We start from the raw sequence: 72,089 nt of genomic DNA, 5'->3' as shown, positions 1-72,089 counted from the left end.
AAATCCGGTTCTGAAAAGTGAAGCCGATGCGGAAGTGTCTTAAACTTGCATTCTCTCTACTGACCATCGAGAGACCTCTTTCGGTTGCAAAGGAAGTCTTATTGTCCATGAGAAAATGACTCTTCTTCTCTCTCAATTTATTCCCTCAGTAAACATTGTAAACATGAGTTTATGGTCTCAATCTCTAGTTATTATTACAAACAAATACAAAATTAAAATAGATTGTATAATTACAAACATATATCAAAGGCAATGCATGACATCCTTGTTTTTAAAGCTTTTTTGTTGTTACAGCATTTAATGGTTTTTAAATATAATTCACACTCTTTGTAGAAAACACAAAAAATAGGCCTTTGGCTTGTAAATTTACATTTATGTATGTAAAATTTGGCAAGAATAATTAATAGATTTATGATATACGCCCTTTCCTCATTTCTTTTGTCATAGTTAAAGAATCCAAATATAACATTTTCATAGTATAGTTGTATATTAATCTTTGCCAAATCCTTTCTGAAGGACGGCAAACATATCTTTCATCTCCAGAAAAGCTTTAAATGCGCCCGATTGTTCTTCTTTTATTGAAAATATACCGAATAGTTCATCATTACTGAAGTGAAATCCCTATTTACATTTCTTTAGATTATACAAAGAAGACATTTTTTTTTTAGATGCTTTAGAAACAGGAGGTCTTAAAAATATACATTTGAGTTTATATTTTGCGGCCAAATCAAATTGTTTACAGGATATTCACCCTTCTTTTCTTTCTAATGCATGTAATACGTGACTTCTCTCTTAACAGGGCTTGTATAAAAGCAATACAGTAATCTGTAAGATATGAGATATGAGTTTAAATATAGTAACAATCCCTCCTTGGCAGGCATTGTGGAGGTTGGTTTATGGCTTTTTGCCGGTTGCACCCATAGTCTGTATAGTTTACACCTACAGTCTATGGGCATATCTCTGGGATACACTTGTTATTTTTTGGTTTCTTCACAAATCATTTTGTTTGTCGCCCTCTGGTGTCTCGGGGAATAATGTAATAAGCAGCGCATAGAGTATAAACACCTCGGCTATCTGCAGAGGCTTGCGGTACGGTGCCAAGCGCGAGTATAAACCAAGACATTTGAATAGAACAGAGATAAAGTCATTAGTGCTTTCCTATATGTTACTAAACTAATAATAGTCAAATGACTAAAATGACTGCTTAGCTGAAAATAAATCAAATTCACGCACCATTCAGGTGAGACAGCAATGCAATGGAGTCCATAATCAATGGAATACAAACTGTGTTTCAAGGTTCTGCTGTCTGGTCCCTGCGGTGCTGGCTTGCTTGCCCCTCTGAAATTCTTCAAGAGGTTTTCATGGAAAATCTATTACGGCACGAGGTCAGCGTGTAAAGAGCGAGCCATGTACAGAATCACTCTGAAGATCAGACAGGAAGGAAGCGCTTTGTACCGCATGCTACTAAGATGTGCTTTCCAGCCCACCACCCCCTACGCCCCTCACTCAAACTGAAGAAAGATATGTGATGAAACACATGAGCCAAGTGCCATGGTGATGCGTAAATGGAGACTAGTTTATCAAGAAACCTCAATGCGCTGCTCTGTTTATCTTGCGGCAGGGAGAAAATGGTCCATGCTCTCATTTCACTCTGACGGCTTAAGGAGGCCGACGCAGTCAACTTCGTGGAGTGACTGCAAGAAAGAGACTGTTGCTATGGGAACGAGTGTGTAGATGTTGATTTTTTTATTTTATTTAGAAAGGAGTTTAAAGTGAAAGAGAAGGATAATTCTAATAAATACAGCACAAAAATATGTGTGATTTCCTTTTCGGGCTAAGACAGACTGTTAAGACAGTTTGGCCAAAGTAAAAATTGCTGAGTAAAACATGATCCTGTGGTCGAACTCAGCAAGGACCCTCAAGAGGATTTCCATTAGAGACATGAGTCTTGTGTGCACTTGCAGCTGTAGCATCAGGAAGACGACGGGCGGGGCGAGCCCACTTTTTGGCATCCCTTTTCTAATAATCTATTGAATTTGCCCCGGGTAATGACCTAATTCTTATTGAGCTTCCCAGCGTGCCGCTGTGCCGCCATCTACAGCCCCTGCCTCCCTTCACTTATCGACTTCCAAAAGATGCAAAAAAAGAAAAGAAAAGGGAAGGACATGGGGGGGCCAACCATCAGCTGGGTAATAAGGCGGCATGAGTCGGTGTGGCCCGTCACGCCTGGCTTCATCATCATCATCATAGGTCTAGCCGGCTGTAAAGGATGTGTTGTGAAAATCGGTGAGGGGGTGGGATCTGGAGACACAACGTTCTGCTGGTGTAACTCAGAGGACATTGTGTGATTGAGCAGGCTCTATCTCTGTGAGTACCACTTACACACAGGAGCCTGTCATCAGATGGAATATGAAGTGATTTACTGAAGAAAAAAAGAAAAAGAAAGACTCCATACAAGGGAAGCGTGTGAGCTCCTTTCTTTTGTTCAAGAAAAGCCACCTCCTTCCTCGGGTCACACGGTGGTGATGAAGAACCCCCGTTATTCCTGCGTGCAGAAGTCTTGATGGGTAATCAAGAAAAAAAAAATTGTCCAGGCTGCAGGCGACCCCCTGCCTTCCCCCGACCCACCCCCTGCCTGTCATGTGGACTAATCCCCTTGTCAAAGTTGGGAAAGTGTAATGGACGGCAAACCTCTGAAGCGTCACACAAAGTAATATTCCCAGTGATGAGACAATCTTCATACAGAGGGAAAAAACTGTTACTTTTCCCATCATTTATCATATCATGTTCCGTATACTGTAGTTTCTTTTTTTTTTTTCGGGGCGGGGGGCTTGGGAGGCGCATTATCAACCACTGCTGACAAAGTGTGTGTCAACTTGATAAAGAGTGTATGTAAAATGGCAGAGCCGCTGTACAAAGGGAGCTGGATCATCATAATCCCTCTGATAGATGGAATCCCATCAGCCACGGGTCGGTGACTTACAATAAGAAGGGGTCAGATTATTGCTGCGATCCGGCATCGGACGCCGCTCTGCTGCTCTACACCGACACAAGTGTGGAAATCTCCAGTAGATCGTGGCACATTTCTGTTCAGGTTCAGGAAACAGGAGCTGATCAACCTTTGTTATGTACAGTATCGGAAGAACTGAACGATTACGTCCAAAAGTACAATCAGGATATTTTTTTGATCTGCAACATATATTGCCAGCGACAGCTGGCTGATAGAAACGGCAGCAACAATGAACAATGTAACACATTATAGTACAGACCATGACTTCATGTCCTTCATGCATGACACTGTGTGTATCACTTCAATAAATAAGTCCTTGAAAAAATATGTTTAGTGTACTAACCTTGACTTTTTAGTCAATGACAATCCCATTGTGATACTGAAATGCTTTTATTGCAAAGAGTCAAATTGACATTATTAGCTTGAATAGAAGAGAAAGAGGAGAGAAAATAGCGCAACAGTAAATGGGTCATGCTGAGCTGAAATGAAACCAAACTCAGTTTTTAATGTTCTGTCACTGCATCAATGTGGAGTCATCCGCTAGAATAAAGACATTTCCCACACCTCTAATTTATCTATGTTGCTTTAAAGTGGCCCTTTTATGCTTTTCCACTTTTTTAGTGTGTTATATATTTTTTTTGTAAATGTAAAAGGTCCGTAGAGTGTAAAACCTGAAGTCCACTCCTAAAAGGAGTTACCCTCCCCCTCAGAAGCTCCTGAACTGCCTGAAACGGCTCCATTGAATTCTCTCCTTCACTTCTGTAACTTTATGAGGTCATAATGTTACGGAAGTGATGTAAAACTCCTTCCAGCTAGTTTGGCCCTCAAACAACAAAAGAGAGAGACGGAGCTGGAGCTCCGGAGGAAGGGATTTTTTAAATGTGAAACGTTGACCAATCACAACATAGCGGGTTAGCTGACCAATCAGGGCAGACTTTGCTTTCTGGAGGGAGGAGCAAGCGCTACAACGGAGCATTTCAGAGAGAGGGTGAGAAGAGGTGCTGCAGGACAGCCAGGATGAGAAAAATAAGGAGGATTATGAGCATTAACGCATGTAAACATGTAGATAAAATATAATCACCAGGAAAATAGCATAATAGGGCCTGTTTAAATAAAATGTAGAAATATCTAAAAGCCAGATATTCAAAAACTTGCATTGTGACATTTTGTGTCATTTCCACATGAAGCAGAACGTCATTAATCACCAAGGTAGACTGCACAGCTGCACAATTACATCTCTGAAATTACATTTCTAATTGTATCTTTGGACACACTTTGCCATCTGTGCAGTGCAGCGTGTTGCCAATTCTACATCTGCAGGTAGGAAGTGCATAGACATCTGTTCCATGTGGATTTACTATTGCCTTACGGTCAGAACGCTGAGTAGAGGTCTTACGTAACCCTGGCGACTCCCCTAACGACTGACCTGCACTTTTTGCCTCTTCTTCCGCAGCGCAGACGAGCATGGAAAACTGAATGTACGGTAGCAGGAACTGGCGTCTGGAGACGAGACAGAGAAATGACTTACAGCATTCTGTTCGCTCTGCCGGGATAATAACTGGACCAGACCTCTGGCAGGACACGAGCCAACGGCTTCCCACGGGGCCGGGACCGCAGCCAGACGGCTGGAGGCCGAGGTGCTAGAGCGAGAGCAAGTACTGCTAGTGCACAAATGGAGGTCCGCAGCAACTATTAAAGAAAAGACTGAGGCATGAAAATCTTACCAAAAAACATACCAAAAAAACATGCACAGTAGTATGTTAGCAATCCAAAAATAAGACACTAAGTTGAATGAAGTAATGAAGCAAATATGATATGTGGGCCCTGCTTACCTGCTTGTTCCTTCCGCTCGTTGTGCATTTTGGGTAGGGATGCACCGATTTCACTTTCTCAGTCATGCTACCGATACCTGGGTCTTTGGTATCTGCCAATAACGCGTACCCATCCCAATTCAGAGTTTTATTAATAATCTGTATACACTGTAAAAAACTGTGATTGCCGTTAATTAATATCTAATAAATAAATGATAGTAACCTTTACATAATAAAAATGATTATGTACGGTTTGGAATTACATTGAGTTGAATTCAACACATTTTAATTATATATTAATTACATTTTACTTCATTTTGTTTGAATAAAATCAGCTTGGAATCACTGAGTAAACTTTAATTATATTTTATCAGAGAAATTTATGAATTTTACTCATTGGGAGGGTTTTTGTTTTTAATCAACTTACACTTCCGCCCAATGCATTTTGCGCCTCATGGACATCTTCTGCCACATGTTGCTGCCGTTTTCCCGAAGGTAAGACCTGTTTAATTATTGTTAGTTAACAAACAATTCATAACAAAGTTGTTGTAGCAGTTTAACATTCTTTTTCGCTACTGAAAAGTTAACAAGCATGTACTTAAAAAGTGGTCCATTCAATGCCACAATTTCATATGACTTTCCTCAAGCATGACGTTATACCGTATATTATGCCCTTTGAGACACCAGCTCATCTACTTTTACAAACTTTCCTGGCCTCAGACGGTGTTTCGAGGGCAGTAATTTAGAGAATGATTCGGACTCTGAGCTGCCAGAGAGAGGCTTCGTTAGTCCGTCTGTTTGCAACTTCAGTAATACGCATTTAACTTTGTACATATTATGTTAGAATGCTATATATATATATATATATATATATATATATATACATTTCATATGCTTATTCAGCCTCCTTCTTATTTGCATACAACATGTTGCAGTGTTTCTGTTATTATTTTTTATACTGAAATGTGAATGGTAAACTTTCCAAAACTTTTAAAATATTGTCTGGTACCTGAGTGCCAATGTTTGTAAGTCTGTAATCCTCAGATTTTCATCATACGTGGACTTGCAAATGTAAACATTTAGTAATTTGTGTAGTTTTAATATGTTCCCTGTATGTGTGTGCTTGTGTAAAATATGAATCTATCCAATGAATTAAAGCTAATAGGTCTCTTTTTTCCCAGGTGCATCAACAAGCTTTGACTGAAATTTATTAACAGGTATATACACAATATGCTGTGATATCACATTACACACACAGTATACAGTATGTTGTGCAAACCGTTGTACTGTTTGTTCTGTAATACAAATGTGATTATTACCATTTTTTTTTATCAACTTTTGCTGTTTAAAAAGCATTTTTTCTAGTTTTGATTGTCAGTGATATTCAAAACATGTAGTTACAACCTGGATTTGAAATTAGAGCAGCAGAAAATATAGTACTGATAAGTACCTTATCATGTTCTGTCAGAGGTCGCCTTTAACAGCTCAAACACACTATATATATATATTTTTAGAACGTTATCCTTATAAATGCATATTTTAACTAAAATTCAAAACACAGGACTGAAATCTGCTTTAATTTCACTCTGGACCTGATTACACTGAAAACAGTTAAGTCTAAGTTATCAATGCAGTAAAGACAGGAGTAAACAAGCCTAGATTTGATATTATAATGACTCACTGGGTGGAAGTGACTGAGATCATTGTTTTATGTCTAAGACAACACCTTGACTTATAATGGTGCTTTCTTAATTTTGTAAAACAAAAATGTGTCAAATGAATACATGATTATACGTTTTCTGAATCGCTGTTTATTATTGAAATAATAAATTGTGCAACAGCAACTTATTGAATAAAATCTTCAAAATGATATGTAAACAGTGTAAACAAGTAAGTGTAAACAAGTAAGAAATTGGGCAAAGCTAAAACTGGATTTTTTTCTAAATATTTTTTTAGTAAATTAAAATTAATTCTATGATCCATCCATTTCCTTCTGCTTATCCGGGGCCGGGGGGCAGCAAGCTAAGGAGGGTCCTCCAGACGTCCTTCTCCCCAGCAACAATTTCCAGCTCCTCCTGGGGAACCCCGAGGCGTTCCCAGGCCAGACGAGATATATAATCTCTCCAGCGTGTTCTGGGTCTACCCCGGGGCCTCTTACCAGTTGGGCATGCCTGGAAAACCTCTAAAGGGAGGCGTCCAGGAGGCATCCTGATCAGATGCCCGAGCCACCTCAGCTGGCCCCTTTCGACGCGAAGGAGCAGCGGCTCTACTCCGAGCTCCCTCCGGATGTCTGAGATCCTCACCCTATCTCTAAGGCTGAGCCCAGCCACCCTACGAAGGAAGCTCATTTCGGCCGCTTGTATTCGCGATCTCATTCTTTCGGTCACTACCCAAAGCTCATGACCATAGGTGAGGGTTGGAACGTAGATGGACTGGTAAATCGAGAGTTTTGCCTTACGGCTCAGCTCCTTCTTCACCAAAACGGTCCGGTACAACGCCCGCATCACTGCTGACGCTGCACCAAACCGCCTGTCCATCTCCCGCTCCATTTTACCCTCACTCGTGAATAAGATCCCGAGATACTTGAACTCCCTCGCTTGGGGCAGTGACTCACTCCCAACCCAGAGGGTGCAATCCACCGTTTTCCGGAAGAGAACCATGGCCTCAGACTTGGAGGTACTGACTCTCATCCCAACCGCTTCACACTCGGCTGTGAACCGCCCCAGTGCGTGCTGAAGGTCACGTTCTGAAGAGGCCAACAGAACCACATCATCTGCAAAAAGCAGGGATGTGATTCTGAGGTCCCCAAACTGGAAACTCTCCTCCCCCCGGCTGCGCCTTGAAATCCTGTCCATGAAAATCACAAACAGGATTGGTGACAATGGGCAGCCCTGGCGGAGGCCAACACGCACTGGGAACAAGCTCGACTTTGTGGCGAGTATTCGGACACAGCTCTCACTTTGGTCATACAAGGACCGAATGGCTCGTAGTAACGAACCAGGTACCCCATATTCCCGCAGTACCCTCCACAGGACTCCCCGAGGGACACGGTCGAAGGCCTTCTCCAAGTCCACAAAACACATGTAGACTGGATGAGCAAACTCCCATGCACCCTCCAACAGACCTGCAAGGGTAAAGAGTTGGTCCGCTGTTCCACGTCCAGGACGGAATCCGCATTGCTCCTCCTGAATCCGAGGTTCGACAATCGGACGGAGCCTCCTTTCCAGCACCCTGGAGTAAACTTTCCCGGGGAGGCTGAGCAGTGTGATACCCCTATAATTGGAGCACACTCTCCGGTCCCCCTTTTTGAAAATGGGAACCACCACCCCGGTCTGCCATACCACAGGCACTGTACCTGACTTCCACGCGACAGTGAAGACACGTGTCAACCAAGACAGCCCAACAATGTCCAGAGCCTTTAGCATCTCCGGTCGAATCTCATCCACTCCTGGCGCTTTGCCGCTGAAGAGCTTTTTAACTACCTCAACGACCTCCGCCAGGCATATGGACGAGTCTTCCCCTGAGTCTTCAGACTCTGCCTCTTTCCACCGCTCGACAATATCCCCGGTCCGGGTCTGCAGTTCTCCCCCCCTGCTGAGCACAGCCTGAGAAAAGCCCTGTTTCCCCTTTCTGAGTCGTCTCACGGTTTGCCAGAACTTCCTTGAGGCCATTCGAAAGTCCTTCTCCATGGCCTCGCCGAACACCTCCCACACCCGGGTTTTTGCCTCAGCAACTGCCGCAGCTGCAGCCCTTCTGGCCAACCAGTACCTGCCTGCTGATTCAGGAGACCCCTGGGCCAACCAAGCCCGAAAGGCCTCCTTCTTCAGCTTGACGGCCTCCTTCACCGCTGGTGTCCACCAGCGGGTTCTCGGATTGCCGCCACGACAGGCACCGATCGCCTTCCGACCACAACTCCTAGCAGCAGCTTCCACAATGGAGGATTTGAACATGGCCCACTCGGATTCCATGCCCCCAGCACAAGAAATTATTAGAGGTGGGAGTTGAAGACCTTGTGGACAGGATCCTCAGCCAGACGTTCCCAGTTCACCCTCACTACATGTTTGGGTTTACCGGGTCTGTCCGGCAGCCTCCCCCGCCACCTGATCCAACTCACCACCAGGTGGTGATCAGTTGACAGCTCTGCTCCTCTCTTCACCCGAGTGTCCAAGACATACGGCCGCAGGTCTGATGACACAACTACAAAGTCGATCATAGACCTTTGTTCTGGTACCAAGTACACTTATGAACCTCCCTATGCTCAAACATGGTGTTTGTTATGGACAGTCCATGACTAGCACAGAAGTCCAACAACAAAGCACCACTCAGGTTCAGATCGGGCAGGCCGTTCCTCCCAATCACACCCCTCCAGGTTTCTCCATCATTACCCACGTGAGCGTTGAAGTCTCCCAGAAGAACTATGGAGTCCCCCAGTCGGCGCCCTTTCCAGCTGGCGAGCTCCCCTACCGGGTCTGGCTCCAGGAGGGTGCCCCGGTTTCTCTATTCCGGGCGAAGTGCCACAACCTTGCATCGTCCGATTCATTGGGGTTTTGTGAATCGCTCTTAGTCTGACCCCTCCCCCAAGACCACTTTGCCTTGGGAGACCCTACCAGGAGCTATTGCCCCCGACAACACAGCTCTCAGGATCACTGGGGCACACAAACCCCTCCACCACGATAAGGTGGCGATTCATTGGAGGAGCGGCGATTCATTGTATGCGATTCAGTAATGAATCGCATACAATTCTATGATGATTGTATTATATAAACATAGAATTTAATTGAATATATTTGCCCCATTGTTACTGATACCCGATCCTGCTATTTGAGTGAGTATCAGCCTGACATCCTATATCCATATCAGTGTATCCGTAATTGTGGACCTGTACTTGTGCCCAGTCACCTTCAAGGGTATCAGGTACAGTTCATATAGCATACCTCACATGGCAACCTCATTTGTCCTGGAGCCCCAGATACAAAACAATAGCTCCTATTCTAAAATACTATGCCATTTACGGTACAGCCTTTGCCAAATCGGTTTGTGGTTATTTGTTTAAACTTAAAGCATTTTATCACCAGTGCAATGCAAGATGTGGTGAAGGAATCCGGGCATGCAAAATATGCATACAAGCTTTGGTACAAATTATCTGAGTTGCCCTGTTTTGTCACAAAAATACTCTACCTATGCAGACACCAGTGAAACTTCACAATACATTTTCATTTTCATTTGAATTCAACTAATTTTACCGGGAAAGCAATTAAGGGCAAATTTGTATCTATAATTGCTGCCTGGCATAAACAAATCGTTAACTAATCGGACCCCAAATTTGATGCTAATGCTAGCTGTTGTTACAACCAATCAACGTTAGCAAGTGCCTATCAGATACATTAGCTGTGTCCCAATCCAGCGGCTGCATCCTTCGGAGGGTGCATCTGTAGACCGATTACGTCACAGCGGCTGTCCCATTTCATCGACTCCTTCTAATGCGGCCGACAAATGCAGCCTACTTTTCCCAGATTCTGAGGATACAACTGATGGATCCTTCGCGGCCCAACATATCCCAAGATGCATTGCGTGCCGGTGAAGTTTTTTTTTTTTTTTTTTTTTTTTTTTTTTGACATGGCGACTAGTGGACCAGCAGCGGGATAATTCACATTTAAATATAATTATTGGGTTTTAACTCATGTGAATATTTACGGATACAAGTGTTAAAACTAAAAACAAGGGACCTGATCAGATCACACTTATGTTAAAATGATCGGTTAATTTACGTGACACTATTAACTAACAAACTAACGCTACCGGGAGCCGCTGCATTGTTACTTACCTTGGACATTTGAGCAGTTTTAAGGCTGATTTTCAGTTTCTATGTGCTCATGATAAAGTTTTAAGACATTTTATGTCCCAGGAAGATCTAGATTATGGAAGACCTATTTTGATTTGTGAACCATACATTTTTTGGGATGCTAATGAGTAAGAAATACTTGAGAGAATTTGAGAGTGAAAACTGATTAAAGGGGAGCGTAACGCTTATTAAAGGGAAACAATATTCTACAATAATGTTATCAGTTCTGATGCTGTGCTTTGAGCTACATGCTAACGTTAGCATGCTAAAATGCTCACAATGACAATTCTAACACGCAATGTTTGCTGGATATAATATTCACTATCTTAGTTTAGCATTGTAGCATGCTACATTTGCTAAATAGCACAAACCACAAAGTACAGCTCAGCCTGATGGGAATAGCTGTAGTTTTAGAGGTATTTGGTCATTAACCAAAACGGTTGGCTAAAAAACAATTGAAAAACACTGTAGAGGTTTGGTAGAGGTTGTTAAATTATAAAAGATGAAAAAAAAATCTCAAGATCAAACATATCCTGGTTGATTATTCATATTGGCAAACACTGAAATTCCTTACATTCGGCAAGGAAAGCCTTTCATAAACTGAAACAGGGGAAGGGGGGTATGATCTTAGTTAATCCTAAAGATGTGTGCTTTTGTTCAAATCGCTACGCAATACACCTTTGATCTCATGACAACTGGTTTTGAAGATCTAGAAGCTACCAGTATGCTTCCTTCATTGCCAAGTACAAGGTTCAACAGGATGCTAAAGCTCTGAGACGGACCAAACTCAGTAATCACGTTCATGCTAGCCGAGGGGCTGAGAGTAGGTCTGGGTAGAGTGTCGGGGGAGACAATAGTGGCAGTGTGAGGCAGACAGCTAGGTTTCCACCCCCCTCTCCTCTCCCTAACAGCCCCCACCAGCGTGGCTTTGTTCCACTAGCTTAGACCGCAGCAGACCAAGGGCTTCCCCAAACCCTCTGACATCACTGCCCAGCTGATATGAAGCACAAAGGATCCTGTGGGGAAAACAAGGGATGCCTTCTATTTATAAACCATGAATGAGTGCCGTGATTCCACTGCCTCAGTCATTTGTGCTGGACCTTCAGGCCAAACACTGTATTGCAAACCACAAATAGTTGCAAGAGGGAAATGGAAACAGCCTGATGTCTGCATCCGTGTGAAGTTCAAAGACTCCAAAGTAGAAATTCTTATGTTTTCCAGAGAATTTATCAGTGACATGCAGGTAAATGCATTCTGAAACAGCGATACACAGACCAGGAGTCAGGTGAGCTTGGAGACATGGGACGTTTCTATTTCTCGATTTTGGGCCCTCCTCAATCCTCTGGCTTGTTACCCAGAAATAGATCTCAGCGCTCCATCTTAAAGGATGCCCCAATTCCTAAAATGCATCTGAAGGCGCTATAAGCTGATCTATTCTCAAACTTAGAAACATATTTCTTTCTTCCATCGACTTTCATCTTTTGACTTCAACTATTTCTTCATCCAAACCATCTTTTAGGGGTGCAAAGGATAATTAAACTCATGGTTCAGATCGTATTGCGGTTTAAAGTCATGGATCAGATTGGATCAGCACAAAAGAAAAAAGGGAGCAGATATAATATTTAGAGAGGCCCCCGATCACTTTATTTTTCTGCTGATACCAATTGTCAATCATCAAGGGTCCATATAGGCTGATACAGCTTGTTTTGTTGTCAGATTGTTTTGTTAGCAGCTGGTCTATAGGGCTCCAAACTATTTTTTTCCCCACCATCCCAAAATCATTTCAACCAATGTATAGTCATCTATAGTGATTATTTGCATAAAACAATTTAAAACGAAATTTAAAGGATTGGAAAATAAAAGATTGTGTTTCATTATTTACTGAACAGAGCCCAAACTAGCTGAATTCAACAATCAGTATGTTGACTGTTAGCACCAGTGCTGCACATATTATAGTCTCTCTGTTGATTTCAACATGGATTTGTTGTACGCAAGGTAGCATTACCTGGGATCGGCGTCTAGAAAGCCTTAATGAAGATCTCCTGATTGTGTCAATAACAATTAGCAGTAAATCTTTATTTAACACTATGATGGTTAAACTGTGTAATTAATCCGAGGTTTACATGACTGCCAAACTACCTTGTCATTTGCAAGTATCTTCATCATTTCAAGTGTTGATTGAAAAAGGAAATGTTATTTTTATACAGCTCAACTCAGTTCGTTACAACACTAATATCTATCTTTCTCTAAGACCCCATCTGCATAAAGATGAAGAAGTTTAACCCTTTGTTAACCATTTCTTAACTAGATATAATCAATCTGTCTTTATAAACAGGCCATGTACCATTGTCCTTTATTGAAGCTGTAATTAAACCTCTTCTTAAAAATGTCTGCTCTTGATCGAGAGATTTGGCTATAGAGTCTAGACCTATATCTAACCCTCCATTTACCTCCAAGGTCCCAGAAAAAGCAGATGCCAATCAGTTGTGTGATTTTCCTCATAACAATAGTTTACTTGAGGATTCTCAGTCAGGATTTAGAGTGCATCATAGCACAGGGACAGCGCTGGTGAAAATTACCATGACCCTCTAATTTCATCAGACTAAGGACTTCTCTCTTTACTGGTCTTGTTAGACCATGGTGCTGCATTCGACATTGGGACATGTAAAGGGGCAGCATTACACTGGTTCGAGTCCTATTTATCTGTCAAGTATCTCAAAAGTATATTTGCCCAAATTAATCCTCTGAAGTTAGCTACGCAGTTCCACAAGGTTCTGTTCTTGGACCAGATATATTCACCTTATATATGCTTCCTTTAGGCAATATTATTAGAAAACACTCCATAAACTTTCATTTGTATGCAGATGATACCCTATTATATCTTACGGAACCAACCAGTTAGCTAAACTCCAAGCATGCCTGAAAAACAACATTTCCTGCATTTTCTGAAGTTATTTTACTTGGCCCTGAACACTGCTGAAATACATAATCCAATGATACACTTGCCCTAGATGGTATTTTCCTTGCCCACAGCACCAGTGTAAAGAATATCAAGGTTAGAGTAGTGCAGAATTTCATGTTTTTTACAGGATCTGTAAAGTGTCTATTGTGGTCGAGATTCTAAATGACGCATGTAGAATAAAATGTTTTTGATGAAATATCAAAATAAGCTTTGTTTTGGTTGCATTCGTTGCACTTGATGCGTTCTTGGACCATCAGAACGATGAAAATCTGAAGATAATGGCGATTTTTACAGCTTCTCGCTAGGATAAATGGTGGAGTTTTGGTGATTGTTCATAGAAAACATGCTTTTCAATCCCGCTGGCGGGTTTTAGGGTTCAGAGGGATAACTCCCACATAAACAAACCTGAATGAATGAATGAATGAATGAATGAATGAATGAATATACGCACGGCTGCAGTCATCAATTTTCTTTATTATTTCTGCTGATACTGCTACTACTGCTATTACTGCCCTCATTATAGGTTTCATTTCACTCATTTGGATTGGATTGGATATGTTGTAATTATATTATAATGTTAATTTTGTATACATGACATCTTTGCACTTCTGTCAATCCTGGGAGAGGGATCCCTCCTCGGTTGCTCTTCCTGAGGTTTGTTTCTTTATTTCAAAACAAGACAATTATTATCCACTGTCTTAGTCGAGGTTAAGTTATGACTTTGGATCAATGCAGGATGGAAAGCAAAAGTATAAATAGCATTTTATATTTTAAAATGTATCAAATTATATCTGGGGCACCCAATACAATCAATAGTAGTATTAATTAATAATACACTGGGTTGTCAATGGCAAATGGTTGCCATGGCTCATGGGCAGAATTTTGCTACGGGGCCCCAGTAAAGTCGGGACCGACTGTGCTCACAGCATAACCACACACACATATATTTGCAGACTGGTTTTTCCTTTGCTAACTGGAAGGAGTCATTATTGGGCTGTTTGAATGATGTTGGGTGACACAATTGCGTGAGGTAAGATGTTTTTTTCTTTTGTCAAGGCCAGATGACATACAATAAACTGAGCCAGCTGGAGGGCTCTGTGTGCTCCAGATTGAAGAGCTTATAAAAAGAGAGTGCCTGGAGTTATTCATCCCTCTCCAAAATACTGCATCAGAGGGTTAAGTACAAGGCTAGCTGAAGAGCATCAATGTTCATCTTAAATTACCTCACCGCGAGGAGAGAAAGGAGGCGAAGTGCAATCGATAAATCTCATATCGTACTTCTTCAATGCTGGGAACAGTTATAGAAGCGCAACGGGCAGATACTCTAATGATCCATCCTGGGATTTCCACCAACTTCATTTTCAGTCAGCAGTCTTCCACATCCATTTTGATATTGACCATATCCTGTCCAGCCCGACACATGTATTTGATGAAGCCTGGCGGTTTCAGTCTAAATATTGACCTGCATGATAATTTAAATCTGAGAACGTGGCAATGATTGTGCTTAAATAAAATCTATGTCAGGACAAGCTGGATAACTGTTCCACTATCCTGAGTAATTTTTCCCTAAACCAGTAATGGGAAATGAGATAACAAATAACATGTGATTTCCAAGTGAACATCCAAATGATGCAATAGTTTACACTTGAAGACAAAATATATTGAAGGTCTTTCAAGATCAAACCCAAAAGAAACATTGGGGTAAATTATTTGAGATATAATCTGTAGTTCCGACCAAAGTATTCAACATCATTTTGACTTGATGACTAGAGCAAGTCATCCTCTGGGTATGTTCTAAATTTCATGGGAAACCTTCCAATAGTTGTCCACATATTCAGTAACTGGAATTGCCAACCAGTTTGTTCAAAATTATAAATCACTTCATCATTTTATCTATGATCTATCTTTTATCTATTTTATCAGATATTGGAGGGAAATTCTAATAGTTAGCATATGAGTTATTGAGTTACGGCAAAACATGTTTTGTGAGGTCACAGTGAACTTTGATCCCCAAAACCGAATCGGTTCATCCTTGAGTCTATGCTGGAAGTTTAAAGAAATTCCCTCAAGGCGTTCCTGAGGTATCCATTCTCAAGAATGGACAGTAAGGACGGACATATTGACAACCCTCCGGCCATGGCTGTTACAGAGGCATGAAATCCAAAATGTCAACTTGGTACCACTATTAAGGATCATCAAGTCGTAAGAACGTCATCCTCTTGGATCTTGAATATATGTGAAAAATCTCATGTTTAATATCTCAACAAAAATACCATAGATTGCCATGGCATTTGACACATAGACATACGATTCCTTGAGGATTGATTACATTGACTATGGAGATCCCCTGACCACCACCATGAGGCTCGCACTTTTTGTTTTGGTTGATGGATTGCTGTGAAATTTGGAACAGTCATTCATGATCCCCAGAGGATGAACTGTAAAATATTCGATGACTTCCCTGACTTTTCATCTAACGCCACCATCAGGTCAAAATCGAAAAACCAAAATTTACTTTGGTTTATGATCAAATACCTGCAAAACTAATGACACTCCATCATCCTCAGCTGTAATTTGTGTTTAATGCAACATGGCAAACTATATCTGCTGCACAGCAACAAACTAGTTTTCTTCAGGGGATGTCAGATGTCTTCAGTCAACACTGGTTCCTCCTACACAGGAGTGTGGCCCTGTTACTGACAGAATTTCTCTCAGTCAATAAGATGCACACTCACAACTTATTCCAGCCGTCTGCGCCATTATTACTTTTCAAGACTTTCTGTGTTCCCAGCAGACTTAGAGAAAGTGCACTCATAAGCAGCCAGCTGTAAATTCATCTCAATTTCACAATACTCAAACTCAATCTCAGACGCGGGGGGGAGGCAGAGGGGACAGAGTATTGGATTGCATACACACCCCCCCATTTTCCTTGACCTCGGGAGGACCAAGAAAACACATGACTTCATCCTCTAAAGCCACATTCAAACACTTATCTGATCATTAGCAATTCTGCTGAATCCAGTGGGAACAATTATGGTCTAAGCAAAAGCACAACTGAAGCCTCGGCGACTGTAGGTGAGTCCAGACTGGACATTGGTAGTGTAAAAGAAGTCATCTAGAGCAACTGCAAATTCTATTTCTGCTCAGTGGTGCGGGAGGGTTTGGGGAACGATTGGGGGGTTAATTTTGATAAATGGTGGCAATTAAGTGGATAAATAGAAGGGGACGCCTAATGAATCTATCAGCCTTTAGTCGGGAGTATGGATGGAGCTCTGAAATTGGTCCCAGTGCCCGACGCTACTAATTTGATTGCATAAATCAAAGCAAGCCAGGCTTTAGCCCCTGTTAAACCCTATTCAACACTAATGGCCAACGCAGAATGCCATCAGACCTCCCCAATTATCCCGGACGATGGGGGGATACTAATCTGTAATAATTGCCATATGTTGACTTAATTGAGCCTGATGAGAGCTCAATCTGTGTGCAAAAGAAAATCTGTTAAATGGCTAACAATACATACATGATATCATAGGAAAAGTACACAATGGAGTCAGTGTTTAGCCAAATGTCACTGGCAATAACTCAGAGGCCCTTTGAACTGAAAGGTAGAGGAAGCAGGCGGCATCAGTCTTCAGAGAGGATTAACCCTTTCCCAGGGGGGCTCTTCATGCAGTTGGGAAATATCCCCTGCATTAGGAGGAATGTGTCTCACATAGAAATCAGTCATAGTGTCGGTCGTTGTCTCTGCTTCTGCCGCATGTGATCTCTTCCCCAGACAGACTCTGGGCCAGATACAGGTCACCACACAGGGCCTCCAGTGGAGAAAGCAAGATGCCAGAAGTTACCTCAGCTCCCTCTGAAGCCGCCCACCAGGAGCCCCTCATCAGGGTCATGTCATCAGCATAGTTAAACAGTGATGTCAGATAAACAGCTACTGGAGCCTGCACTGATGTCATGTTGTACTCAACGGCAAATCCAGGCTATTAATCTTAATTTGTTTCGGTAGCACAATAAATACAATACACAATAAAATGAGTCAATTGATTTCTCTCAAAGTTGCGCACTGTCAAGATGGTTGGAATTGGTCAATGGAGGCAAAAGTATCCTGCAAATTAATTTTGTTCAAAAATGTCACAATTTTAATGCTGATGTAATCGCTATAAACAGATATTTGTAAATTATTGCAGAATCTGTAGTCTATGGGATAAGATTTTGGTATCTGAAATGTTCTGGTTTCCATTTTTAGTATATAAGAAGTTGACATAGTCATCGTGACATAACCCATTGGTTTGTGAAATGCAATGATTTGAAGCGTCTAGTTAGGCGTTTTGGCCGTAGCCATCACAGGATTATGGCAGTCAATCTGAATACCCACTTCATTGTCTGCTCTTGTCTACCGAGACACTTCAGCTCCATTTATACAAACAGTTTCATCATAACGATCTACAGACATCTGATCTATTGACTGTATATAAGAAGTGGATGTAGTCATCGTGACATCACCCATTGGTTTGTGGAATGCCGTTATGAACCCTTGAGTTCGGCCATCTTGGAACACGGCCGTTGCCATATTGTCTTTTTGCAACCAATGAACAGAAGTTACCATATTTGGAATGAGGAGGAGGGACGTAGAGACGCCGTATACAGCTCTGGTACATAACTGTCAATCACAGTAAGCCCGTTCTAAAGCATACTCAACTTTATGGAGTATTTCACTCTAAATGGACCATAATTTACTAAATGAATATCATGCTTTGCTCTATATTAGACTAAATTAGCTTGTGAACTGGCTACTTGTTTACAATCCGGTCGTAGACATGGTCTCTTAACCCCAAGTTCATTCACACATCTCAAGTTGCAAATCAGACTGTAAACAATGGCCGACGCAAGGAAGAAGAAGTTCTTGCCTGGATAGCCGCTAGCTTAACTGGAACCCTTGAGAGGCTTATCCCTGGTCAGACTGCTAGTAGATGGGTTCTGAATTTGATTCTGGTGTGCACGGGCCCTTGAAATACATATAGTATAAAATTGCACACAGACTTGGTTTCTGGTCCCCAAAAAATGACATTTCATTTTGGAGAATAAATGGATCTGGATAATTAGCATGAGCAAATCACTGTGGTTGACCAGAGGCAGGAAACTCCAACCCCATCAATAGAACCCTCAGAAGAAAGTGATGTCATGACAACAGACCTGTTATTGAAGCGTAGTGAAGAAACACTGTGGCAATGAGCTCCTTAAGATGTTGCCGACAAATTTTGCAGATTACATGCTTCATATTCAAAATATACTCAGCTTTCCACTACCACCTTCTGCTTGATGCCTCTGAGCAGCCCCATCAGAGCAGTTCAGGGTTAAGTTACTTGCTCAAGGGCGTGTCGACAGTAATTGTTAAGGGAAGGGAAATCATTACTCACTTCCCCCTTCCTTATTTTCCAGTAGGTTTTGAAGGAGTCTGATGACTCGCCTACACAAAAACCGCCAAGCTGCTTGTCCATTACTACCCACTAAACTGCATGCCTGTCTTTGGACAGTTTATTATTATGACTACCTCCCACACTTCATTTGCAGAAGTGACCTTTGATGTTTTGCCCTCTAGATCTCAATGTGTCAGGAAAAGGGCCGTGTCTCTGAGGGGTTGTTAGCCGTGTTATGTCATTGTTTATGGTTCAATGCTCCGGTAGCAAATGTGACGTGAAGAAAGCAGTCTGTCTTTAGGCATTTGCTGCAGACCGAGCCAGCAGGGCCGAGCCGGAGGATCCCTGAGCAGCCGGCAGCTGGAGCCTCGGGCCTGTAAGGAGTTGATCTTGGTCGAGAGTATAGAAGATGTCAGAGAACAGAGAGCCTTTATGCTCTTTGAGCCTCACTGCTGACCTCGTGGTTCTGTGGTGTGCCGCAGAAATGCGGGTAAATCATGTAGCATTAACATGAAGTATGTTCACCCCTGCTGCCACTCACTGTATGTTTATGGAGAGCAATGCGCCATGTTGCCGTTTTTTAGTTCCACTGTAACCATAAATCATCCTCAGACCAATATGTTTCTCATCTCTAAAGTTGTGTACATTGGAGCCAATAACATAAATTTTCTGCCAATAGCTTCATGTTTTTTCCATCCACTACACCTTATGTATTCAAAGTTTGTACCCAGTTGTATTCTTTGTGGGTTGGAATTGCTGAAATGGCATTTAGGCAAGCATGTAACGACGAAGCTGTTTTCCATTAAAAAGCTAATTAAATTCTTTTGTGTGGATCGGCACCTCCTTTGGGCAAGGTAAACCACCTAATCTAATCAACTGTAAGGGAGATGGATTTATAAAGAGTTCATTTATATAGCAGCTCATGTAATGTTGTAATTCAAGGCGCTATAGTCAATAGTGTGTTATAAACAGAAGGATTAAATGACAATACGTATTGTGAAAGGAGCTGCTGGTAGTGATCAAGTCACAGAGAATCATCCCCCGACTCTGCAGTCCCCCCACAGCTCCACGGAGCATTTTTCAGCTCATAGTTCTGGTTTTCATCAGCATCATTTCTGGCAACAGCTATGTTCAGCGAAAAGCTTCAAAACTATACTAAAAGACTACATTTTACTCTGCAGAAGGAGTCCAGCATGTTGTCGGCTGCGGCAAAGATTGCGGCTCATCAACAAACTTCCTTAGGACTCAACAGGAGGGGATAGCCAACACTGGTCTGGCCCTGTGGTTTTTTCCTGAACCAGACTGTATTTCACCGGTGTTCCTAATTTTGTGTAGTCGCGGCATGGGTGTATGACGCAACTTTGTCATGGCAGGTGTATATCTCTGGACCCAAGGAGGCGCAGTGTCGAGTGTGAAGTTGTTTGGTAAAGCAGCCTTGCTGTTATGTCCCTCTGCTGTCACTCCAATTGTTTTCTGTTTCTCCTCTTCACCAGTAGGGTCAGGCCCCTCCCCCTCCACACATCTATGGCTCCCCAGGGAACCTCTGGAATGATGGCAATTTACAGAGTCTCACCCCCATAAATTGATTTCACTGATGGGGTCAATGTCAAAGCTCTTTTAATTACTGACATAAAAATGCGTTTTCCCAGATTAAGATGTTCCTCTGCACCGCTGACACGGGTAAATGCCATTAGCCAGAGCTGCAACGACTTAACAGCCCCAATAAAAAGCATCCGGAGGGCCCCTCATACAAAAACTGCCATGCAACAAAGTAAGATAGAGAGAAAAGGAGCTTTGAACTTTGTCGACTCCATGAATCTGTGCCAGTAATTTGTTCAACACAACTCCAAATTCATCAGTCATGTACACTGAGAAAGCAGGAAGCCAGTGTAGAGCTGCTGACGCTTTGACTACCGGAGCTGCCGGCATTTGTTTGGTCAGGCGAGTCGCCATAGCTACTGAGCTCCCAGATTAATTCTCTGACAGGACTCAAAAATACAGGGAAAAAAGAAAGTTCTCCGACAGTTTGTGTAAATAGCAGTAGGTTTAAAAGTCAATCCTGTCACCACAAGGTCATATTTTTTATAAAAGCCAGGTGCGTTGCTGGCATGCCTTTGCATTTGACATGTAAAATGCTTTGTAAATAAACTGTTTACGCATTGCTCTACATCGCCTTCTTTTTTACCTCTTGTGAATCCACTTCACCATATATCTGTTTTGCGGCCTTAATGGTCATGTTGAGATGCCCTCCCCCCCCCCATTCCATGGTAACATCCAGCTTTAAAACAGCAGTCAATGGCAATAATAACTATTATTATCATTTCTGCCACATAGCTGCACCCGGTAAACCACCGGGCCCATCCAGGTGCTCGTCGTGCACCAGTCTTTGAACATGAATGATCAAAGCCTCGGGGGCGGAGATGCATGAACGCTGTCCTTCATATTGTTTGTAGCGGCGAGAAAAAAGACCTGATATTTAGTCCTCAAATTGGCCCAAAAACAGTACCCGTGGCATTGAGATAAGAAGCGGTTGCTTGTCTAATGAATGGCTTCAGCTGAAGCTACATTGCCACAGCTCACACAGGCATCTTTAGTGAAGGGGTTTAAGTGTCATGACAGTGATTTAGAGGCAGGGCGTTGAAAGTGAGACAGCCTTTCTAATGTGTAGCTCTTAACTGTTTATCACCTTTTTCCAAGAATCTGTCTGGAGAACTAAACTGTAAAAAAGGTTATTATCATTATCTTTTTCATTTGGCATTGTTCTTTGTCTTCTGTTTTTAATAACTGTGATTGATTTTTCTTGTAGAGCAATTTCAGCTGCATTGAAAGGTGCTATATAAATTTCATTTATTATCATCTATTTATCTATTTTGCTGGAGGGAGCAGAGTCGTGACTTTATTTGGGATAGCAAAGTTTTCTCTGCCCAGATTTCTTTTTTTCAAGACTGCTCTGGGAGTCTGGGGCCTCACCAGCTCCGTTCATGTACGAGAGTCAGACAGTGGACTCAGTGGTTGTTAGCCTGCGGATATTTTTCCTGATGCCTTTGGACTTTGGGGACGCTCGATGCTGGAGTTTGGTTACACAACCGTTTAGTGCCTGGCAGTGTTAAGAATTTTTTTGATATTTGATTTAAATAGGTTATTTTGTCCACTGTCGTGATACAACACATTTTTGTTCAATACAGCCTAAAATGTTCAATCTAGTATCGGCGAGTATTTTGAGTTCATGCAGATATCCAATAATACGTTACTTCATTTATGAGCTAATTTACGCTACACAGGATTAAAAACAACATGATCACCACCTGATCCGCACATCCTGCCCGATCGCTACTGTACATGTGCAAACTAGTACTACACACCTATGGTCAAACATTGTCTTTCACCCTGTTTTTCCGCTGATGATGCTACATTGTGATCATCAAATCTGTGTTGAAGTTGGCAGGAGGAGAGAGAGCCAACGTTAGCTGTAAGCAGCCGGTGGGCTGCACAGTCCTGCTTTGCCAAACAACGGCGCTAACAGCTAACATTAATGGAGGTTCAATTGGGTCACATTATGATGCGTTCAAGGTCTATTGAGTAGAAAAGAGTTATGTCGTTTTTGAAGAGAAACTTCTGTCATACAAAATACAGTTGTGTAATGGTTTCACAGAAAAACTAAATTAATATATAAGAAGAAGATTATGACCCGTTTGACTTTTTGTGTTTTACGCACTGGTATTGGATCGCTACATGATATCGATCGAAACGCACATTCAGGTAACTGAACCGGTATCCGGAAGGAAATATTCTATCTGAACATGTCTAGATCCGGGCATAGCATCTAACGGCAACATCTGCGATATATTAAATACACAGCCGTGCCATCGAAGGCCAAGTCCAACTTACATGGCTTAAGCCACCAAACGTGATTTACATCCCTCCACATCACATGCAACAGTCATTTTCACAAAACAGCAACATCTGTGTGGCTGTCCGTTCTGGAACTAGGCCGGGCTCATAAATCAAAAAAGGTTCAGGACATGATAATGAGAACCACACAGGGGTTTTCTTCTCCAGTGACTGCTTTTTTTTGTTTTTTTGTTTTTTTGCTGCACAAATGTCATTCATTGAGGAGAACTCTTCACCTCCTGAAGCGCTATCAGTGAGAGTGTGGCGAGGCCTCCAAAGTAAACAGTAGCCGTTGACAAGGAAAACACGGCCCCAGCAAGAGGCCCCGGGGCTTCAGAGGATACTGCTTCCAGAAATGAAATAAAGCCTCCAGACCATCTAGAGACAGACAGACCCGGACCTCTCGGAAGCCGACCGCAAGGCGATCTGAAAGGAATGAATGTTCCGGCAGTTATGAGAATGGAGGCTTTATAAGAACGATGCACATTATGGTTTTAGGAACATGTCTGTGGAACAGAAGAGTGCTTCAGAATGAAGATCCTTTAAAGCACACACAAGACCTGTTTTGAATTAGGACAATAATGACAGTCAAGTCTCTTATTTCATGAGCAAAAAGATTGGGTTTGTACATTCACAGGAAATCTCAATCACACCAGCGGAACCCTTGTTCTTAATGGACCGTATTATTTTAGATAAATACTGCACAGAGATAATAGTTTAGATTAAATTATACCTCAGACCCTAGAGGTTTTCTTTCCTATCTAAAAGGTTATTTTTTTCCATCTTTCCAATTTTGTATGACTTAGCAAATCAATTTTGTTCTTAATGACTTCATATCATGTTTTTTTTGTATTGTTTGGATTTGTGCTTTTTGAATGATAATTTTAAATATCAACGTATTGCAGTCCCGGGAGACCCCAGTTAAGATCACCCAATTGCAGCCTATGCAACTTATATATAACATAGAACTAATAAATAAAATGTTTGCTAATTTAAAGTATGACAAACTATCAGTGGGGAGGGGCACTATGTCAGGCAATTTAAAGGAGACAGACTCATGTTCTCTGTCTGTTTTCTTTTTACACAATATGCTTATTATCTACAACTAAACTTGAATTTGTCTTTTTGTCTTCAAATAACATAGAATAGTGTATATCCACTTTTTAAAATGAAAAAAAACATTGCGACTCAATTCACAATAGTCTATACAAAGTTAATTTGTGCTTGAATGAACATTCCTGACCATTATCTTGAAAAGGCAAACCACCTATTTAGAAGCAATATATGTTTGATAAATCACAACATATAAACATATTTTATACTTTAAATTTGGCCAAATAAATGCATTCAGGACGAGTTAACAGGCTCTTCTTCTATTTCCTCTCATCAGTACAACAAACAGAAGGAACACTAACCATTCATATTAGAATCAATGTAAATAAATTCTTGCTGGTTTATTTTTACAAGTATATACATTTAGGAACAACTACTTTGAATCTTGAGCCATTTCTTAGACCTGGTTTCAATCCACATATCTGTACTTAATGTATTCTTTTGCTAGTGCTCACAGTTTTTGTTTTACCATTCATGATTTGTTTTGAATAGTTCACACTGACCTTTATGTCAAGCTTGCCAAAACAAATGCGGAGCATCGGTTCGTCGACATTTACGTTATTGTCATTGAAGAGCTCACATCCTGTTTCATTTTGTATCTTCAACCCCAAACTCGAGAATCACTTCTTCGGCAGCGAGGGGCTGAAGAGCTCTTTGGGCACAACCGTTGCTTTTCACAGAGAAAAGCCTTTACAGAAGCCCTATTCATTTTTCTATTTTTTTTTTTAGGTGTTGCAAACCACACCTGAAACTTTTCTTTGTTCGAGTAAGACTTGGCTGGCCCCCCTGTTTGTCAAATTCAATCAAGCCCTTAGTGTAAGGACAAGGACATAATCACATTTGAGTGTGGAGTGGGTTGTTTTGTTAAAGGAAACTTTGAATCGTAGATCCTTATCCTGAAGATCCATTGCACTTAATCACATCAATGTGCCTGAAATGATGACCCTCACCATCCTCTAAATGCTGAGGGAAAGGTGCTTCAATGCTTCCTTTCTTATCTCCTTTAGCATAGGGAAGACAGGAGCATGCTTTATGAAAGGAGATGTCGTCCCACAATTCTTTGCGGCAGCAACTTTTAAGCGATGCATCATTCAGTCAATATCATCCGGCATCGCTGTTTAATTGTACAGTAGGGATAAATTAAAAAATCCTTCTTAGAAGGTGAGATTCTATGTTGGACAAGAATCCTTACTTGAATTTTTACAGCATCGGGTTTGTCACTGTACTTATTTCCTATAGTTGATAAAACAAAGTTGCATTTAAAAAAAAAAAAATCTGCCTATTGTGAGTGCAGACAGATTCTTTTAACACTGCAGTTGTCTTTTCCTAAGTCCATCTAAACTCTCCTTCACATCTTTCCTGGAGCTCATGACGTTTTCCATCGACGTCAAGGAAAAGTGGTGAGGAAAAGACTTTAGGATGTCATTTTTTTAAATATTCTGCCGCAGCCTTGGTCTCAGATTGCAAATGATTTCAAAGAAATCTTGAGGTTTCCTGAGTCAGTTAGGAGTGAGCAGCCGAGGCAGCAGCAGCAGCACATTTTCCATAGTTTGATAATATATGACGAAAAGATGATGAAAGATACATGATCTGTCCCAACACCCACACAACATGAATACAATTAAATGTGCAATACGTAGGCTAATATATCATCTAATAATCTTAAAGTGGCCCTATAATGCTTTTCCACTTTTTCCCTCGAAAATAGCATAATAGGGCCTGTTTAAATTTGGAAAACATTAATAACAGAACATTTAAATTACAAATTGAAATGTTGATTCTAAATATATAAACTTGCCTGTAATCTTTTATGGAAATGTTTCATTTTTAGGACTCTTGAGTTCTGTGCTTAAGAAAAAAAAATTTAATAATTGTTCTCACTTCAAATCTCCATTTCCATCTAACCAAGGAACATTTGCTTGCTTCGCGTAAGACCAAACCCAATCCTCTAACCACGAATGAAAAAAACATCCAACCCTCCATTTCTTGCAATTCATCCGTCTCACTTTCCTGCTGTGAGGAAAACATGAATGTCTCATACCGAGCTCACGATTACAAAGCATACGTAGATGTGATATTTGAGCGATATCGTTGCATTTCTAACAAAACGCTTTAAGTTGCCGGCTATCAGTGCCGACTCTCCGGAGAACATGCTTCGTTATAAATGATAAATGGCTTCCGCCGAATGTCTTCAGACAGCTGCTTTATCACCCTGATCCTCCAGAGACTAGACGCCTATATCCAACTCTGACCAACTTCAATCTCTGGAACTCTTCTCTCCATCTCGACGAAGCCCCTTAACAGACCCGGGCCTGGAGAAACAATGACTTGTGGGAAGGTCAAATAACACCTGTGGTTTCATGCATTGGTGCAGTACATATGGCCCGGGGTGCCATTTGATAGCTGTGCTCTCTGGGGACTCTCCAGGCCCTGTCAGAGATATTTTACAGTCACAACTGTGCTGCAAATGCAGGTGAACCCTAACATGGCCCTGCCCGAAACGCCTTCTGGTTCAATAGGCCAGCCACATGTTGGCAGTATGTACGTCGGGCAGGCTGTTGGGATGTGAAGTTCTGGTGGATGCTTGTCTAAGACTAAGACTGGGTGGCCTAAATTGGCAGTTCTGGTAGCGGTGAAGCCTGGTTTTACCACACTGAGTCACACAAAATCATATGAACGCCCTCAGCCAAGAGGGGAAGGAGATCTGACAGTTGTTGCAATGTTTCGATGTCATGGAGATTACGAGGAAAACCTAAATAAATACAAAACGTCTGTATCCGACAGCCTGCATCCAGATGTCTTGAGAAACGCCTGTCCGTACAGTGTTTATGGAAGGAGTCATTCACAAGGGGAAGCTTTCCTCTCGCTTACTGCTGATGGTGTTGCCATGGCACCAGGAGCAGACGGTTTAGCTTCAGTTCACCTCCAGTTTTTTCCATTCCCACCGGCCGCTGACTGTGCGCATCTGTTTTAAAGTGTGCATTCGCAAGGACTAATGAAGGACATTACGAGCATGTGCGTATTCGCCACATCAGCAGGGGGAGGCAGAACCACGGGATGGTGGTGGAAGTGAGCTCAAGCCACCAGAATGTGGGTTACGCTGGTAAAAAAGACACCACATGAAAGGGTTCCTGTGGGAATCTGTGATTTTGTTCTTTTTTTCCTCACTGCGGGAATTTTCCAACCAGAGGGCCCCATGTCCAACATGGGATAAAGAGCGTTGCTGAGTGATACGGGAACATGGCAGATCAGCTACTGCTCATTTAGCTGCATGCTGACGTACATCTCCAGACATTTCAATGACCACATCAGGAAAGAAACAATTTTGTAATTTAGTGTGAGGTGAGGACCACTCGCCCTGTGCCCTCCTTGATCCGAACTGATGAACTGAGCCATGTTGACTTAGAGCCACGTTGTTAATAACCTGACGTGCCTCTGGTGACTCATTGCTAAAAGGTGCTACGTGTTCCCAACTTTTCCATCTTAACAACTGTGCTTTTTGAGCTAACGGGCATATTAAGGTTCAGTTCAAAGTACGGGGGGTGAGCGTTCAGGAGCAGTCCTGCTGCTCTGTGGGAAACTCTTTACTGTAACGATGAACAACACAGCAGGTGGAGACTCTTGAGAGCCCAGCGGCACCTCCTGAATGCCATTCACTATTTCCATTGAGTAGTAAAACAGCTGCTGGCCCAGAGACAAACAGACCGGAGAACACACAGTGTGGTTTGTCTTCTCGGGGGCCTCTAAAAGCAATAACAATAAGTGATTTTAGGGCGCAGAGTGATCTAAGACAAACATAAGTAGTGAGAATAGGCCAGTATATCTCTCCCACAAGAGATAACAGGAGGGATGAGATAGCAAAACTCAATAGATATATATATCTATAGCCCCTAAAAATAAGGACTGCTCTCCCAAAAACAGCCAAACTCTCACTGCAGATAAACGTTGTTGATACATATTTCATAGTAGGTCTATTTATCATTATAGTTGGTCCCAAGATAAAGCCTGTCTCCAGTAAGAAAGTTAGAGTTGTTTGTTCCAAACAAATCTTGATCTCAATGACAGCTCAGTGGCCAGTTTATTAGATACAAATAGCTAAAGTTAATGCAGTCTAATACAGGCTATGATATTATACTGAGAGCAGGAGGAGAAATATTCGGGTAGACTAAATGAAGTCTTACTAAACTGGCAACTATATGTATGTTTCAACCAAGGGACGACCTCTGGGTCTGAAAAGTAAAGCCAATGCGAAAGTGACTTAAACCAGCATTCTTTTTAATGGCCATCAGGGGCCACTAACGTGGCCCCATTAATAATGTTAATATGAATGAATATTTCTTTGTAATTGACGTCTATGATGAAAACATTTGGGCAAGTAACAAGCAGTCAACTTAATTATTTTTCCCCCATGCTAGTAAAGTTTAAATTGAATTGCTCCTTTATGATTTATATTCATGAACCTAAAATGTCTACTCTCTCACTGAATTACAGAATTCAGACAAGTAAAATTCTTAATTCATGATGTGAAGTAGAAGTGAGAATATTCAACACTAAACAAACTAAGCAAAAGTTGTGGTGTCTTGCTGGAGCTGTATTTCTCCCCCTTACGTGGATGATGTAGTCACGTCATCGTCCTGCTGTGTAAATGAACTCAGCAGGCAGATTCCTCGGTGGCCACCCACTGTTTACTTTTGAGTCGGAGAATGGCTGCTTGTGTATCTAACAGAGGAAACACACAACCGTCCTCCTTGTAGACCTCTTCATAAACGCCCGGCTCACAGAGAAGCCTGGCTTGGAAACTATAGAACCAGAGGATGAGGGGAAAGTGGTTTTAAAATGATATTATTTAGATGAAAAAAAGGATGAAGGCTGCTACCCACAATGCCTGATCACAGTGGTGACCATGCTGAGGAGGTGACAAGAGGAAGATGGAGAGATGTATGGATGGTAGATATTAATCATTCTCCTCCCCTGCCACTCTATCTTCCCTCTTTGTATGTCTAATGATACACACAGGTATATTGAATCCCACACTGTGACATTGGGTGTACCGGCGGATAAAAATACATTAAAAGAACACTTCTGGTGATCATACATGTATGAGGTTTGTGATGTGAAAACACAAGAAAAGAAACTGGAGTGTTGCTCATATTTTGAGTAAAAGCTGAGACAAGCCTGCCCTCTACTGAGCAACATGACACACAGCTCTCCCTGAGCACAAAGACATATTATTCAAAAAATTGTATCAAGTCCCTGCCCATCACTTTTATAAATCAACCCATTTCATTTAACTTTTTTCCTCCATTTGCTTACCCACATAAGTTTGAATAAACCTGTCTTTATTCAACCTGTTTCTTTGCTGATAGGAATGATGGTCTAAACCATGAGAGTAAAGATTAAGCCTTCATAAACAAGAATTACTCTTCAAGATACTGACAGGAACATAAAAACCACTGTAGCCATGCATTTAAAGGATGAGGCTGATTCAATTCTATATTTTCCTATTTTAAACAAATCCCATAAAAGACCCAAAACCAACAATGACTATCTATTAACAAGCATTGTGTGTATATCCAAAGCCCCATACATATTCTTTCTCTGTGCCATAGAGCTCCATTTTTTTGTCAAAAAAATACAAAAAAAACACATCAATGAGACACACTATTGCATTGGGTGCATACCATGAACACACATACACTGTTGTTTGTTTTGATTCAGTCCCACATACACCATCCCGCTGCACAAAGGACTCACTAGAGCACTAAATGTGATTTAATCCACCGCTGAATATAGTCCCAAGCAAATGCACTGTTTCCTCCTGTTTGAGTCATGCCTGATAAAAACTACAATGACCAGATGTTCAGGTTGTTAGATATTGTTTTTTCCCTTACTCCATCCATAGTATATTTTAAGCCATTTCTTGCCATTGAGGAATTCTTTAACAATAACACTGATGAATTGATAACAACACTTGCTCATAGGGATTATAAAGTGAAACATGTCCCACAATGCCTCTGGTTAAACAGAGGAAATTCTTCCTCTGGGATATCTCCTGTGCTAATCCACATATTAAAACCACATATCCCGGCTCAACTCGCCGAGCATGGAGGTCATTATTGAGCTTCTAATCGCATGCACTGTGTGATTACGCTGGTAATGGTTAGTGATGCCCCGACCCACACTGGACCAACTGGTCAGTGCTGGGCCATGACGAATTGGTTTTAAAACGCACAGCCTGGACTGTAGTCAGTATTATCTTAGAAGTTTCAAAATGAAGACCGGCACCACGTGAAGTCAAGTTATGGTCGAGACCAGATCCAACAGGCAGTTTGACAACACACTTCTTAGGAAGCATACTGACAGCTTTATCCTTTTTTCCCAGAAATCTAATTTAGAAGTTCTTTAACTGCCAAGTACAAAAACATTAAGAGGTCTCTGCTGAAGAAAAAATCTCTATTCCATAACACCTAATCAACTTTTCAACCACTGTGTCATATTCTTTTAATGTGGTTTGCACCAGGACAAGGCCTTTCTTTCAATTCTTTTTCCGGCCTGCATGGTTTCGGGCAGCATATTGACCTGGATCTGGAAAGAACTGGAGACAACCATAGCCTCATTCATAGAAATGGCAGGTAATGTTTCCTTCTTCGTTAAGAGGAACTCACCGTATTCCCAAGGGCCTGTCACTGGTCATTTCCTCTATCCCAGTGGTGCCGGCTGCTCCACATGATGTCCTTCTTTTGAAGCTATGCCTGTGGATAAACCAAAAATGGGACCTTTGTAAAGCCTTCTTCTGGCTTACTTAGTTTTTTCCATACCACATGGAGAAGAAAATGAGAATGGAAGTGGGTTGTTTTTTTGAGGAGCTCTTGTGTGGAGCTTCATCACCCTAACCATGCTTTTCTTATTTCTTCTAAAAAGATATGAACATTTGGCTGTTACCTCATAGTTTTAACATGGAGAGAACATCCAAAGAACAAATCTATTCCACACATTTGTTGTCAATGGATGTCATTGCCACTCACGCTCAATGCCACAGAATGATTTACTGCCTGCTCCCTCCATTAATCACACAGGAGGACGTTTGTCAGTGGCGGAGGGAGATCTTCACCAGATGTGCAGTTCCAGAGGGTTGACCGAGAGCCACCGATGACGTGAGGAAGAGGTCAGGGATGCGCATCGATTCCCAGCTGATGTTAGACAGCTACCATCTTGGATGAGATCAAGAGGAGCTTGTTTGTTTGTGATCAATTTTGTGACCATTCTGGCATTTTAAATAATCCAGTTTGTCTGGATTCTGACTCATTTTCAGTTGATGCGGTTACATAAAACACATTCAATATGGTTCAAGCTCAATTACTCAGTTTTACCACTGACTTTCTGGAGAATATATATATCATATTAGCATATTATCTCACTTTATTAACCTCTGTTAGTAAAACATTTTTTTATAGAAAGCCAACTTACTTGATACATTAAATCCATTCCAATGGACATACTTCTTGTAGAATGTCTAGATCTATATTACTGTCATCTGACTCCAACCAGATCCACAAATCTATTTGACTGAGTTTCATTAAGCCAATCACATTGTCCCACATCCTCTTGAGGCCCAGGCTGTGTAAGAATACTGTGCTCAGTAAAGTATTTTGACTACTTAAACCTGACTGAAAATAGTTGGGTTGCATGAACCTGAATAGACCTGTTCTCTGAAATGACATAACACTGGCTGCTTTGGGTGCATACATTTGCACTGTGCGCCCCCATGTGGTAAAACCGTGTTAACCAAAAGTGGTTTTCATCTTGCAGCAAATGTGTGAATGTTCACATTACAAAAATGATAAAACAGTGCACTTCTTTGCATAGAGGGCATCGTAAAACCTTTAATAAAACAAAACTTAATACAAATATGGAACAAAATTTTCAGGTAGTACAAAGAGTTCACTAACACACAAGGTTACTATCCACACGGCGTAGCAGAGAGAACAACAAGCGGATTTTGCAGTTTGATGTCATTGCTACAGATGAAAAGCTCTTCATCTTAATCTCAACACGGGCTTTAGAGAGAAACAGATATGTAAATAAATCAAACCGTTCCAGTTCGACTTCTCCGAAGTGTTGTTTGAAATGCGCACGTCACATTGACACATTGTTTGTTCTGTTGCAATAACAGTGAGGCAGTGTGGCATCTCCTACGAGTCAATATCGCTGATACAGCATAACATGACGCCTGGCTCCAAATGTGTGTTGTGGTTCCCCGGATCCGTTCCACAGATCGAGCCACGGTAACGTGTGTTTTTTGTCTTCATGTGACAATTTTAGCAGAGGGGGATGAAAAAATGTGAAGCCCTTTTTCTGTTGTTATGTTCTTCAGCTATGAATAACAGATTAGTCCCAGGTCGCATCAGACGACGCATTTTTTACAAGACAGAGCAAAGAAAACTTCCACGTGGTGCTGCGAGGCGAAACGGCGCGTAGAAGCAGATTTAATAGAGGCCACAGTCACACAAAAATGTCCTCTGTGAAATGTCAACAGCATACTCTGAAGAGGAAAGAACGGAGGACACGTTTCCGTAACGACAAGAGAGCAATAGCAACATAGAAGCTGCAACCTCCCGAGATCAAACTGCAGATGCATCTTTTTGTACAAACAAACCAAAACCTGCTTTTAAACGCTCTCAACATACGATATATTCTTCAATAAATACAATCTATATATTATTCAGATATGTCTTTCATAGCAGCACACACCTCATCAAACTCTATAACGTACCTAAATTTTATCATATGCTGGAGTGCTGTATATATATATATATACTGTATTATAAAACCATAAAAAAATAAAAGCTAGTCCACAATATGAACCAGTGTTATATATATAAATGCAAACCTCTCTTGCACGGAGAGCTTTCAGTATTTGTTGAGAGGTTTAAAAACATGCTGGATGTGTTTGGAGGAAGATGCATAAAGATGGTTGATGATGACATTCTGACCTCATTGGAAACTATGATTACATAAAGTAAAACTGCAACATTCAATAGTTTTGTGTATGCAAAGGGAGACATTCTTAGTCATATGGATTTCATCACATCAAAGAGTTCAGAAAAAGGAGGAGGTGCGTCAGAAAGGACAACAATAAAAAAAATACTAATAAAAATACACTGCACAGAATGATGAGTTTCACATTTAGTTAGGTTTAAACTCACAGGAAAGCACATCCACAGCTAAGTGGGTTCATGGAACATGAAAAAATAATAATAAAAAAAAAAAATAGGTACAGGCACTTCTTTATATGTATAAAGTAGGTCATTTCAAAGCTGTGAGGAAAGCCAAAAATAGGAAAATATTACAATAACAACAACCGTTTCCTCTTTTAATACCTCAGCTCTGCCTCCATCCGGAGGCCTTCACATCCAGTTCCATGCATCTGCATGTCTAAGCACGGCCAAAGGCTACACCCATATGGAAATATAACTTAGTGTCTTCACAGAAGGATCAACATCCCTTTCTACATTTGGTAATATTACAGGTTCAATATCCATGCGCGGCTGAGAAATTATAACTATGCACTCATAATCGAATGTAAATGCTGAAATGCAGGATGGTGATGAATGTGGGTGTAAGAAAATATTGATACACTTTGGGGAGATTCTTTTTTGTGATACAGTATAGTTTCACAAAAACACTATGGATTTTCAGTTTGAATGTGAAGATGGGTGTTACACAGTGGCTCAAGTCGCACAAAAAAAGGAGCGCTAAGATGTTCAGTGATAACTGCAAATGCAGATCCCACTGTTCTGACTGCATAAAAAAAGTTATGGTCAGATTTTATGCATGAGGTGGCCTTCATACTGCGACAGTACATTAGATTTTTAAATAATCGCAATGTATCGTCTTGCCTAAAGTATCGCCATATATCGTGGTATATCGCCATATACCAGGATATATCACATTGCAATATAGCGCAATATACCGGTACATATTGCAATATAGCGCAATATATCGTAATATACCGCAATATATTGTGATATATTGGATTTGTGCATCCCTGTATTTCCAATAGACAGCCCTAGTGATGAAGTAACATTGTAGGAGCTGTATCCATCACTCAGAAACCGTAGGAAGAAAAATGGAAATGGATCCTTTGTGAAGACACAGCAGTGGACATATTTTCTGATATACTTCTCGTGTAGGCACGTACAAAATCAGTGCACAGGTATATGCAATACTCAATTTTGGCGATTTCAATATTTGTAAGTATGCATGTTATTAAATATTATAAATTGCTCCAATGAAATTGATGACATCCTTGGTAAAAATGGTCAAAGAAAGTGACAATATGCAGACAACAAATATTGAAAAAGCCAAAGTTTAATATCATTTCCATTTGGAGAAAATCTGCTTGACTTCCAACAGCGCAGAAACTGTTGCAAGCTAAGGTGCATCTTCCACAAAGCCAAAATGCAAACGAACACAAAGAAATGAAACAACGCGCACTCGCAAACACATGGAGTTACTGCACTCGGAATTCATGGAATTCAAGCAATGTCCACCGCCACAAATGATTACCATTGAACACAGGACTTTAGAGCTGGAGGCATAGAAGCTAAAGGAACAGTAAACGAGTCCAACTGCACCACAAACTGTGTGCGGGGGATATGCTGAAGGCTACATGGGCTTCTCACACAACGTTATAGGAAATCCACGTCATAAATGCAAAAGACACTATTCCCCCCCCAAAAAAAAATTAACCAAATGTCTTAAGTGCCCACACCTGCTTGATCCACCGCCGTTGTCGTATGCCGCTTTATCTAACTATCGGTGGCAACGCTGCTCTAAAGGCTCATAATTTTGATTTAAAAACAAAATCTGGAAAGCTATTGGCGTTTGAGATTTCAAACTTAAAATTACAAAAATACAATACAAAAACCCAGGTGAAAATCAGGTAACAAAAATACTGTTTGCATCAACCAGCACTTTGTAGTTTTATGTTAAGATTGGGCCAAATGGCTACATATAGTAGGGTCACTCAGCAACACACATCAAGTGAATTATAAACCAATTCTGCGGCTCCCCACGCACTGCTTTAATGTAATTTAGCTAGTTGCTTTAATTTTATGGTTTTGGTTCACCGCTCTCATCCAGCTTGTTGTTAGCGGTAGCCTGGAGCTGTCTCCATTACTAAAAGCTCTGATAATCGCACTGCGCACTACCTGCAGACAGATAAGCATCAAGCAAGCTTAAGAGCAAGATGTTTCAGGAGTTGGTGGAGACCTAAACAGAACTAAAAGGAGATAATATTGGACTTCTATTCATCGGGTTGGACTCCTTATGAATGCTAATATTACTGTATGCTGGATGTGTAAATAAGTAATAGTTTGTCAACATCTTAGCCAAATTAACTTCTCAAGGACATGATATGTCAAACGTGTCATTTTTGGCTTTTCCCTGGCTTGACTCGAGTTATGGTAGTTACCAGACTACTAGTTAAGGCCCAATTGTTTTGGAACATAACTACCAGCTAGCAGCCATAACTTTTGAGGACTTATTTACTTGCAGAAGGAAGCAACAATAGCCGTGTTTCCATTGACATAAATCAATGCGCATTTTCAAGTATCGTATTAGTAAATCTGTAAGAAAACGGAAGAATACTGTAAAGCTTCCTCAGTGGGGCCAAAGTTACACTTGCTTGAGGTGGTTTTCACCTTTGTCAAAAAATTGTTGACGCGTTAAATGGCTTATGAAAACGCTTTTGCCAAGTAAATTCTGACATAGCTATCATTTAAAAGGGGCCAGTGTGTCTTGACGTTAAAAATGCAAAAACATGAATGACCCTGTCTAAAGCCAGTGTTTGGTTTGTCCGTTCTGGGCTACCGTAGGAACATGGCAGGCTCCGTGAAGAAGACCCGGTGAATGTCATAAACTACTCACTCTAAAAGGTTACAAAAAACAACGTTTCTTATTTTCAAGTGATATACAAAAAAGAAAACATACTTATAAGTGTAATTTCTGTCAATAGATCCCCCTAAGTACTACAAACTGGCCCTTTAACTCACATGACTGATCAGCTATTTCTGCTGTCGCTGTCTTCTTGAATATTCCCATAATGCGTGAATTCTTGTCTTCGTCTCCAGTAAGCATGAAACATGGCAAATAAGAGCTGACATGAAAGAAAAATTAAAACTCAAGAAAATAAAATTTCTATGGTACATTGGAAAGATGGCCGAGGCTACTTGTTTTGTTTCGGTTTGCCAACTTACTGGCGGATAACAGCCTGTATCCTATAGCGGCGGCTTCTGACGAAACTACGCTGTAGCCTAGTTTATTCGCTACCAAACCAGTTGATGGAAACGTGCCCTAAATAAGATTGTTCAAAATTCGCTCGACACCTGAAGGGAAACACGGCTAATGTTCAAATGTGAACGGAAAATCTCGTACCATAGATGAGGAGCCTCATCCATGGTGTAAGAAGCCACAGCACGATGCCTGGAGATTAGAGACCATGTCATTTTAGTTGTCTACTAGCAAGCATAATATTCCACACAAGTCTTGGAATGCTTCTAGCAGTTCAAATACCCTTTGAGGGAACACTGGCATATTTATATTGTGTTCACTCCTCCAGTCACTTTGGTTGGTTATCTACGTCAAATAGAAACTCAGTTTGATTGGTAAACTAGTTATAGTGGCTTACAAAGATTTGAAAACCAACATCCACTGGCCCCAAAAAGAAAAGCAACCTGCTCTGGTCTTGTGTATTGCCGCCAACAATGGGTACCAATCCCAAAAGAACTAGACTGACCCCCAGAAGACAAACGGCAGTTAATGGGGATGCAAAAGCCTGTCGATTCAAACTGGTTAGTGACAACAGAAGGCAGGGGTTGGATTTGTGCCCTCGTCCTTTTACCTAGAGCCCGGTGAGGTCTACAATGGCCTTGATGAAGATGGTGTCGTCGCGTATGTAGGAGTTCTTTGAGTCCAGCTTGGCGAGCGGACAGAAGAGCGGGCAGCCGCTGGCGATGTTCATGTCGCTGACGGGCCTCTGGAAGGACGAGGAGGAGACGTCGGGCCGGAAGGCGTCGATGATGTGCTCCCTGTTGTTCTGGTCGAGCAGCATCAGGGTGACCTGGGATCAGACGTTAGGAGAAGAGCACTCACATCCACTATGACGGGTAAAAAACTGCAGCAGTTCTAGTGTACAGCATTATGATATTTGAAGGTGTTTGTTGGAATATGAGTGACAGTATATTCAAATGTAATAATGATATTAGAAAAGGTTAATCTCATACATAAAAAGTATTGGTACAAGAACGTTACAAAAATATAAAATATATTGGATTATAAAGTCATTTGAAACTGTTAGTCAAAAGTAGCCGAAATAAATCATTTGCAAAAAAAATGTATCTTAATATCCCAACCGTCCATAAAATACTGTGCATTTTTATGAAATGATCTGCTTTCTCTTGAAAGTTAGATGAGACAATAACAATCTCATTCTTTACGATCTAGCTACAAAGCTAGATCAGGACGTGTTTGCCTAGCGTAGCATAAAGACTGTTATCATGGGGGGAACAGCTAGCCTGATTCTGGCAAAAGTAAAAAAAATAAACCTACCTACAGCTCTAAAGCTCCCTAAATAACGTGTGTCTTGTTTTTGTTTTTTCAAAAGGTGCTTAATTCTAAAATTTTCAGAGCATATCTATTGCCTCCAAAACGGCTCCCACCATGGCGTGGGCTGAACGGGCGGCTAGCAGCAAACGGAGGGCTGACAGAGCTAACATTGTTTGGAACCGGAGGTTTAGCGCTCCACTTCTGCGACAACGCAGTCCACTAGATAGCTAGTCGGGCATGCTTACGTGCACTAACATTCACGAGCGTGCACTTGAGGCCGGCCCAGTACTCACATTAAACCGCTATATCTTTACATTACAAACAGTTGTTTGATGCTATATTAATGCTCTGAATATCATAAACAGACCCTTTAAGAGCCAGCGCAAACTTCTCCTAAAAACACAAATACAGATTACACAAACAAAAACAAGATACAATGTGTGTGTGTGTGTGTGTGTGTGTGTGTGTGTGTGTGTGTGTGTGTGTGTGTGTGTGTGTGTGTGTGTGTGTGTGTGTGTGTGTGTGTGTTGGTGAGTTTAAGAGGTGTTGCTGGGTATAATTTTGAAGCTAGGCTAACCCTGTACTGACTGCAGCTCTGTACTTTAAAGTCACAGTGACAAGGCAATTACAGCATGTGTAGATCATGGGTGGGGTTCAGTTATGTGTTTATATAAGTATCAATGACACAGGGTACAAATACTGTGTCATGAGTGAAAGTGCACTTATGTGTTCGTCAGCTAACAGTTGCAGCTGGTAAAGGTGGAGATCATTTGAATCCTTTACTCGCTGCTGGTTAGCTTGTAAATTACCCCCCTCAAGATCTATAAAGTCTACCATCTTATCCTTTATTATAAACATATATATGATGATAGACTATTATTTAAATGATTTTGAATAATTAATCTCATCTATTAAAGTAGCTACCATATCTTACTAAGCTACCAACCGCATGTCACTATGTAGTGGAGTAAAAAGCACAATATTTGCCTCTGAATTGTAGTGGATAAGAAGGAGCAAGCAGCAGAATGAAAACACTAAAGTAAAGTACAAGTACATCGAAATTGTATTTAAGTACAGCACTCTAAGTAAATCTACTCAGTTACAATATATGTATATGCATTGTTGAAAGTAATTACCATTCTACAGTGGCATTATTTTGGTGTGCAGGGTGGAGACCACTAATTGAAACTAGTGTTACCTTCTGGTTAAAAGGCCACTTCAGCAGAGCGTCGCTGTGTCCTCTCATCACCACAAAGAACAGAGACAGGTGGGTGCCTCGGCCCGTCCCGTCGCCGTTCAGGTAGATCCTCAGGCACATCTTGTAGCCGTATTTACTGGTGTAAAAGGCTGGAAAACACAACACGTGTAACAATGTCTTTTATTTACTGCAAGAAGTGGAAATCCTTAAAGTACGTCATCACTAAAATAACTTACCAGGAGAGAACATGGCGGGGCGCGGCCCGCCACGGCATCCTGCCTCTTCTTGGTGAAGTCAGAGATCTTCCAGACAAAGATGCCGTCGTACGTGGCTGCCGACATCTCCTCATCTTCCCGTCCATCTCCACGATGGACAGGTCCCTCAGACTCACCGTCCTCTCCAGCTGACGGACCTACAGCGCAGAAACACATCAACAGGACGGTCCACTCATGTCAACACTTGATCAGGCTTTGAGCAATAATCCATTGAGCTTACTATAGGTATGATATAGGTCTACATAGGATTACAGTGCAATCAGTAACATTTGCATTACGTTACCCTTTGAGAGAAAAATCAAGATCCGAAAACAAGGACACTGAACTTCAATTGAATGAAGCATATTTTTGAATAATTTGCCATATTTCATGGTTGAAATTCACATTTGAGTAAACTAATGCACCAATACTTGTCTTAGACGTGTAGTTAGATGTATAGATGTCAGTTTGGGAGATATTTTGTGTTGTAAGATGAAAAGAAAAATCAGCAACATGAGATTTACTTTTTTCCCTATTCACATTTATGGGTTTTGACCAAAAACTGCAGGATATTTTGTGCAGAACTGTTAACTCAAAACCAAAGGGTAATTGTGTATGCAAAAACATATTTAAAAGTAGTGCCCATGTTGTGGAACGAAAATCAATTTCTAGCCACTTTTTCACGTTTAACCTTATGGCCTATTTGACTGACGGAAGGATCTGTGCATGATGATCAATTTCCATTTGGGATAAAGGGACTTTTGAAATCCTCTTAATATCTGGTGCCTTGACAATCTGATTATTTTTTATATCATGCTGCTTTGAGATATATTTCAAACTCAAAGTGTACAATCGCGTCGGATGGTCTCCGCTTCCTATTGCAATGCCCGCAGGACTGGTTTATTTTAATAAGGTTACCAATATATGAACGCTCTAAGTTTGTACTTGTACATAATACAATCTTAGGTCCAATATTGGTTGAGCTCTAAGGGGCCACCTGTGCAGACTGAGACTGGGAAAAGGGTGTTTTTTATTATGGCCCTAGGGTATTAAAATTACCTGCAGGCTGGACTTAATTTAGACTCCCTGATCTCTCTAACCAGTTTTAAACTAAAGTTAACATGTCTTTATGTCTTTTTTGTCTATATGTATTATACACTATATGTGTAAATATATATATATAAAACCTCTTCTTTTAATGCATGGCCATTAGTTTTTACTCTGTAATGTATTGTTATGTATTTTATTGTATGTATGAAATTGTGGTTGCAGCATTCTTGGCCAGGTCACCGTTGTAAAATCAATTTTATCTCAGTTGGTTTTATCTGGTAAAATAAATGAAATTTTAAAAATCCCTTTGCCATCTTTAAGATTTTAAACTTTATCAGGAGGAAATCCCAGCTGGACTACATGTGTCCTTTTTGTCACCTTGTTGTTGAGGATCTCGATCTTGTCCTGGTCCAGCCGGTGCTGGCGGTTGTAGGCCTCCATGGTGGTGCAGGAGCGCTCCATCTCCCGGTTGAGGACGCACACAATGTTCTCAAACGTGCCCACCTTGAGCTCCAGCTCCTGGCAGCGGCGGCTCAGCTCGGCCACCTTGGCCTTCTCGCTCTGGAGCTGCAGCTCCAGGGCGGCGCCGCGGCGCTGGGCAGCGGGGTGAAGGAGGTGGCCAGGGTCAGGGCACAAGCACCCTGCGAGGGAACAGCAGCAGCAGCGCCCCCGCCCAGCTGGCTCATCTTCAGCTCCAGGTCCCTGAGGGACAGGTGGAGCTCCTGCAGCTTGTGGCTGGCCACCTCCAAGCTCTGGGGCTGCAGGCTCTCCAGGCTCACCTTGATGCCCATGATGAAGTGCAGGAGCAGGTTGAGGTGTTCGTATGAACACTGTCGCTCGTGGTCATGGAGCTTCTCTTTCTCCACCTCCACTCGAAGAAAGACACGAGCAGAAGCACGATAAGAACACAAACTACAATCCTCATCTGTCACATACGAACAAAAAGAGAATTTTAGGACGTTTTGTGAAATTATGCCACAGAAAAAGAAAAGAAAAAGCATACAGCAAAGAAATAATGGAGCTTATCATGGAAATATACACTTTACAAAGTATTCATCCCAGCAATTTTTCATGCTTTATAGTTTCACCACATTGACACTGAACAACAGAAGAAATGCTTGAAGCTGAATGGAGACTAGCTTTGTGTAATCATGGTGTTATTGATGTTATGTTAAATACACATGATAAGTCATTTTCAGAAAAACGACCCTAGCTCGACGCAGTTAATGCAAGCTGAAGCACTGAGTTTGTGTTGCCCTGTCACTTAATTCCTGTTACCATGGTTACAGTAATTACAGTGAGCAGTGAACAAGAAGCAGCCCAACATAAACAGAAGGTCCATCATTTCACTATGTTTTCACTAACAAGCGATTGAAGCACCAACTCAAAGAGGCTTGTTATGGTATCCAAACTCCTCTCTGGACACATCATTTCTTGAATTATTGCCAAAAATGTGTTTTGAGATGTCACAGTGACTTTTGTCCTCCAAATTTTAAGAGAGATAAAATAAGATTCTTGTGCCGGGGATTGATTAAAGCTAAACTAAAATAGAAAAGTAAAATTCAACCACAAAGATTAAATACAAGAGTAAAATGATAAGGTGTATAAGAAGTAAAAATAACACCAGGGCCTAATAAAAACTAAAATAGAAAAGGTTTATTGTGCATGATATTGACAGTAATTCAAAGTTAAATTGATTGGAATATTGCACAATATATAAGGAATAATAATGGCATGATAATAAGGAATCCTCCTCGAAGTGGATATTAGGTTCATGAGAATGGACCAGACCAGACCAGACAAGCCGAACATATCATTTAAAAACTGTAATTACAGATAAAGGAACCCTGATTGAGGTAAAGGGGTTTGTTTCTTTGTGTACGGACCAAGAGAAGAGTAGATGCTAACTTTGTTGCAGCTACCGATGATCCAAATAAAGAATAATAAACTGCGATCAAATTTGTGTTTTATATTTCCACTAAACTCTCCATAAACAGTTCAGAATGTTGTTTTCTTTTTTCTGCTGATCAGTGTCAAAAAGCCTAAAACACTCCCATTTCAAGTATAATCACAACATAGTAACCATAAAAGAATAGTAAAATAGTGTCAAAAAGCCTACGTTAGGTGAATACTTTATGTAGGCTTCATGTATACACACATGCTTTGTACTCAACGTCCCAGGATGCATTCATAGGCATGCAGCAACAAATTATGAAATAACTGTTCAATTATGTAATATCTTTGCAAAGTGAAGAACATGTCCTAAATGTTGTTTTATCATTAAGTATACATTTATTTCCTCACATATTAGTTATTATTCTTTGAAAAATCATGTTGATTGAAATTTGATTTTATAAACTCCTTCTTGGAGATTTTGTTGTATTTTACCACGATATTACATAATCCAATTGTTTTTACATTAACCATCGTTACATATACAGCAAATTATAACAGAAATGTCTACTTACAGACGTATCGCAGCCAACAACATGAAATCTGCATGGTGCTTTACATTTACTGCAGAACTTAATATGGTCCACATACTGCAAAACAAAACAAACAAAAAAAAAATGATAGAAGCTAATGATCTATAGAACATGTCGTAGAATTGGATCCCTAGCTAAAATGGTAAATGAGATCAATCCAACAGAATTATGAGAAATCATTTGGAAAATAAATATGTGGGATACCTTTTCTCTGGGGATCTTTTTCTTTGCACAGCCTTCGCAAATCATTGGGTACTTTGGACAGATTTCATCATGAGCCTAAAAAAATGAAGTACATCAAATTACCCTGGTTTACTGATAGAAACCAGCAAAGTTTTTAATTAAATTAAATTAATTTAACACGCAATTTAACAGTGTGTGAGTTTTTTTTATAATATGTTCATCTTTATACAAATGCATAGAGGAGAGTGTCATGATGGCCATGGGACATTCTGAGCTTAAGTAATGTCCAAAAATATATTTAAATCCTTTTACTACACATTGTCTTACTTTGATTTGGGGAGTTGCAGCTCTAAATCACCCTCCTGAAAGGAATATGCTTGGAAGATGGATCTATATCACTCCAAGTATGCAACAAAACAACTTAGAATGCCAACCATACACATATATTCTATAAAATAAAACTACTGGTCAGATATTTGTCATATAATAGAACAGTTATTTAGGATTCTTGTACCTGGAAATCGCACTACATAGGCAAAAGACTTAAATTGAAAGTCCCTCCCCTTACGATGTCCCCCATGAATGGGACCTTATTTCGGTAGTATTACGGTAGTCGACAGATAAGATTTGTGGACTGCCGTTTTGAAGCTTTGAGTTCGGCAATGAGGTTTCCTCCTGTTCTGCAGAGTGAAGCCAATGTCGAAGTGTCTTAAAACTTGCATTCTCTCTACTGACCAGCAGAGGGCGAATCCTCTGGTTGTATAGAAGTCTATGAGAAAATGACTACTTCTCACTTGATTTATTCCCTTAGTAAACATTGTAAACATGAGTTCATGTTCTCAATCTCTAGTTTCAAGTCTTCTTCAATACAGCATTAAATGGTCCATTTAGAGTCAAATAGATCATAAAGCAGGGTATGCTTTAGGGCGGGGCTTACTGTGATTGACAGGTCGCTGCCACTACCAGAGAAGTGTAAGATGTCTCTACGTCACTCCTCCACAGTCCAAATATGGTAACTTCTGTTCATCGGCCGTCATCCAAGATGGCGACAGTGAAATCGCCAAACTTGAGCATTCAAAACATCAGTCCACAAACCATTGTCACATGACTCCGTCCACTTCTTATTAACGGTCTATGGTCTGAACTCAAAGGCCTGCGGGTAGCTTTTTATAATATTCTATCCCTGAGATTCATGAATGTCATATAAGATGATTTTGTTATTACAGTAATAGAGAGGCCGACCTTGATGTTCTTTAACAGGAAGGGTTCCTTGCAGTATTTGCAGTTGAGCGTCCTCTCTGGACATTCCCTCTCGTTGTGGCGCTCCTGTTCGTTGGCTCTCATCAGTTCTTTGCAGGACGGACACAGGATGATCATGAAGTCACAGTGACCCTCGTGGCTGGCCTGCAGGTGACAAACAAAAAAAAAAAAAAAAGACTCATAACTTTCACTACCGTTTGATTTGGTACTTCACGACCAAGAGGTGAATGTATGAAAATGTATGATTTTATGTATACGATAAAGTCATGCTACTTCTTTACATGACGTTACTACCATAGAGGCCCGTCTCCATCTTATCACTCCTCAGCAAAATATTTGAAAAAAACAGTTTGTTCCTAACATCTACTTTGGTCTCACCATAGAACAGAAACAGCACTCATAATAGTTAAATGATCCGCATATGAATACAGACTTGCGGTGAAGTCCCGCTCCTTCCGTTGAACCACCATGGGACCATAGGGAGGAAAATCAAGTATCACAAAATGTTTGATATTGATACTGCAACAGTATTGAAGGGTTGACTATTGGTGCTTTCACAAAATACCTACATGATGCGAGTCACTTAACAGAAATGCAGCATTTAAAATGAGTAAAAACACAGCATTTTATATATATTCTATATTTTGATGGCCTGGATGAGGATGTGTGTATGTCACAGTGTGTGTCATGTTTATTATGGCATATGTATATTCTGCACTGACTTCATCTTCACTTGCACCTATTTTATGTCATTTTTTATGTAAAGCACATTGTGTTCCATTTCTTTTATGCATGAAATATGATTTATAAATAAAGTTGAGTTGATATTATGAGATAAAAAACACGATTTGCACCTCAAATTCTTTGATGGTCCCCGTCCACGTGCATCCTTCGTTGGGACAGACGGCCGCCAGGGCCTCCACTTCTCTCCGAGCTGCATTGTCAGGGAAAGCCTGCGTGGAGAAGCAGAGGTTGTTGTTCGTTGCGGTCTGGTTTCGTGTCTTCAGTTACAGTCGGAGGTGTGGTGTTACAAACACTCCTAAGGGATCAAATGTTTTATCTCCCGGCTCTAATTTCACCTGCACATATGGTCATTCTAGGGACACAGGACTATAGTTGCTCCTTCTATTTTCTACGCTTGCAAAGAGCAATCAAAGTTTTTATTGTGCTGGCTCTATACTCCTGCACATTTGATCTGAAAACCAGCAACGACTTTGACGTTACAGTGTTGACTACGGGGTTTTAACATCCACAAAAATGCAGTCTCTTCTCACCTTCAACCCAAAGATACCAAACCAGGCTGAACTATACGACTAATGACAGACTGGTGATTATGTTAACAAACTAGGGAGCTCATGCTGCATTCACATGGAATCGGCCAGACAGTAGAAGGGCATGGACAAAACCTTCTGGAAAAAACAAACAGTCCAATGCGATGGCAGGTCAGCAAATCAAATACACGAACAGTCGTATGTGTGCATCTGTAAGTAAGTGAGTGTGCACCTCTGTGTCTGTCCATGGTTAATCTCCACTTCTGCTATGGCAGACTGCATAATATATTTTGGGTGGCAATTTATGGCATCATTGTCAAGGACTTCTCTTGGTTGCGTTGGCTCAAAACACCTTTTATTGCCGGTTTCATACTGCCATTGCTGACTCCTCACTCACTACGCTTACCGGCTGGTAGGGGCCGCTAGTGATAACACAGCTGAGGCCATCTACCGTCTGTCTGATTCCATCTGACTGGAGTATTAAAGTTACTAAGAGGAACTTTCATTTTGTGTTGATTGGCGGCACCCTGGTCTTGTTGGCTTATGTAGGTCGGACAGAGGCATCGCAATTAAAAGTTCCTTGTAGTAACTTTAAATAATATTAATGCAATAGTTAATGTAACTAAGGAGGAAAAACAAGATGCAGTGTAGGGTAAAAAAATATATACGTACACCGCCTTGCTTGAGAATGGAGGTGGGTTCTTCGAACAAGTCTTCTTTAATGCAAGCACCGCACTCCTGTGGTCCGGAGCTTGAAGGGAGGAAAGGCAAATATTATATTAGTGGTCTTCAAGTGAATGCCAGACCAAAACCAGTCACACATCTCCATTTGGTGAGGAAGCCTGTTGGATGAAGATTCCAATAAAGCTAGTAAGCAGACCTTGAATCGGGATAACATATAGAGCTGAAATGATTACTTAATGAAATTATTGGGTTGATCGACAACATTTTTATCCAGATTTGAAAAACAATTTTGATCCAGTCTTTTTTTCAATTAATGGGTTAGGTCATTTTTCATACACAGCTGATAAATATTTACTGTTTCCAGTAGTTAAGTATCCTTCTAAATAGAGAGTCTTTGGGTTTTGGACAGTTGTTCAAACAGAAAACGTCAATTTTGACTGTAGGGAAATGTGATTTTGGCGGCTCGCAGCCAACAGTGCTAACAGCACAAACAGTGCAGACAAAAGAAAATGTGCTGACACGCCTTTGCAATGGTAGGGTAGGGGGGGGGGGGATATCACAAACCAATGTGCGGGCGTTATGCTTTGGCTCCGACACAGATGGTCAGGACGGCGTCATAAGCTTTTAACCACTATATGAGCCCAGTGCAGAGCATCGGAAATTAGTCACATGCACTAAAAAGCAGGCTTGGTAAACAAAGCACAGAGAAACTTGGATTGTACCACACACAGAGGGAGTGTGACTACATGCTCTGCTCAGGTAGACATTACTTCATGGTACCTCTATATGCCACATAGAAGTTAGCTGCTATATTAATGCACCCAACTTCGAATTTAGCACCTTTAACAAAAAAAATATTGGGGATATTGACTATATAAGCATAATATTAACTAATATAATGTTGGAATTTCAACAAGGGGGACCCTCTACTAGTAAGGGAAATGTCACATACTGTTCTACACAGGAAGTCATCCCTAATCTACAGTCACATAATCTGATGGGTCACATATTTATGTTTAATTCAATTCAGTTTATTTTGTATAGCCCAGAATCAAATTACAAATTTGCCTCAGAGGGCTTTGCAATCTGTACACATGCGACATCCTCTGTCCTTCCCTCACATCGACACAGGAACAACTCCCCTAACACCTATTTCTTAGAGAGTTTCTGAATAAAGTTGTTTGACAAAGATGCAGACAGGGTTGGTCTTTTAGTGGCAGCAAATGTTACTCCAGGCGATGCTTTCACCAACAATGAATGATCCCAAAATACAAGTATGTCTGAAAACGAAACAAAACGGCGCACACACATGCGCACAGTGAGAATGAAAAAAAATCAGTGATCTCACAAACACAAGCTTGTCTTCTCACCGCGCCGTTATACATATATAAATGAATAATATATAGGATTTTTTTTTTTTTTTTTTTTTAAAGTCTATTCCTGTTTCTGTTTCATGACAACAACAAAAATAAACGAATTTCTTGATCCTACTGCTATCATTCTTATATAGAAAAAAAACTAGTGAAAAGTACACGTAGTACATGTATTGGATGGACCTCTGTCGGGTCACCTTACCTACCATATGGATAAAGGTCATCATAAACTCCAATCAGAAAATGACCAGTGCAATGTTGGCTCGGTTATTGACAAAGATACATAAGGGCTGAAATACATGTGAAATATCCCATAACAGTTGTTGGACCTTCTAGTAAAATTCGGCTTACATGTCACCCTGATACAACATTAATATAAAACACTGTCAAGTTCAACTCTTCCACATCTCCATAGCTTGCTCGGGCCGGCCGCATCAGGGGTTAGCGGGACTAGACTACGGGGACACCTCAAAGACCCGTCACACAAAATTCATCATATTTGATTGTGATGAAGCGATTATTGGTGAATTAACTCCAAGCCGAATTTCTTGCGGGTCTCTCCAATGTATTTATCATACTTGAGCGTGTGGTTGCGTTTAGTAAAACCAGCACCAATAAGCAGGTCAGCATTAGATTTAAAGAAACCAAGAGGGGGGCTGGTGAACAGCTCCGGTCGCTCACAGGGCGCTCACCCATCGAGCTAGCTCCCCGACAACGACGCTACTCACCTCACAGTTTTGTTGAAACAGAACGAACAGAAGCGGTGACCGCACTGGGCCTGCAGGGGCCTTCGCAACACTTTCTGGCACGAGTTGCACAAATGCTTGTCCTCGAGGCTGTTGGCCAAAATTTTCTTTGGGAAGCCTGGTTTGTTGCCTTCCAGGGAAGATGGTGGAGACTGCTCCTGTGCAGCCATTATTCCCCTTGAACAATATCGAGGTACTCAGCGGGGTGCGTTCAAGACAGCCAACACAGCTGAGTGCAGTTTTAGAAACGACCGCCGGCAGCGACCCATTGCTCTTGGACAGTTTATTGAAATATGCATCCCTGCTTGTGTTTATAACGCATGTTTGATCTTCGTATGCATGGACAAACAAGACCGGGCGGTTTTCACGTGATAGATGTGACAGCTGAGGATGCTACGTTCAGGTGTAGGTCACCACGTCTACCGCTAGGCGCCGCAAGCCCGAGAGAGGAGAGGAGAGCAGCGGCGACGCGGCGAGGACCATCAGGAAGCAGACCGCTGCTCTGCGCCGGATTGGACCGCCGGAGCTGCGGCAAGGCAGCTATATTTAAGACGGCGTTATCTCGGAAGTGCTGGGATCTGGTCTTCAAAGTAAAAGCAAGGTAGGATTTGTTTTCATTGGTTTTCGGAAGTGCAGAATCACAGTGTAGAAAATGGGATCTTGTGCTCACAGATTATAAAGATGTTTCAAACAAAGAGAAATTATTATGAGTAGGTATGGAAGGTTTGTCAATTGGTATTTATCATTGCAGATAGTTTGGGATGGTCCTTTTGATGTCTTTGGATTATCCTGAATAACAGATCATTGTTTTCTGGAGATAATAAGTTTTCACCACTATGTCGCGCATACGATGGAGCTCAGTGTCAAGTTATGAATTATAGAAGCTCTACTTTCCATTTCCTCTTGAGGGCTTTTTAAGATTTCTCATCCATTTAACAGTTGAAATTCAAAGTGAATTCTTGACCTCTGATGATGAAGACTGTAATATAATAACATCACAGCGCCAGAAGAAATACTGAATGGACCTTGTGGTGTCAAGAATGAACTTGTCGACTGTCAAATGTATTTAGTTATGCCCTCGTGGGAAAACACTACTAATTCGCATAGTATGCTTTATTTTTGAAAGACGAAACGGAAGTTACGCACGTGCGTGTCGCGCTCCGCTGTGGGTCTCTGTGGCTGCTCTTCTTCTGCAGAGGAATGTCGCTGCTGCTGCTACAGCTCAGCTGGGATGGAGGACTGACAGATGTTTCCAGAAAAAGATGTCGGGACCGCAATCTCTTCTACTATTAAATAACCGTGAGTATTTGTAGCTCATACCACCTGAGGGAAATAAACGGTGTCATGTCTCGCAGCGGTGTCGCGTCAGTGAGCGTACAGCGGGGGAGAGGCTAAGCTAGCTAATGCCGTCTGGACGGCTAGGGCCAGCTAAACCAGAGCCGAGGGGTAACGTTACCTCTCCGCCAGTGTGGGTTACACACCCGGCTGCCTCACCGCTGACAGACCCTGTAGAGGATTCGGCTTTGTTATTTTATCCATGATTGCATCAAAAACTTTGATTTAAAAACCCTCTCACGAGCGCTAAACAGCCCGGGGCAGCTAACTAATGCTAACGTGAGATGGGATAGCGTTAAAGGGAAAATTCACCCCAGAAAAACAGAGTCACCCACAGCGCTGATGTCAACTAGAGACACATCCCGAGACCGGCCTGATGTGGATAATGTGACAGCGAGGACCCATCAGGACGTAACAGGGACACGGAGCAGCTGTAAGGCCGTATGTAGCGCTACTGTGTATCTTCTGGTCGACTAATCGTTTTGGATCGAATACAATGACACATACGTGTAGACACGAAGCTTACTGAGGATTCCAACTTTTTTTTTTTTTTTTTTTTTTTTTTTTTTTTTTTTTTTATCGTATTACAATTTTATTTCTATAGCACATTTCGGATATGGGGACAATTAAGTGTGCTTTACATAAATAAAAACAAAAAAAAGGGAAGATCCATAGATAAAATATGATCAAAAGACAGTACAAAGTACATTAAAAAGTAATTAAAAATGTTTAAAAAACACAGTAGGTTTATTGGAATAAAATCATTTAAAAAAAGAAACATACTAGCTCAATCATAGGCCAAAAAAAACAAATGTTTTCATCCTGGATTCTAAAATGATTGCTACATCAAGTGCACATCTAAGACATTCTGTCAGTTTGTTCCAGTTTATCCTGTTTAGTTTGGACTGTGCTAGCTGACATGAGTCCATGGATCTTAGAGCCCTACTCCGTCTATGTTCTTTAAGTATATCCGAGATGTATTCTGGTCCTAAAACCATTCAGTGATGGACAGTATGCAGCAGCACTTTGTAAATGTATTCTGTAACTAACTGGAAGCGAAGTGTAAAGATTTCATAACTGGACTAATGTGCTCTGTTCTCTTAGTCCTGGAGGAAGAGGTGGAGATGGAAAAATTGTTTCAGCCAGATGGCTCAAAGAGTGTTTGAGGTTTCTGGAAATACATTCAGAGAGATAACAGCGGGATAAACGACTGTCCAGTAATCACAGTGTCATTATTAGTTTAAAACACTTGTTGTGCAGAAAATTGTATGCTTAGCTCTGTAACTGATGTATTCTCAAACCATGAGAGGCACCAATCGGGTCTCAATGATTTGACTTTCGTCTTACGGGGTTCGACAGTAAGGGTTGCCATTATCGCTGTCATTTTGAGGAATTGGCAACCAATTCTTGGTCTTTTTGACATATAGTAAATAGGGACACCAACAAGTAAAAACCAGCACCCCAAAATTCTTTGGTTTTACATTTCTTGTTGCATTAGTGATATTTAAATATGTCCGGTCAGAACCAGACAATGCCACATGTGCACTGGTGCGTTTACTCGCTTGCACTGAGGCATCTGTTTTAAAGAAAATGGTGAAGTGAAATTGAGTTTATTTTTGTGAAGTCTTGTGAGGCGATGCATCCTGGCATCTCTGTTTCAGTTTAGGCAACCAAAAGCTGATGCCTTTTTACTGGGCCTGGCAACCACTTTTAAAAATAAAGGGGTGTTGAGCCGTATCTTAGGGAAACGGTTGTTTTCTGTGTTTCTTGATATTTATCGCCTCTAACAACCAGAATACCATATGTATGAGTGCAATTCCTTTTTAACTTTGTGTTTGACAAAAAACGGCAGCTAATTCCCAACCATAACTTTTGTCTTCCTCTGTTGTTGTCTCTGTTGTTGTTTTTTCACAGATGATGCTCAAAAAAAACACAATAGTTATCTCCACCTCTGACTGGCAATCAAGAACATTCAATCAGATCTAAGAGAACCGCTGCTGAATTCAGAGACGATAATTAGTCGTTCAGCTTCATATTTGCTTCGAAGCATGGATCCTTAACTTCCTCAGCCACCAGAACACTCTGTCACACCCTCCCTTCGGTTGTTCTGTGACTAGCCGTCAGGGGAGTTCCACTGTACCGCCACGCGTTACTGTACAAGCCCCAGACGCACCGTCAAGATGTTTTCAGCGCTCAAGAAGCTGGTGGGGTCCGAGCCAGGGCAGTTCCGGGACAAGAACATTCCAGCTGGCCTGCAGTCCATGAACCAAAGTTTGCAGAGACGCTTCGCCAAAGGTGTCCAGTATAACAGTAAGTGATGCAGCGGATCAGGCGAACAGGCTTCTGTGGTCATATTTATTTTTAAAAATGTGCTTGTTAGTTTTTCTGACAAACTCTCTTTCTCTATCTAGTGAAAATAGTCATCCGGGGTGACAGAAACACCGGAAAGAGTACTTTATGGCATCGACTGCAGGGCAAGAAGTTTGTGGAGGAGTACCTGCCCACTCAGGAGATCCAAGCCACGAGCATCCATTGGAATTATAAAAGTAAGTGGTTGCTACTCATGTCGTCTCTGGGCTCTACATCTTGTTTTATTTGATCACCACTGCTTTGGTCGTGTTTCTATTTTGGGTTAATATTTGACATCTGCTGTTCTGTGCCTCGGTGATTTGTTTCAGTGGCTCCATATCAAGGTAAAATTTAGACTTGGCCTCAGCTAACCCAGTATTAGAGTAGCTGTATTTGTGTTAGTCACTCCATACCAAGCACACCTTTTTCCACCACTACTTCTTCTAGTGTTTTCAGTTGTCGGATTCCATATTAGAGTCGCTTAACAGCCTGCACATTTGAAGTATTTGAATCTGTGGCCTCGAGAGCATGAATAATGCAAACACCACCATTTCTGTTTCCCCTCAGCTACTGATGATGTGGTCAAGGTAGAGGTGTGGGACGTTGTAGACAAAGGTAAGTGTTGACACACGTGGCCGTTAAAGAACCAGACTTTCCACAGAGGCTCACCTCACTCTCAGAAGTCACGCCTTTGTTTCTTTCTACCTTGGCCAACTTTGCCACAGTACTTCCTGACACCAAACAGACTCAATCTTTTTCTGCCTTGTTTGTGTTTCTGTCCTCAGTGTTGATGTTGTCTTCTTTTTTTTTTTTTGCACCTCTCCTGCACTCATCTCAGGCCAAAAATACCCTCTTCCTGAAGGTGTAGGTGAGCGCCACCGTAGTATGTAGAGATTGAACCGGCTTGTTTGCTGTGGGTTTTGCCCCGCCTCGTCCCTCTCTTATCTGAATGTCAATATTCCCAAAGGTTTGCTGCGTGGCTACTTTTCTGAGTTTGGCTGACTTTTTTTTTTCTGCCGTATAGCTCTAGCCTGAGTGTATGGCGCTGTGTGAGCCATGACGTGTACCCTCTTTCACACCGAGGGGCTCAACCGGGGTTGAACCAGCGTTGTTTTTGTGTTTTTAAAAAGGGTTAACTCACGTGGACCAACTTTGGCTTAGCGACACAGGTCGAGAGTTAGGTCGGAACAGGGTTGATTTCAATGTGAATGGCACACTGTCAATCTCACTAACAACTGGGGGCGGGACAAATATGTCATTAGTAAGAAACATGGGGGCGCTCAGTCGTGACGAAGGTCGTCTTAGGTGCCGTTCTCAAGTTGCATCGAAAAACGTGTGAACAACACCAGTTGTACCACTTTCATCTTTTCATCCAAGTTGCCTGGGGGGGGTTGTGCAACTGTCGTGGTCTGCTATTACTAAGTAACCAAAACCCACGGGCTACGATGATGATGAAGTTATGGTAAATTAGCAGTAAGCCTCACTGACTGAAACTAAACAAAGTCCTTAGAGTAGCTTTACTGCTCGAATTGTTGTCTTCAGTTTGGCTGACCTTTCAACTGGATGTTGGTGACGTCGTTGGTCGGCAAGGATGAAGTAAAATAGTCTGTGGGACCTGGACCAGATAGTAAAGCTCCGGGTAGTCCTGCACTAAATTGATGAACTTCGTCTACATAAATTAACTGTAGACTGATTTTAAGAATAACAGAAAAGATATCTCCCAGCTATAATTGGTTGTTCCTCTTCACTTGACATGCAATGCGATGTGCAGCGTTCCCAAAAGTTGAACTATTTTTATCTCGGGACACAGCCGTTGTGCCCTGAAAAATAGGCGCTTGGGAGTGTTGCCCTCGCTTGGGAGAGAGTGCCTTCCAATGCGTCTACATCTACAACTGTAAATTTGAAGTCGCAAATAACGTTACATGGCCCCTCAGACTACAAACAAACGGTTACAAAAAAAATGGCTGCAACAATGTGTTCAGCTCCATAGTGATGAAAGGCTGACGATTGTAACAACACTTACATGTGGTAAATATGTGCGGGAGTTAGCAGTACTACTATACGTGCAACAGTATTTTGGACACACTGCTTTCGCTAATCCAGTACAGCCAGCCGAGAGCGCCTCTGTTTTTAAGGCATGTTTGCACATTTTCTATTTCCGGCACATGAACGTTGTGACCCGGGTAAAATCTGAATTGTCATGGCCCAGAATTGACTGGTGTTGACCGGCTTGGTTTGAATTGACTAATGAAGGGTTGAACACAGCTCGGTTAACCCCGGTCCGACCCTGGTCATTGGTGTGAAAGAGGTATTAATGCCAGCAGTGTGTGTTTAAAGGGTAATGTACGTTCAGTTTAGGCTGCAAGATGCTTTTCCTTTGGAAAAAGCGGCTGTGCTGCTCTGCTTCTTTAACTCACCGTAGTCTAACATAAAGCAACTAGCTTATATTCTTTCTTTTCAGCTCGTCTTAACTTGTTATCTCTTGTTCTTTCAGGCAAAGGCAAGAAGCGCGGAGAGAATTTAAAAATGGAGAATGAGCCTCAAGAGGTGATTATCACATGACTGTCATGTGTTAAGGAAACAGGCTCCTTCATAGCATGTGGGTCAGTGAAGGAGTCAGCTAGAGTAAGATTATGGTAAGAAGTATTAGATCTCCTTCCTGTATCATGTGATTCATACGTTTGTTTGATGTGTGTGTTCTAGTCTGATGAGGTGGCCCTGGATGCAGAGTTCCTGGATGTGTACAAGAACTGTAATGGAGTCATCATGATGTTTGACATCACCAAGCAGTGGTGAGTAGGCTTGTACAAGAATAATTTATGGACATATAGTAGTATATATATATATATATGGACATAATGTTTACCATATCGACTTATCGTACGATGTATGGACATGACCTCAATCATTTTTGCTGACCTCGATATTGCCCCTCGTATTTACACGAGTGTTTGTTTACATAAGTCACCAACATTTGAACCATCATGATGCCAGAACAAACAGCGGGGGGTTCCCCTACCATTATTAGACATGGGCATTGCGCAGACATTGCACATATTAGTTCACAGGTCCCAACAGTCCATTTTATTTATTGTTATACATTTTGGTTGTGTGGTTTTATTTCATTTATGTTTTATTTACTTCTTTTTTTTCACATTCCAATTCCAATCTCTTAATATCTTTATGAATTAAGTTCATTGCTCTTTAAAATGATGTTCTTGCAGCACCATGCTATTATATTATCACTATATCTGCTATTATATTATATTATCACTATATCAGTGGAATAAAATGGTCTTAAAATGAATTATCCCAATTGTTTCTGGGGCAATATATCTTCCAAAAGATTTGAGTTATTGTGACCGGCCTAGTGGTCGGAGCAGTCTGCGTTGTTGTCCTCACACTGTCTCGTCACTGAGCTCTAATGCTACAATATGCATGGGCAGATTAGGTTTCAGCTGAGAGCTTCCACTGGTGGATTCTGTTCAGCTTCAAAGGCAAAAACATTCAAAGCCATTTCAACACAGCTATTTTAGGCATAATGTCTGAGGGAAGAGGTAGAGATATTTTTTTATTTTTTTTCAAATACTGTCATGGCCAGCCATGAGTGACATGATGCACCAATAGGTGTTTAAATGTTTGTTGTTATTGTGGCCATGGTTTACTGACATGCTACTGTTACTGTAGCAACAGTATCGGTATCTCTAACTCTCAGGTGTACATGACATTTTTCCTTGTTCAGCACATACAGGAAATACTTTGTATATTTTTCTTTAACCTTTACTACAAAAAAAACAAAACCTAGAGTGAATGTACCCTCTAACAAGTATTGTGTGTATATCAAATACTAATATATCTTTGTGCTATGTAGGTCCATATTTGTCCCAAAACTATTCAAACTACATCAGTGAGTCTCACTGTACTGTTTGTTTCTATTTATAGATAAGGCCTATTGTGAATTGGAACATAATGGTTTGACATTTTGAAAAAGCGGGTCCCCAGAAAATCAAGTTTGTAAAACACTGCACTAGAGCACTAAATGTGTATTAATTCACCGCTGAAAATAGTCCCTAAACAAAAGTGCCAGTTCCTCCCGTTTTGAGTGACATTTGCTCAAAAACCACAGTGACCACAGTGAAACAAAGCTGTTTCAGGAAATGATTCAGTTCAGATTTAAGTCTTCGGTAGGAATGAATTGGAGCCACAGACCAATGGGGAAGTGACATTTTGTTAATTTGTGTCTTTTATGGGATTTGTTGTCAATAACATAGAGCCAGACCTATCCCATAAGCAGATATGTTTAGTGTGTACTCATTTTAAACCTTATTGCCTTAAGACCCATAAAGGCCACCATTTTACAACAGCAGCAAGATATGAAGTTGTACATTTTGTTATTGTGAAATATGTGAACCAAATGTGTAACTGGACAAACGTCTGGCATGTAAGCACTCAAAGAACCTGAAACTGAGCAGCTTGAACATTATTTTCAGCAGCTACATTTTGATATGTGCAGATCTAAGCAAACATGAGCGGGAAATCCTATTTTCAAATGTTGGTGCCAAATTATTAAACATCTGAATCAAGAAATAAAATAAAAAATAAAAAAAGAATTATAAACAGGATTCTTAATTATCCCTTAGTTATGATTTTTTAAATTATTATTTAGAGTTCATTGAGATGGTTGTTTTCTTTGTGTCTGTTGGTCATTTCATTGTGGGATAGAATGATGTTTACTTCTAGTGTATTGTCTCTATGAAAAACCAGGAGTAATCAATGTGTTTTTATCAGGGCTGCCCTTATAGGCTTTTAATATATATTTTCTCCTGAGGAGTTTCTGAAAAACATTGGAATGTGTGTGGTTCGTTGTTCTAATAGTTACCTGCAGTAAACATATTTTTAAGATTTCTTTGCCCATCCACAGATCTATATTTTTGTCAATTGCAGGACTTTTAACTACATCCTGAGGGAGCTGCCCAAAGTACCCACCCACGTGCCGGTGTGCGTGTTGGGCAACCACAGGGACATGGGCGAGCACCGCGTCATCCTCCCCGACGATATCAGAGACCTAATCGCTGGACTGAACAGGTAGAGATCAGCACTAAATGGTAGTGATGGGCAGATGAAGCATCGGGAAGCTTGAAAGGCTTTCTGACTGTTTTGTGCTGAAAAAGATATGAGACACGGCCAGAACACTGACACCTGCTGCTTTGTGAAACAATAGCCGTCCAACACCTCTCTCTCAACCAGCTAGCATGTTGGAATTAGATATGTATCACTTAGATTTAAATGTTATTGTGCAATATTTTACAGTAAAATTATTAATATATTGTCCGAAAAGCCTTAATTTTAAAATACAGGAATTTTTGCCCACAGGGAATACAAATGTACCTTATTGGTGTAGTTAAGGGTTTTCACTGTGGGCTTGTGTGTTTGATCTTCCTGGTTTGTATTCATGCAACATTTCCTTTCAGTTGCAATGTGATGTGAGAATGATATTCTTTCAAATAGCTTATTACTTTTATGTGTTATTACTTTACATCAATTGAAATGGACCTCATACTTAATATTTTGTCTTCATAGTGTCGCAGTTATTCCCCTGTTTCCTTTATCACTAATGTGCTAATCAGAAAGTTTAGCTGTAAAACTTGAAAAGAAAAAGCTGAATTATTATTATTATTATTATTACTATTATTATATAGAATGAAACAAAGAAAAAGTGGCTACAATTCATTTTTAACACTTTGGCAGAGCAGTACAACGGAAACTTAATGTTGTGTTCGCATTTAGCCGAGGACAGCTTCAACAGTGTTTTGAACCACTCTGGAAGACGGGGCTAAATTCTGTTTGTAAGTGGCGGGACATTTCCGACGCGTGCAAAACGTTGATCAATCATAACAGAGCGGGCTAGCTGACCAATCAGAGCAGACTTTGCTTTCTGGAGGGAGGAGCAAGCGCTACAACGGAGCGTTTCAGAGAGAGGGTGAGAAGAGGTGCTGCAGGACAGCCAGGATGAGAAAAACAAGGAGGATTATGAGAATTAATGCATGTAAACATGTTGTAAATGTAACCTGAGATAAAAATATGCACCCAGAAAATAGCATAATAGGGCCTTAAAAGTGGTTGCTCATAGTGGCAAAACCCACTTAGAACTGTTAGTCAAGCACATAACAGTTCCCCTCAGCTCTTCAAAACATTAAAACCAATTATTTTGGTTTAACGGCCCAAAAACTCAGCTCTCATGAACTTCACTCACAGCAGAAGCAGGCAACGGTTTTCAGTTCTAAAAAAGCCACAGTACTCTACCTGCTCAGCAGCAAACAGCAGACAGACCCAGTTGGTGAACATAGTGGAGCATTTAGCAGCAAAAGAGACAGATATGTTCTCTGGAGATGGTGTAGAGCAAAACCAGAGCTAAAAGGAGAGTGAATATTGGACGTTTATCAGTTGGACACAAACATGACTCTTAATTAATATTTGAGTATAAGGAGAGGGCTTTGCTAACATGTTCACCAACCTAACAAAGTGCTAATATGTCAGATGTTTGTTTTTAAAGCTTGCTCTGCTGCCCCCAAGTGGCCAAAGAAATAATGAATGCAGCTTTAAAATGTTTACATGTTATTTTTATGATATAATGAAGAGGAACACTTGGACACATATTCTGCATATGTTGTAATGTGTCATGAAAGTAATACTTGTGTGTTACAGACCAATGGGAGCGTCTTACATCCACTATGCAGAGTCCTCAATGAAGAATGGGTTTGGTCTGAAATATCTGCACAGGTTTTTCAACATCCCCTTCCTGCAGCTACAGGTACGTTTATTCACTCTTCATTGGGCATCATTAATATTAGAATTAGTAAAAAAAAATAAAAAAAAATCCTTAGTTTTCCATCCTCGAATGGTTTGTAAGGATTATGTCAAATCTACCCTATGTATAAAATATGTAAATAGGTGTAAATAAGATGTTATTGTTTTTGACCGTGTAACATTCTTTTTAATCACGCTTTCGCACAGCGCTATTTTGAAGGCTTAATCCGAGATCCTGTGTGTGTGTGTGTGTGTGTGTGTGTGTGTGTGTGTGTGTGTGTGTGTGTGTGTGTGTGTGTGTGTGTGTGTGTGTGTGTGTGTGTGTGTGTGTGTGTGTGTGTGTGTGTGTGTGTGTGTGTGTGTGTGTGTGTGTGCGCAGAGAGAGACCCTCCTGAGGCAGCTGGAGACAAACCAGCTGGACATGGATGCCACCCTGGAGGAGCTCTGTGTCCAGCAGGAGACTGAAGATCAGAACTATGAGATGTACTGTCTGCTTTGTTTCTCTATCTACAAGTGCTCTGTTGTACACAGGACATGAGCAAAAGCTTTTTCTTCCACTAGTTTCTCGAGCACAGCTATGACGGCGTATTAGGGCCATCATAGGGACAAAAAAAATACAAATTAGAACTTTGTGCCTTTTTTTTATGTGGTTTTTCCTTCATGCTGACACAGTGACAGTTTGGCACGGCCCCATAAAAGCATCAGTGTGTTACTATGGTAACGCAGTGTGTTCAGAGTAACGTCCTCTCAACAACTTTTTAGTTTTAGCTGTGCTGAAATAAGACACACGCAATTTTCATGAAAAGTTTTCTTTTAAGAATATTACCTGTTTTGTTTTGTTTTATTTATCTAAAATGGCCTTAACAAACTGTTGTACAAGGCACATATCCACTAATTCTAACTATGTGTTGTCCGAAGACGCAAAACTCTTTGTTACATTGTAAGAAGTACAATTCCACAAAATTATTTTAACGGTAACAAGCAGTAATCCGTTTGTCAATCCAAATTCTTTGTATCCCAGCATACAACTAACTTCCTAGCTTCAAATATCATTGCAGGTAAATCCTACTTTATTAACCAGCCCCGTTGTGCTTCCTGCAGTTTCCTGGAGAACTTGGAGACTCGCAGTAAGGGCTTCGGCTCTCCTGGTCCCGCTAACGGTCAGAGTCCTGACTCGGGCTCCCAGTCCCCCATCGTCCCTCCCAGCGGGGCGTCCACGGGCAGCTCCAGTCCCAGCACCCCTCAGCCCCCCGCACCCTCCCAGGTTCTCCCGCAGTCTCCCACTGTGTCTGCCTCCTCCCCTCCACCACCACCTCCGACGACGGCCGTCAGCGCAGCCAGTTCCCCCGCCATTGAGTCGAAGCCGCCTGCCCAGTCGCCCGAGCACCTTCAGTCCTCGGCCGCACCGGGAGGGTCGGCAACCCAGAAACGCGGCTTCATGTCCCGCTGGTTTGGATCATCTCCAGCCTCGGAGGCTCCTGCTTCGGCGCCAGGTGAGTCTCTTCTACAGATCATTGGAGCTGTGAAAGACTCCACACCAGTCCACACACCGTCGCCCTCTGTAGCAACGGGCACACACCATTGTTGATACTCTCATCCTCTAGTCTGACACTTACCAGGTTTAAAGTGATCACATGACTGGCTGGGGTTAGAATGACATCATCTTATGAAATTATCTTATTTGACATTTATTGGGCTCCATGTTTTCCTCAGACGACCCGCCCGCATCAGTGTGTCCCACTAAGGTTCAGAGTCTGGATGACTTTGTGCCAGATGAGAGGCTGGATAGAAGCTTCCTGGAGGACAGCCTGCCCTCCAAGACCAAGGTGCCTCCGCCTGCTCTGGCTGTGGACAGCGACAGGTGAGATGTCCACCGAGGCTTTTGTGTTATTTTTAGTTGAGCTTGTTAATTCTTTGGGGAGTTTTTTTTAGTATTTGTCGATGATCTACCTTTGACGTTTATTTTTACATAAACTTTGAGATAAGCCCACAGCATAGGTATTTATGTTTGTTCTCTTCATCAGCATTTAAAAAGTTATGTATGTACGTTTAATGTCACTGAGGTTGTGTAACTGTGTTAAGATTTTCCTTAAAGTTTTAGTTAAGGTTTCCTGAAAAGAAAATTGGTTGCGCAACACACCCTATAAGTCATCTACTTAAAGCTTAGTTAATACTCAACGTAGTGAAGCCAGCGCAATCACGGGACTGTCACAAATAGTTCCCTGATAAAAGTATTATTTACATATCAAGGGATTATACAAAACAGCCCAATTCGTTTTTACATGCATTAGAAATAGGAGGTCTTAAAAATCCACATTTAAGTTTATATTTCGCAGCCAAATCTAATTGTTTATGGGATGTTCAACCTTCGTTTCTTTATAATGCATTTATTTCTTGACTTTGTTATTTGCAATGCTTGTATAAAGGAAATGCAGTAGTCCGTAAATATGAGATATGAATTTAAAGATAATTAACATCCCTCCTTTTCATTGTGGAGGTTGAGACATGGCAGTTTATGTCTATGGGCATATCTACAAAACCCCTGAGCAACCAAAGTAAGGAAAAATACTTTAGGGTACTGACTCTATCTGACCTACAACATGGCCGAGGTTATGGCAATGAACGCATCCGGAATAGTTTTCCGAGACCGGGAGAACCCATTGAATACGCTTAACGACGATGCAATGGATTTTACACTGTGAATGAACGGAGGCTGCATTCACCACGGGCGTGCCTCAACACTCTGCCGTTTAGCAGGAGAGGACCCACAAATGTGACTTTGTGTTAAATCTACTCTCTCACACACACAGAGGGGTGAGGAGAATAGGCATCCCTTTGCAATTAATGATTTCACTACAGTTCTGATCTTACCAGTCAGTAATAGGAAAGGTATTTCAGGTCCACTGGTCAGCTGAGCATTCTCACATATGATAATAGTGTGATATATATATATTTTTGTACATGTAAAAGGTTCGTAGAGTGTAAAACCTGAAGCCTAAAAGGAGTTACCTTCACCCTCAGAAGCTCCTGAGCTGCCTGAAACGGCTCCATTGAATTCTCTCCTTCACTTCTGTAACTTTATGAGGTCACAATGTAACGGAAGTCATGTAAAACGCTCCGGCTAGTTTGGCCCTCACTCAAATATAAAATAAAAAGATAGAGCTGAAGTTAACATCTACCATGGTGTAGTGGATAAGACAGCAGTCTGTCATCCAGGAGACCCAGGTTTGAACCCTGACGTGAGCTATTGTTCATTTGTCATTCTCTGGAGGGAGTTTTTTGAAATGTGAAACGTTGACCAATCACAACAGAGCGGGTTAGCTGACCAATCAGGACAGACTTTGCTTTTTGGAGGGAGGAGCTACAACGGAGCATTTCAGAGAGAGGGTGAGAAGAGGTGCTGCAGGACAGCCAGGATGAGGAAAAACAAGGAGGATTATGGGCATTAACGCATGTAAACATGTTGTAACTGTAACTTGAGAGACAAATATGCACCCGGAAAAATAGCATCATAGGGCCTGTTTTAAAACGGCCATATAGATTTGTTAATAGAAAAAAATAAATGTAAATGTAATTTGTGGTATTTTACCGCTGTTAAATCTCTAAAGGTAAATAAAAAACTTTTTCCTGTCCTGTGTCTGTCCCAGTGACGGCGAAGACAGAGGAAACCCCATGGTGTCTGGTTTCCAGGATGAGCTGGATCTCGACGACACAGAGCCCAGCCTTCCCCAACCTAAGACCCTGCCCCCCAGCAAAGACTTCACTCTGACCAGTGACGAGGACGAGGGGGTTCCAGAGGCCCCGCCATCACACAGAACCAAGACCTGGACAGTGAACCTGAGCTGAAAGCGTAAGTCCTTTCTCCCAATGATATGAATATATGTTGTGGTTATTGAGGGTTGATGTATTTTTAGCATGTAGCTTCAGAGGAGATGCTGTGTGGACTGGCAGTATATATTGAATGGAATACAAATGTTTGCTGCCCTGTTTCAGGCCCGTGATCCACATCACAAAACCAAAGGCAGCTTCTAAAGCCCCGGAGCTCAGAGGCCAGAGCGCAGCGCCCATCTCCCTCACTTTAACCCCAGCAGCAGAGCAGCTGCCCCGACACCAAGGCAAGAAGAAGGGAAGTCCGACCAGAACTGAGGACTCTGATACAGACCCCGAGACCCCTGTGGCTCATCAGATGCTCTCGTATGTCATGGATGACCCGGACTTTGAGTCGGAAGCGCCGGACACACCGAAAATAACAAAGGTAAAGTAGAGCAGATTGAGGTTAACTCTGTTCACAGCTCTTTGTACTGTAGAAAACCTGAGCTTTTAACGTAAGGGTTGGATTTTAATCGGGTATCTTTTTATCATTCAGTGAATTGCACAGAATGATACAAATCAGACAGAATTTTACTTTCTGGCTACCACTACTAAAGAGATTATTATTCTGTCAAATCAGAGGCCTTATTTTTTCCGCCAATTTCTTTTGACGAATCAAAACATTTCCCTCGTTTCGGCTGCTTCCTTCTTCCCAGGACATATTTCCAGTCAGAGACGAGCTTCTGTCCGACCTCTCTGACGACGACATGCAGTTAGCCAAGGTGCCAGAACCCCTGAAGCCCACCCTGATCTCCTTCAAACACAAGGACGACACCGACCTGTTTGGACTCGGCATCCAAGAAGAGGCTCCCGCAGCCAAGGAGAGCAGCGAGGAGCAGGAAGGCAAGTCATGAGATATCTGTCCGTTAGGGGTGTGATGGTACACGATATTCACGGTTCTGTAAATATCTCAGTTTCTGGGCCACTGTTCGGTACGTTTTATGGTACAATTCAGAAAATGCAGGAAAAATATATCTAATTTTTAAAATGCTTAACATCAATCATCAGGCCATATTCTTTGTCTGTACAGATCACATGGCAATAAACCGTTTCTGATTCTGAATCTGATTCTGGTTTAACAGTTGCTTATAGGCCATCATTCTTATTAAAACAGTTAAGGCAGTCAAATACTGGCATATTGTCAATAATAAAATACATAAATTAGTAATATAAGAGAGAATTGAAACGTCAGGTAAAGGTAAAGTATTTCCGATTCTGTAAAATATTTAAAATGGGAAGAATCAATCAGCCATTAAGCTAATTTCGCACCACAATATAACTACTGTATATGTCTGCTCCTCTTTCAGACAAAGAAAGCAAACACTCCTCCAAAGACAAGAAGAAAAAGAAGAAGAAGAGCAAAGAGGTAAAGTTATCTCTGTCCATGTTACACACTTTAAGCAGTAATGTGTCCAAACAAAATCCTATAGACAATAAATTGTGTCTTTTGGTCTTCAGGAAGACGAGAAGAACAAGAAGAAACACAAACACAAGAAAAAGGAGAAGGACGAAGTCGCAGCGGGAGACGAGAAAGACAAAAAGAAGAAGAAGTCCCGGACCAAGAAAACAGAAGTGGACGAGCTGGAGGACTTTCTGGGCGGAGGAGCGGCGTCGATCAAAAGAGATGACGGTGATTATGAAGAACTATAAAAAAAAAAACAACAACAAAAAAAGCCTCCTGGTTCCTTGACTTGTAAGAGCATAAAGCATCTCCAAGCCATACGCAATACGCAAGGCTACCAACAACACCCAGGTAAAATCACTAAGACTCTGGTACCTGTATGTTCCTTCTGATCGATTTCCCCACCTGCACTACTGCTGTCACTTCCATTCCAGCCGACAGGAAACGGCGAGGAGACCCGCGTGTGTGCTGTAGTGAGTCGTGACATTACATATTTTGATGATTGGTGTGTTGTCACAGATCGGCTCTTTGTACTTTGACACAGTTGAATATGTTGGCTGAACATTTTTTTCTCTGATTTGATACATTTGATCCACTCCAAATCTGCTACTGTAAATAGGGTCCCCGTTTTGTTCTGAATTAGTTTGTGTGGTGTAATAATGGAGAGCATGCTTAAAGTGACGAGTGACTCTTTAGAGACTCCATCGTGTTCTGTCTTTCTCTTTCTTTCCTACTTGTCGGATTAAGCGCTCAATGGCAGATTTTGTCTAATGTCTCTAAATATAAACACTGAGAAAGAATTCAGATTGAGTTGATTTCAGAATTTTGCCCATCAAATGAGTTTCCCTTCTTCACTCTTGGCGTACCTCCACACTAAACCGGCTACATTTGAAAACATTTTTGCTTTGTTTTGGCCTCCATCCACACTAACAGGCGTGACTAATGCATGACACAAAAATGCGAACGATTTCATAGTGAGCAGAAAGACCAACTCCCAGGATCCTCTAAACCCAGAGCAGCATCTGTCTGTCTGTCTGTCTGAGGCCACCTGTAGTATAGCCTTAGATACTGTAAGCGAGTTTATTGAGTTTATTTTTAGTTGTGCTCTTGAGTGAATTTGAGTTCCCACTGGAAAACCGTTACGCAGTGTATATGTCTAGGGCTTTTATTGTGAAAGGTGTTTGTCCCAGCAGATGTAGACTGTGTGCAGCACAGTTCTGTTGTTTGCTGGTGAAAAGAGGAAAAAAGAAGATGCGCTATTGGGAGCCATATTTAGCATTGGACAGGACAGTTGCACTCCTCATCACTTGTAGTGTGTCGAAGTGGAAGACGTATTACTTTTTCAGGACACTGTGGGGAATCTGGGACGCCTCACTGTCCCGAACTCACTGTTTGAAAACCCGTTTGATGTTGGGACATTGAGTAAGTCTGTTTACTGTAGTCCGTCAAGTCATAGCAAGAATGTATGACTCTGAAAAAGTGCAATTGTATGTTGTTGTTTTTTTTCACAGCATTTAAAAAAATAATAAATAAATAAATGAGCCGGCTTAGTGTGGACATAGTTTGGATGTGACCTAGGCCTGGCAAACTCTCACGCATTTCAATACGATGGGCGATATAAAGGTCAGCAAATATGATCCAGGTCATGTCCATGTATTATAATAATATATTGAAAAAATTATCAAAATCTTGTCCATATATTGTACAAGGAGTGGATAACGTAAAAATGATCGTGGTCATGTTCATGTATCTTATTTCCTGAATTCATCCACTGGTCAGTTAACTGGTCCCAGACAAATTAACTTAAAGGCCACTTTTTCTCCGCTCCACCCTGAAGGCTACACTCAAATTGTCCTCATGTTTTCTGCAATTTGCCTTAACGGAGGTTTAACTACTAAGGGAATGACGTACCGCCGCCCTTATGAACCGTTTTTATAAGTGTTCTTACTGTAAAGTGTTGGCTCGCCTTTTATCAGTTAAAACAGTCTCCCTCCTCTCTGAAGCCTGTTGTCAGATTGCAGTGAATCAGTTCATCTGTTTTGTCTTTTTGATTTTGTTTGATTCTCATTGGAACGGCAAAAACATCATCCTGCTAAGAGAGTATTGTGGAGTTGAGTTAATATTTCTCTGTAAGTGACTTTTCCCAAGATGTCCCCGTTGTTTTATCCTCGTGTTATTTATTGCTTCTGTTTTTGTTTTGGTGCAAGAAAAAACGTCAGGATTTATTTTGCGTGAGTTTGTGCTGATGCCGTCCTCAACGGTCAAAAAACACTTGCAGCTTTCTACGATCACAGCTGTTCATATCTCCTATGAACACACTAATGGTTCACTTCCACTGCTTTTAAAGACATGAACTACAGTTAACTGTACCTGCTTTAACAACAGTTAGTATCTTCCATAAATCCCCACATTTTTATCTAATAAACAATACGGACGTGTATTTTTTAGACTCCACAGATTTCATACCATCTCCTATTCATATGTGGTTTACAAAGAAATTATGTTTGATACTCCAAAGTTGAAACTATGCAGCATTGATCCTGAATACTGTGTGCTTTTTTTCTTTTTTCCTTTTCTTTTTTTTTTTTTTGTCTTTTGTCATGTGATTGAGGATAAATGCTGAAAGCGCAGTTTCAAGTAGAGCATGAGACTTAAATGTACAGAAAGAAAAGAATGTATAAAGTATATAAATAATATCCATATATCTGAAGAGGTTTGTTCCCAAAATGATACATACACTTCGTGAGGAAACCAAGTGACTGAAATGCTATAAAATGATGGAACAATGAAAGATCCAACAGGGTGAAAAAAGTCCTGCTGCACGAAGGAATAACGACGAGAATGGATATGTACTTCCAGGTATTTTTTATTTCCGAGTGGATGTATGACATTTTGGAACGAAACCCTTCATTTATTTTTCACCCCATGACATGTCCCATCTTTACACTGTGTGAGTTTGCCTATGTTTGGTTTGTCCAATAAATGCAAACTTATTTCTTCATAAAGATCATTTCTTGTGTTTCTTTAAAAAAAAAAAAAAACATTAAGAAAAAAACGCTGTGGTTTGGACGATTCTAATCGTTTCTGCAAACACTTCCAAGTCTAGCTCAAATGAAGCCGGGACTTGTGATCGTTCCAGCTCAATATAATAATACATTAATAACTCTAATTTCATGCTTTAAGTTCCATCTTTATTCAAAACGCCAGGCTGAGAACCCATGTTCCGTCCTCTTTGTTTACCTTTTTTCTTTTTTTCTTTTAATGATACACGTGGTAACCCTGTTCTTAACCATAGACTGTATATAGTTCTTAACGTCACAACTCTGTGAATTGTGGGTGATTCTCTCAGGCAAAGTCGGTAGAAATGTTGACTTACGGAATGTGTGCTTAAAATGCTGGAAAATGTGCTGAACTAACTCCGTGAGACATTGGGATTGGGCTGAAGATGTTAAGCCAATTACACTCAAGCGATCCATGATGTTGGAATTGTCCTTTTAAACTTTTCACTCTGAGTGAAATTGACGTGTTTTTTTTGTTGCATGAAAAATAGACAGGGTTTTACCTATTTAGAAATTAGATTTATTATCGCTTTTATGTCCTCTTTATTTGAATTGGTCATATTTACTATAAGCTGCATTAGAGATAAATCGTGTGAGTTAAGCACTTCAAAGCCTGTATTTCCTCCTCCTGTTTGTCTTTGTATCCACAATCATGATAATGAGAGAAACAAGCTGCCTGTTTTGCCTATAATAAAATGCAATTGTGTGTTTCTGTGGAGCAGCAGTAGTAAAAGTTGGTTAATATGAAACTCCAGATATCAGCACCAGAGGCTGCAGGGGGACTGTAAAAAGAAAAAAACGTAAATATCTACCTCATTGTAAGCTAATTTCGTTTATTTTATTTTATTGATATTCTCAAAACTTCTTGTTCAACCTCCACATCATCCACTCATTTTTTGTATCATAAAAACAATATCTCATTTCAAGTGCTTTGGCCCATTCATGCACCTGTTGTTCGCAATTGTCAGCTTTTTCCCACATTATCAATCGCTTAAGTCACATTGGTCGAAATGCATTATACAGTTCATTGCATAAGTCATTACATGTTAAACGCTCTAACCAGCATATTTCATATACGTACCCATTATAATTTTTTGTACATTACTCCTGATTTGATGAATCGCTCTAATGTGATTCACCTTTGATGTCCTGGTGGTCGTGGTAACGAACACACCTTTCTACTCATCTAGCAAACACAGAGCTGCATTAGTATTCATTAGGAATTGTATTTCTGACCAACACACAGATCCAAGTCCTGTATTCACTTCTCTTTTTGCTCTGTTTTTTGTCTCCACCAGTCAGTCCACCACCTGTCTCTTTAGCTTCTAAATGCTATGTTCTCCAGCTATAGTCTCTGACTGTGTGTGTCTGCTGTTTGCAGCTGAGCAGGTAGTGCACGATGGTTATCAGCACTTTGTAGCTGTAAATAGGGTTGATGATAGTGTAGTTTAGGGCCAGAAAACTAATACAATGACTACTTGGATCTGAATGCAGAGTTGTTGATCATTTTTGTGGTCAATGGCTACGACCATCATCTTTCACACTGGTCATTTGATCAAATGTTAATATAAAAAATATTATATTAAAGAAGCTTTAAATAAAGGTACCTTGCCAAGATGGATAGATATACAGAAAGCTCTACTAGCTCTACTTACAGCTGTTAAAGTCAGCCAGTGGATGATGGTGTCATTTCTGCTCAGCACACCACATCAGTACACTCCCTCTCCATCACTGGGCAGCAGCACCGCCACAGTGAAGGAGACTGAGACCGACTGGGTCACCTTCAGATTTCCCTCCATCCCACTAAGTGGTCACTCTGGCTGAAGGTGGAGCCGCTGTAGCAGTTGATGGAGCTCTTGCCTGCTCCAAACACATCTAGTGGTAAATAAAAGAGCTGATAAACTGTATGACCTACTTCCAATTCAAAAGAAGAGAATTTAAAATGACGTGAATGCTTCGGTAGTACCTCTCCTGATAGTCCTAATAGATTTATTACAATATCAGTACATTTTGTCATCAATTTCAGGAAGTTAAACCGCCTGTAAAATCTATTTCAGCTATTGGTACTTGACTAAATAAAGCAGGTACAGTTAACTGCATGAAGCTTTTTCACTCTGTAAGAGAACATCTGAATTTAAGTTGAACGTTTTACACTTACCATATATATATATATATATATATATATATATATATATATATAGTTATGTTCATATATATAGTTATGTTCAAGTTGGATATGGAGTGAATAGGAAGGGAAGATAGTCCTGTCTTTGTCCCACAGTGGGGACATTTGCAGTTTTATGTAGCAGCAAAAGGGATGGTACAATAACAAGAAGCACCAGTAAAAAAATAAATGAATAGGACATATTAAATGAAAGAATAAATAAATAATGCAACATCAAGCAAGACACTAGTTTGATGATTTGTGCCCAGGAAAGAGTTTAATCATAATTAATCTTAAATATATTAATATATTTTATATATAAAACAGTTGTTTTTCTCACAAAGGATTTGTTTCGTGTTATTTTATTCGCAATCATAATAATAGAAAGTGTGAATTTTGTGAAGAAGAAACTGTGGACCATGTTCTGTCAGAAGGACCATTCAGTGAGAATGTTTTTTTTAAATAATGGACTTAAGGGAGATTGGAGAGGGAAATATTAGTACTGGAAATCCTAGTAACAAATGGTGGAAACTTTTAAAGACTAATATTACTAGTATATTTTTTGTGTTTTTGTTTCATTCGTTTCTTTATTTTTGTTTAATTATTACGTTTTCATTAAGTAAAGCGTATCCTTAGTCCATGCTCCAGAATAATGGGTGGCGGTAATGCTGGTTGCCAACCGCTATTAAAAGTAGTAGAAGAAGAAGAAGTCAGCATCGAGCGATTTGGTTGGCTCCTCCTGTCAGCCAATGAAGGACTCTCTTGTACGTACGTCCTCCTACCTACATGTGAGTAGTGCTCGTCTGCTAGCTAGGCACTGACTAAAGAAACACCATGGTAAGTTGAAAAAAAGGACTTAAAAAGATGATTTAATAGCATGAGGAGTTTGTATGAAATGTTCCTCTAGCAGCCTATCTAACTATTGATGTAACGTTACGGAAAAGTAACATGCGTGTGATGTATGTCGCCATTGAATGTAAACATCACAGACCCGGTCCACAACTTGATAAAGGCTGTTTAAGGATCGACACGTTGATTCTGTGTTTAGTTTCGTGTGGTTATAAGTTACATAGTGAAGTCACTCAGCTAGCTATATTTCTCTCCGTATGGAAATAACTGCTTTGGGACAAAGAAGACATTAAAAACCCGGTTGTAAATGAGTTAATTTTTATAAAACAAGCACTTTTCGTCATACATGTCTAATTAAGATTGTTCTTTGATCATCAATAGTTACACTTGCATTCGGCATTAACTTAATCCTATTGACCAAGCAGCACTTGGTCGCTTATTTATAAGGAAATTATGGCTTATGACGTGTTTTACAAACGGTGTTTATAGCATTTAACCACGGTGTCATGGTGAAAGTAATTTTTTTAATTTATTTCAGCTCTTTAGCACAGCCAACATGTAATGTTAATTATAAAAAATCCTGAAATTCACTCCAATATCAAAATATCATATATTACATGAAGTACATAGTTTCTGAACCAAGTTTACTTTTCCCTATCTGAATGACATTAGTGTTTTTAGAGCCTGTTTCTCTTTGCTCTGATTGATTCGATGTCATGTTGTTCTCTCAGCTTCGTCGGGAGGTGAGACTGAGACGAGAGTACCTGTACAGGAAGGCACAGGAGGACAGGCTCCGAACAATCGAGGAGAAGAAACAGAAGCTGAAGGGCGCGCTCGAAGGTGGGACGAAAATCATGTTTTTTTCATCCTGCTGCATTTTGGTACTACAAGTGGTCAGCAGCGTAAATCATCATGGTGTTAATGCAAGCTGATTTTGTTTTTTTCTTCCTCTGCAGAAAATCGTCTCCTTCCAACTGAGGTCCGCAAAGATGCTCTGCAGCTGCAGAAGCTACTGGAGTATGACGATGAAGGGGCCGAAGGCTAGTGTTGTTATTTCTCATTATGAGCAGCATGCTCTCTGATTTCATCAATGTATCATCCCATTTTGTTTTTGGTAACAGTGTGTTCATTCATATTGATTTATTGGGTTCTTGTCTGTGCAGGTGTCAGCTCCCACATGGATGATGAGTATAAATGGGCCGGAGTTGAAGATCCTAAAGTCATGGTCACCACATCCAGAGACCCCAGCTCCAGACTCAAAATGTTTTCCAAGGTCAGACCAGCTTCTCTGGAATAAATTGCTCAGTTAGCACTACAGATAGACCTAAAGAATATACGATTACACATTATTTTATGGGTTTGTAATTTAAAAAATATGATTAAAAAAACATAAGCATTTATTAAATATGTTTTTTGTAAAAAAAAAAAAGTTTTAACTAATTATAGAGAAAATGAACTATGTTAATTAGTACAGGACCAATTAATTGCATTAATAAATATATTGTATGCTAACATGTGATGTGTGTAAAATCGTTACAGGAGGTAAAGCTGATGTTCCCTGGAGCCCAGCGCATGAACAGAGGAAACCACGAGATCAACTCGCTGGTGAGAGCCTGCAAAGCCAACAACGTAACAGACCTCGTCATCGTGCATGAGACCAGAGGACAGCCAGGTACGCCTGTCTTAACCACAGTCTTTTGTTAATTCAAGTTTACATATTTATGACATTTGATTTCTCCCTGTAGCTCTGAGCAGGTAGTCTATTTATCTGGGATTATACATCCTACAGGATCTGCATGAAGCAGCCACTAACAAAGCTAAAGTTCTCTCCCAGTTCTATACTACACACTCATTCTAAGCAGGTTTCGGATATGTAGTGTGTTCAAATTGGAAAAAATAAAAATGAGGTATACTAAAAAAAAGTCACATTGCACTAGTGAAAGGAGGAGCCCCTTACAGCTGCAAATCAATTCAACTAATTGTGAATGCTAATAAAAGAGCTCCATTTACTTAAAGAAAAATAAGTAATAATTCTTCAGAGTTCAATTGACTGTGGCATCTCAAAGACTAGACTGGGTACATTCAAAGTTTTTAT

At 40.9% G+C, this 72,089-nt stretch overlaps 3 protein-coding genes across 3 annotated transcripts in view; 2 read left to right on the top strand and 1 right to left on the bottom strand.

The window, feature by feature from the left end:
* Positions 1 to 36,943: 36,943 nt before the first annotated feature.
* On the bottom strand, positions 36,944 to 48,373 carry LOC129101424 (TNF receptor-associated factor 2-like). Its single transcript, XM_054611248.1, is given in 13 exon segments — positions 36,944 to 37,169; positions 38,853 to 39,001; positions 39,089 to 39,109; positions 39,112 to 39,198; positions 39,201 to 39,264; positions 40,535 to 40,729; positions 40,936 to 41,022; positions 42,625 to 42,699; positions 42,847 to 42,921; positions 44,068 to 44,229; positions 44,940 to 45,038; positions 46,029 to 46,107; positions 48,142 to 48,373. Coding segments are annotated over 13 exon segments (1,500 nt in total). The 5' UTR covers positions 48,330 to 48,373; the 3' UTR covers positions 36,944 to 36,950.
* Positions 48,374 to 51,660: 3,287 nt separating this feature from the next.
* Positions 51,661 to 66,927, top strand: LOC129100940 (rab-like protein 6). The gene is given in 16 exon segments (XM_054610496.1): positions 51,661 to 51,804; positions 51,906 to 52,040; positions 52,411 to 52,458; positions 54,338 to 54,390; positions 54,547 to 54,635; positions 56,788 to 56,928; positions 58,549 to 58,654; positions 59,030 to 59,133; positions 59,752 to 60,143; positions 60,364 to 60,511; positions 62,298 to 62,452; positions 62,455 to 62,500; positions 62,644 to 62,905; positions 63,177 to 63,363; positions 63,828 to 63,886; positions 63,979 to 66,927. Coding segments are annotated over 16 exon segments (2,247 nt in total). The 5' UTR covers positions 51,661 to 51,674; the 3' UTR covers positions 64,171 to 66,927.
* Positions 66,928 to 69,856: 2,929 nt separating this feature from the next.
* Positions 69,857 to 72,089, top strand: part of imp4 (IMP U3 small nucleolar ribonucleoprotein 4) — a 5,220-nt gene continuing 2,987 nt past the window's right edge. The window contains exons 1-5 of the mRNA XM_054610859.1: positions 69,857 to 69,982; positions 70,726 to 70,834; positions 70,951 to 71,034; positions 71,158 to 71,267; positions 71,534 to 71,666. Coding sequence (XP_054466834.1) covers positions 69,980 to 69,982; positions 70,726 to 70,834; positions 70,951 to 71,034; positions 71,158 to 71,267; positions 71,534 to 71,666 — 439 coding nt within the window. The 5' untranslated portion in view covers positions 69,857 to 69,979. The remainder of the gene's footprint in view (positions 69,983 to 70,725; positions 70,835 to 70,950; positions 71,035 to 71,157; positions 71,268 to 71,533; positions 71,667 to 72,089) is intronic.

The sequence above is a fragment of the Anoplopoma fimbria genome, chromosome 13, assembly GCF_027596085.1.
Source record: "Anoplopoma fimbria isolate UVic2021 breed Golden Eagle Sablefish chromosome 13, Afim_UVic_2022, whole genome shotgun sequence".
NCBI lineage: Eukaryota > Metazoa > Chordata > Actinopteri > Perciformes > Anoplopomatidae > Anoplopoma > Anoplopoma fimbria.
Note: the sequence above shows the minus strand (reverse complement) of the source record. Positions and strands in the feature narration are given on the sequence as shown.